The sequence below is a fragment of the Hordeum vulgare genome, chromosome 2H (genome assembly GCF_904849725.1).
Source record: "Hordeum vulgare subsp. vulgare chromosome 2H, MorexV3_pseudomolecules_assembly, whole genome shotgun sequence".
NCBI lineage: Eukaryota > Viridiplantae > Streptophyta > Magnoliopsida > Poales > Poaceae > Hordeum > Hordeum vulgare.
In genome coordinates this window covers 187,136,052-187,208,140 of record NC_058519.1, presented here as the reverse complement: position 1 = coordinate 187,208,140, position 72,089 = coordinate 187,136,052, and the positions used below count along the sequence as shown (strand labels likewise).

At 43.7% G+C, this 72,089-nt stretch overlaps 2 protein-coding genes across 5 annotated transcripts; one reads left to right on the top strand and one right to left on the bottom strand.

The window, feature by feature from the left end:
* Window positions 1-40,063: 40,063 nt before the first annotated feature.
* Window positions 40,064-46,277, bottom strand: LOC123425779. 4 transcript variants are annotated; one of them, XR_006621880.1, is made up of 4 exons: window positions 45,955-46,277; window positions 41,570-42,951; window positions 40,642-40,834; window positions 40,064-40,563 (listed from the first exon to the last, which is right to left on the bottom strand). XR_006621880.1 is itself a non-coding variant. In XM_045109502.1 (3 exons), exons 1-2 carry the CDS (start codon window positions 46,043-46,045, stop codon window positions 41,591-41,593), a joined length of 1,452 nt encoding a protein of 483 aa, XP_044965437.1. In that variant the 5' UTR covers window positions 46,046-46,277; the 3' UTR covers window positions 40,064-40,563; window positions 41,570-41,590. The 4 variants fall into 4 exon arrangements, 1 of the variants encoding a protein (XP_044965437.1); XR_006621878.1 differs by having other exon boundaries at window positions 40,642-40,761; XR_006621879.1 differs by having other exon boundaries at window positions 40,653-40,761.
* A 204-nt stretch (window positions 46,278-46,481) lies between these two features.
* Window positions 46,482-47,904, top strand: LOC123425778 (60S ribosomal protein L38). The gene is made up of 3 exons (XM_045109501.1): window positions 46,482-46,592; window positions 46,690-46,873; window positions 47,670-47,904. Exons 1-3 carry the CDS (start codon window positions 46,590-46,592, stop codon window positions 47,690-47,692), a joined length of 210 nt encoding a protein of 69 aa, XP_044965436.1. The 5' UTR covers window positions 46,482-46,589; the 3' UTR covers window positions 47,693-47,904.
* The last annotated feature ends 24,185 nt before the right edge of the window (window positions 47,905-72,089 follow it).

Sequence of the window (72,089 nt, the reverse complement as noted above, 5' to 3'; positions counted from 1 at the left end):
TTATTTTGATTTTGATAGTAGGTTCCCACTCATCATGAAGCTTTCTAGGGATAGAGACTTCCAATTCAAGTTTCTCTTCAAGAGATTTTATCATAGCTTCGACGATATGATCGGTGAAGGCCTTGTTTTGGCTATAAGCATGTGGAGAGTTTCACATGGATTGCATCAAGGAAATGCATTCAATCAAGGAGCAACTATCATAATTGAATTCCTTGAAATCCAAGGTAGTAATTTCATTACTACTCAAAGTTTTAATATCTTCTACTCCACTTTCAATGCTTTTTAACATCAAGATAGATGGACTCCGAATCATTGGGGCACTTTTCAACCAAAGTGGATTCATATACAGCCCCATAATCATTAGGTTTGTCACAAGAAAACAAAGATTCAATGGGAGTCACACCAAGCACTTTAAGATCTTCGTGATTGTTATCACAAGAACACGCCTTTTAAGCCATTCATGTCTAGCACGAATTTGGGCGGTTCTTTCTTTGCTCTTAATCATGGAAACACGCATAGCTTTCAAAGTTTCATCCATATTGATCTTGGGAGGAGCACATCTAACTTTCAAAGCATCAATATCACTAGACATTCTATCAATGCTCTTAGCCAAATCGTCAATTTTAAGTAGTTTTTCCTCTATGGACGCATTGAAAATCTTTTGCGAGTTGATAAACTCTTCGATATTACTCTGTAGATCAGAGGGTAATCTATTGTAATTTCCATGAGTATTGTTGTAGGAGTTGCCAAAGTTATTAAAGGAGTTACTAGGAAAAGGCCTAGGAACATAGTTTCCTCTAAAAGTATTGTTGTTGCCAAAATTATTCCTACCAACAAAACTAACATCCAAGCTAGCGTTGCTACTATCAATCAAAGAAGACAAGGGCATATCATTAGGATCTAAAGGAGCACTTCTACTAGCAACCAAATTCATTAACTCATCCATCTTAGCACTCAACAAATTAATTTCTTCTATAGCATGTACCTTCTTACTAGTAGGTGACCTTTCAGTGTGCCACTGAGAGTAGTTCGTCATGATATTGTCTAGAAGCGAAATTCAAGCCGGCGTAAAAGATTTGAATAATCATCCAAAAACTCAAGCCATGAGCGGGACAATTTGTAATCATCAATTTCATTCTCTCCCAAGATTGTGCAACATGTTCCTCATCAAGTTGCTTGAAATTCATGATATCATTACGGAGAGAGATAATCTTAGCCGGCGGAAAATACTTGGATATATAAGCATCTTTGCACTTTTCCCAAGAATCAATACTATTTTTGGGCAAAGACGAAAACCAAGTTTTTGCGCGATCTCGCAACGAGAAAGGAAAAGGCTTCAATTTAATCACATCATTATCCACATCTTTCTTCTTTTGCATATCGCAAAGCTCAATGAAGGTATTGAGATGGGATGCGGCATCTTCACTAGGAAGGCCGGAGAATTGCTCTTTCATAACAAGATTCAGCAAAGCGGCATTGATTTCGTATGACTCCGCACTAGTGGCGGGAGCAATCGGAGTACTAATAAAATCATTATTATTAGTATCCGAGAAGTCACAAATTTGGTGTTTTCATTCATGGTGACTTCAGCAAAGCAAGCAAGCACACAAGCGAACAAAGAGCAAGCGAGAAAAAGGGAGAACGAAAAGGCAAACGGAAAAGGCAAACGAAAAAGGCAAATTGTGAAGTGGGGGAGAGGAAAACGAGAGGCAACTGGCGAACAAAGTAAATGCAAGATATGAGTTTGCGACAGCTACTTGGATGAGTTCTTGACTTGATCCTCCCCGGCAAAGGCGCCAGATATCATTCTGCTACGGCAACAAAAATCCTTCCCTGGCATTGGTGCCACAGATCATTATGTCGTCTCTTGAGCTTGCGTTGGTTTTTTCCTTGAAGAGGAAAGGGTGATGCAGCACAGGAGCAGTAAGTATTTCCCTTAGTTTGAGAACCAAGGTATCAATCCAGTAGGAGAATCTCGTCAAGTCCAGAGTACCTGCGCAAACACAAAAGAGCTTGCACCCAACGCTTTAAAGAGGTTGTCAATCCCTTCAAGATTGATTGCAAAGTGAGATCTGAAGGCGGAAAGTGCAACGAAGAAAAAGTGTAAGGCTGAAAATATGGTGCGGAGTAGACCCGGGGGCCATAGTGTTCACTAGAGGCTTCTCTCAAAATAGCAAGTATTACGGTGGGTGAACAAATTACTGTCGAGCAATTGATGGAACCGCGCAAAGTCATGACGATATCTAAGGCAATGATCATACATATAGGCATCACGTCCGAGACAAGTAGACCGATACTTTCTGCATCTACTACTATTACTCCACACATCGACCGCTATCCAGCATGCGTCTAGTGTATTGAGTTCATGACGAACAGAGTAACGCTTTAAGCAAGATGACATGATGTAGAGGGATAATCTCAAACCAATGATGAAAACCCCATCTTTTTACCCTTGATGGCAACAACACGATGCGTGCCTCGCTACCCCTTCTGTCACTGGGTGAGGTCACCGCACAGTATGAACCCAAAACCAAGCACTTCTCCCATTGCAAGAATCATAGATCTAGTTGGCCAGACAAAACCCACAACTCGAAGAGAATTACAAGGATATCAAATCATGCATAAGAGAGATCAGAAGAAACTCAAATAAGATTCATAGATAATCTGATCATAAATCCACAATTCATTGGATCTCGACAAAGACACCGCAAAAGAAGATTACATCGGATAGATCTCCATGAAGATCATGGAGAACTTCGTATTGAAGATCCAAGAGAGAGAAGAAGCCATCTAGCTACTAGCTATGGACCCGTAGATCTATGGTGAACTACTCACGCATCATCGGAGAGGTCATGGTGTTGATGAAGAAGCCCTTCGTGTCCGAATCCCCCCTCCGGCAGGGCACCAAACATGCCCAGATGGGATCTTACGTAGACAGAAGCTTGCGGTGACAGAAAAGTACTTTCGATGATCTCTTGATTTTTCTGGGATTTTAGGGAATATATAGGCGCAAAACCTAGGGCAGAGGTGGCCCAGGGAGCCCACAAGCCAGGGAGGCGTGGGCCCCCCTGGCCACACCATGAGTGCTTGTGGGGTCCTTGCAGGCCCCGTGCCCTGATTCTCCAGCTTCCCGATCTTTTTCTATTTCGGAAAAAATCTTTTTGGCAGTTTCATTCCGTTTGGACTCCGATCAAAATCTTCCCCTGAAAGGGGTCAAAAACATGGAAAAAATAGGAACTGGCACTTGGCACTGAGTTAATAAGTTAGTCCCAAAAAATATATAAAAGGCATGCAAAACATCCAAAGTTTAACAAGATAATAGCATGAAACCATCAAAAATTATAGATATGTTGGAGATGTATCAGGCATATTTCCAACAGTCTCCCACTTGCACTAGAGTCAATAATCTAGTCCTCACATCGCCATGTGATTTACATTGTAAAAAATCGAACACCCATACAGTTCTCGTGTTGATCATGTTTTGCCCGTGGAAGAGGTTTAGTCAGCGGGTCTGCTACATTCAGATCTGTGTGCACTTTGCAAATATTCACATCCTCTCCTTCGACGTAGTCGCGGATCAGGTTGAAGTGTCGTTTGATGTGTCTGGTCTTCTTGTGAAACCTTGGTTCCTTTGCTAAGGCAATGGCACCAGTGTTGTCACATAACAGAGTCAATGGATCTAGTGCACTCGGCACAACTCCAAGATCTGTCATGAACTGCTTCATCCAGACACCCTCCTTTGCTACCTCCGAGGCAGCCATGTACTCCGCTTCACATGTAGAATCTGCTACGACGCTCTGCTTGGAACTGCACCACTTACCGCACCCCCATTAAGAATAAATATGTATCTGGTTTGTGACTTAGATTCATCCGGATCGGTGTCAAAACTTGCGTCGACGTAACCCTTTAGGACGAGCTCTTTGTCACCTCCATAAACGAGAAACATTTCCTTAGTCATTTTCAAGTACTTCATAATATTCTTGACCGCCGTCCAGTGGTCCACTCCTGCATTACTTTGAAACCTGCCTGCCATACTTATGGCCAAGTTGACGTCTGGTCTAGTGCACACCATTGCATACATGATAGAACCTACGGCTGAAGCGTAGGGGACGGAACTCATTTGTTCTCTATCTTCCGCATTTGTTGGGCACTGAGTCTTACTCAATTTTATACCTTGTAATACTGGCAAGAACCCTTTCTTGGAATGATCCATTTTGAACATATTCAAAACTTTATCAAGGTATGTGCTTTGTGAAAGTCCTATCAGGCGTTTCGATCTATCCCTATAGATCTTAATGCCTAGAATGTAAGCAGCTTCTCCTAGGTCCTTCATAGAGAAACATGTATTCAAGTAATCCTTTATGCTCTCCAAAAGCTCCACGTTGTTTCCAATCAGCAATATGGCATCCATATATAATATTAGAAACGCCACAGAGCTCCAACTCACTTTCTTGTAAATACAAGATTCTCCAACCACTTGTATAAAAGCAAATGCTTTGATCACCTCATCAAAGCGCTTATTCCAACTCCGAGATGCTTGCACCAGTCCATAAATGGATCGCTGGAGCTTTCATACTTTGTTAGCATTATTTGGATCGACAAAACCTTCGGGTTGCATCATATACAACTCTTCCTTAAGAAAACCGTTAAGGAACGCCGTTTTGACATCCATGTGCCAAATTTCATAATCGTAAAAGGCAGCTAATGCTAACATGATTCGGACGGACTTAAGCATCGCTACCATGAGAAATTCTCATCGTAGTCAACTCCTTGAACTTGTGAAAAACACTTTTCCACAAGTCAAGCTTTACAAACGATCACATTACTGTCAGCGTCCGTCTTCTTCTTATAGATCCATTTGTTCTGAATAGCCTTGCGGCCTTCAGGTAGTACTTCCAAAGTCCACACTTTGTTCTCGTACATGGATCCTATCTCGGACTTCATGGCCTCCAACCATTTGTTGGAATCCGGGCCCACCATTGCTTCTTCATAATTCGCAGGTTCATTGTTGTCTAACAACATAATTGTTAAGACATGATTACGGTACCACTCAGGAGCAGTACGTGATCTTGTCGACCTGCGAGGTCCGATAGCAACTTGATCCGAAGTTTCATGATCATCATCATCAACTTGCTCCTCAATCAGCACCGCAGCAACAGGGGTTTCCCCTTGCCCTGCGCCACCATCTAGAAGGATTAGAGGTTCGACAACCTCATCAAGTTCTATCTTCCTCCCACTCAATTCTTTCGAGAGAAACTCCTTCTCAAGAAAAGCTCTGTTTTTAGCATCAAACACTTTGCCCTCGAATTTGAGATAGAAGGTATACCCAACTGTCTCTTTTGGGTAACCTATGAAGACGCACTTTTCCGCTTTGGGTTCCAGCTTTTCAGGCTGATGCTTTTTGACATAAGCATCACATCCCCAAACTTTAAGAAAGGACAACTTTGGTCTTTCGCCATACCACAGTTCGTATGGTGTCGTCTCAATGGATTTTGATGGTGCCCTATTTAAAGTGAATGCAGCTGTCTCTAATGCATAACCCCAAAACGATAACGGCAAATTGGTAAGAGACATCATAGATCGCACCATCTCTAATAAAGTACGATTACGACGTTCGGACACACCATTACGATATGGTGTTCCTGGCGGTGTCAACTATGAAACAATTCCACATTGTCTTAAGTGAGCACCAAACTCGAAACTCAGATATTCATCCCCACGATCAGACCGTAGGAACTAGATCTTCTTGTTACGATGATTTTCAACTTCACTCTGAAATTTCTTGAACTTCTCAAACGTTTTAGACTTGTGCTTCATCAAGTAGACATAACCGTATCTACTCAAATCGTCAATGAAGGTGAGAAAATAACCATATCCGCCGTGCGCCTCCACACTCATCGGACCGCATACATCGGTATTTATGATTTCCAACAAGTCACTTACACACTCCATTGTTTCGGAGTACGGAGTCTTAGTCATCTTGCCCATGAGGCATGGTTCGCACGTGTCAAGTGAATCAAAGTCAAGTGACTCCAAAAGTCCATCGGTATGGAGTTTCTTCATGTGCTTTCCACCAATATGACCTAAGCGGCAGTGCCATAAAAACATGGCGCTATCATTGTTAACTCTAAATATTTTGGTCTTAGTGTTATGTATATGTGTATCATCGCTATCAAGATTGAATATGAACAATCCTCTCACGTTGGGTGCATGACCATAAAAGATATTACTCATAGAAATAGAACAACAATTATTCGCTGACTTAAACGAGTAACCGTCTCGCAATAAACAAGATCCAGATATAATGTTCATGCTTAACGCAGGCACTAAATAACAATTATTTAAGTTCATAACTAATCCCGATGGTAACTGAAGTGAAACTGTGCCGACGGCGATTGCATCAACCTTGGAACCATTTCCCACGCACATCGTCACTTCATCCTTCGTCAGCCTTCGCTTATTCCGCAGTTCCTGTTCCGAGTTGCAAATATGAGCAACAGAACCGGTATCGAATACCCATGCACTACTAAAAGAGCTGGTTAAGTAGACATCAATAACATGTATATCAAATATACCTGATTTTTCCTTGGCCGCCTTCTTATGTGCCAGATACTTGGGGCAGTTGCGCTTCAAGTGACCCATACCCTTGCAATAATAACACTTTGTTTCAGGATTAGGTCCAGCTTTGGGTTTCTTCGTCGGATTGGCAACAGGCTTGCCGCTCTTCTTGGAATTACCCTTCTTTCCTTTGTCGTTTCTCTTGAAACTAGTGCTCTTATTCACCATCAACACTTGATGCTCTTTACGGAGTTCTGACTCTGTGACTTTCAGCATCGCGAATAACTCGCCGGGTGACTTGTTCATCCCTTGCATGTTATAGTTCAACACAAAGCTCTTGTAGCTTGGTGGCAGTGATTGAAGAATTATGTCAATGATAGCCTCTTGCGGGAGTTCAATCCCCAGCTCAGCTAGACGGTTTGAGTACCCAGACATTTTGAGCACATGTTCACTGACAGACGAATTCTCCTCCATCTTGCAAGCATAGAATTCATCGGAGGTCTCATACCTCTCGATCCGGGCGTTCTTCTGAAATATAAACTTCAATCCTGGAACATCTCAAATGCTCCATGATGCTCAAAGCAGCGTTCAAGCCCCGGCTCTAAGCCATACAAGACTGCACATTGAACTACTGAGTAGTCCACCTTACGTGTTAACCAAGCGTTCTTAACATCTTGGTCAGTCGTAGCGGGTGGTTCATCGCCTAGCACATCATTAAGGACATAATCCTTCTTTCCAGCTTGCAGGAGCAACTTAAGATTACGAGCCCAGTCTACAAAGTTGCTTCCATCATCTTTCAACTTAGATTTCTGTAGGAACGTATTAAAATTCACGATGACTGTTGCGTGAGCCATTGATCAACAACACAAATATTTTCAAAGTGGACTTAGCCTATGTTCAAGATAATTAGAGTTTAACTAATCAAAATTACTTGCTAAACTCCCACTCAAAAAGTACATCTCTCTAGTCATTTGAGTGGTACATGATCCAAATTCACTAACTCAAGTCCGATCATCACGTGAGTTGAGAATAGTTTCAGTGGTAAGCATCTCTATGCTAATCATATCAACTATGCGATTCATGCTTGACCTTTCGGTCTCATGTGTTCCGAGGCCATGTCTGCACATGCTAGGCTCATCAAGCTTAACCCGAGTGTTCCCCGTGTGCAACTGTTTTGCACCCGTTGTATGTGAACGTTGAGTCTATCACACCCGATCATCATGTGGTGTCTCGAAACGACGAACTGTAGCAACGGTGCACAGTCGGGGAGAACACAATTTCGTCTTGAAATTTTAGTGAGAGATCACCTTATAATGCTACCGTCGTTCTAAGCAAAATAAGGTGCATAAAAGGATTAACATCACATGCAATTCATAAGTGACATGATATGGCCATCATCATGTGCTTCTTGATCTCCATCACGAAAGCACCGGCACGATCTTCTTGTCACCAGCACCACACCATGATCTCCATCAACGTGTCGCCATCGGGGTTGTCGTGCTACTTATGCTATTACTAATAAAGCTACGTCCTAGCAATATAGTAAACGCATCTGCAAACACAAACGTTAGTTTAAAGACAACCCTATGGCTCCTGCCGGTTACCGTACCATCGACGTGCAAGTCGATATTAACTATTACAACATGATCATCTCATACATCCAATATATCACATCCCTTCATTGGCCATATCATATCACAAGCATACCCTGCAAAAACAAGTTAGACGTCCTCTAATTTGTTGTTGCATGTTTTACGTGGCTGCTATGGGTATCTAGTAGATCGCATCTTACTTACGCAAAAACCACAACGGACATGTGCAAATTGCTATTTAACCTCTCCAAGGGTCGCCTCGGTCAAAACCAATTCAACTAAAGTTGAAGAAACCGACACCCGCCAGTCCCAACACTAACGACTCCATGATCATGGATTTTATTTGTGAACATAAGATGGAAAACAAGGAAATACAAAGGCGGTCTTTAAACTCCACACCCAGCTTCAAGATCTTCACACTGAAATCTATGATCCACATAACCAAAACGATGAGTATGAACCTCATTTCAATAGGATGAGTATACCTGTAGATTTTAAAATTCTGGAGACTTGTTCTTCCTTCTTTGACAAGCAGTCTATGTCATGGAAGATGGAGGACAATCCTACTACTTCATCATCGTCGTCACCTAAGAAGGAAACTTGAGTACACGGGTATGGGACCACCCTTAGCTTGTTCCAAGCTTGGGGGAGGTGCCCCGGTATCGTATCACCATCACTTTTACCATCCTTACTTATTTGAGTTTGATCCTTGGCTATCCTTTGATCTAGAAGAATAAAAGGTTTCGTATGATTTAGTTTTGAGTGTTTGCTTTGTGATTTATCTATCAATGTAATCGAGTTTGAGAGTTATATAATAATGAGTAGTTTGAGTTTTTTTCTTTACCCTCTTGCATCAATCGTAGCAATGAAAAGAATAAATAAAAGATCATATGCTAATCCCAAGGGGAGTGATGGCTTCACATAAAAAGAGTATGATTCATAATACCTGTTGGAAGTTAACAAACATAGTATTAGTCATTGACGCGATTGCATGAAAAAAGAAATAAAAGAAGAGAGGTCTCACATATAAATATATTATCTTGGACATATTTTATGATTGTGAGCCCCCATTAAATATTCTATGCATGGTCAACTAGTTGACGTTGGAGAAGGAAGACAATGTAATGATTTATGTTTGCTTCTATTCACAGAGAAGTTATATTGTTATGGATCCTCCCACATGCGGTGCTTTCGCATAACCTTTGCTAGCCAAAAATTCGCACTAAGTAGAGATACTACTTGTGCGTCCATAAACCCTTAAACCCAATTTCATGCCACAAAAATCCACTATATCTACCTATGCATCAAATGAGATCCTTCAAGTAAGTTGTCATCGGTGCAAAAGCAATAAAAAATGCTCCTAGATATGTATGATCTTTATTGTAAAGTAAAATAAGCATTGTACGATCTTGTGATGGAAAAGAAATAAAAGCGACAAATTGCATAATAAAGGTTGTTATCATAAGGGGCAATATGAAGTGTTGTTCCTTTACATTAAGAGCTTGCACATCCAAATAAAAAAGCGCATGACAACCTCTGCTTCCCTCTGCGAAGGGCCTATCTTCTAATTTCATGTACTTACTTTTATGCAAGACTCATTAATGTTCATCCCTATTCCATACTTATTTACTCTCAACTTGGCGAGCATCATGTCATGGGGAAAGATCCATGCATATATATTCAGCTAGATGTAGGTGATCATGAGTCATTATTGTTGACATTATCCTCAAGATAAGTAGTTGGGTGGTTAAACTATAAACCACTATCTTCCTATGACATGAGTGTCAGCAATCATAGAAGACTAAATGATACTTGAGTATGTGAACGTGCTAAACAAATCTCTGACATAGACTCTTTTTGAAATTTGATGAATTGCAATTGTTTCAATTACTAAGAACATAGCTTGTTAGTTTTCAATAAGGTTTGTGGTTTATAGTTTAGTGTGTGGATAATATATTGCTGCTATAATAATTATCATTTCCGTATTTTGTTTTTATTGACCTCTCTCTCTCTCTAATCATGTCATCATTATTATTGAGATTGGCTTTCGCTTGAGAACAAGCGAGGTCTAAGCTTGGGGAAGTTGATACGTCCATTTTGCATCATGATTTCCTATTGGTATTTAATAATGTTTTCAAGCATTATTTCACTTTAAGATGCAATCCTTATACCTTTTCTCTCTTATTTTACAAGGTTTATAAAAAGAGGGAAATCACTGGCAACTGGAATTCTGGACCTGATAGGCTGTGGAAAAGCTGGAAATTTTCTAGACTCCAAATGACATGAAACTTCACGGAGAATTTTTATGGAATACATAAGAATTATTGGAGCAAAGAAGTACCAGAGGGGGCCCACCACCTTCCCACAAGGCAACAGGGCGCGACCACCCTTAGGCACGCCCTCGTGCCTTATTGGTCCGATAAGCGGCCTTCAGTGCCCATCTTCTACTATGTGAAGGGTTTTAACCAAGAAAAAATATAAGAGGAGGACTTTTGGGATGAAGCTCCACCGTCTCGATGCAGAACCTGGGTAGGAGAAATTTTGCTCTTCAACAAAGCAGTTATGTCGGGGAAACTTCCCTTTGGGAGGGGGAATCGAAGCCATCGACATCAGCAAGGATTCCTCCTTCTCCAAGCCTCCGAGAGAAGGAGAAGGAGGAGGGATTCAATTCTCAGGATTCCTGGGTTTGAGATCAAAATTATCCAACCTTTCTTTTATGTGGTCAATTAATTCTCATGGAATTGGGGGAAGAACTGACAACTCTATACCACATCACGAAATGCCAACACCGAGAATTACATTCCTATAACTCCTCACCAATTTCTAGTTTACAATAGTTTTCTCGAAAGAAAAAATGGCCCTCCCTCTCATGCATGTTCCAATAATCCTACATATACGTAAAGATTTACTTAATCTTATGTAAATATAAACAGAGAGTTGCACCGCTGCACGCATTGATGATATAAATTCAAGTAATATACAATCACGTTAATATAAATTCAAGTTTGACTAATATATACCCTTGATATATAGGTAACACGATCATTACATACATAGATATTTCCCTAGATATTAAAGCTTATAGTAGCACCCTTACAAATAACCTATCCCAACATATTGGACAACACCGAACACGACCTCGCCAGTCTGGGCGCTCGTTCACTCTCGCCCTCTGTGTTGTAGGGGAAAGTGTACATGCCTTCGTGGGTGGGGAAGATGTTATCGAGGTTGTTGAAGATATTATGGGTGGTGAAGGCAATGAACTCGCACCCACACCAAAAGACTTTGCCGAGGAGTAAGTAGGCGTCGAGGTGGTTGGTTAAGCGAGTTGTGAGGCCAATCACAAGGCCATTGGCATGAACCTCCTGCATGCGAAACATATTGGAGAACCGGGTGGGAGGTGGCGATAGCCGGCAGCGAGGATGAAATTCGCTAGCTCCACCGGTCCCCTCCACCTTTAGATGGCCAACACATGAAGGGTGTCCTTCACGATGACCCCGATGGAGCAGCACATCATCGGCACAGTGGCTGGCGCACGGTAGGTTGGGCCATAGAACTGCATCTTGTCTTGGGTGGGATCTGGCTTTGCATTGGATTTTGACGAGGAACAAGATGGATGCGAGTTGAGATGAAGATGTAGACGGGGGGGAGGGGGGTTTAAACAGTCGTGGTGCGACACACCCGTTTTAATGCGTTCATCTAAGCACCTGCTAATAATAGTACCAATTTCCCACCAGAGCCCTATGTTTGGCGTTTGAATGCATTTTTTCACACTCAACCGAGGCATCTCGATCGGTAAAGTTATGTCCCGAGGATGCACTAATTTCCTTGGTGTGACATAGCTACATCCCGAGGGTGCACTAATTTCCCTGATGCGCCGTAGCTTCGTTGGGTGAATGCATGCATGCCAGGCTGAGTCATTGGTCTTTGTACGACGACCCATCGGTCCAACGAGCATCCCACCCTGATTGAATGTGTCAAGCACGCGGCCAACAGCCGCTATCACACGTACCTATCCCCCCGCTGCTAGGTCGGCCATCATGTCCACAACCATACAATACCTCACCCACATCCAGCCAATCATGGATCATCTCACGAATCGACAAACCCTAGCGCCTGATCTAAACCGTTCCTAAAAAGTGATCCAATGACCCTGATAGTGCGGTGTTTTGAAAGGGTTTTGAGGGTTTTTGAGAGCTAGGGTTGAGCATAACTAAATTGAACAAAAAAAATCAGAAAATACAAACTTGCGCACCCCCATCGTTTTATGTTACTAAGTTGCTAGGAAACATATGAAACCACGACTACGGATATTTTCATGAAATTTCCCTCACATAACTTAGCTACCACAAACAAGGTTGGATGGTTTTTGTGGGGACCTCGACCTACGAGTAGTGGTCACCGAATGAACGTGCTTAGTGATCCCATAGATCAATGCTCACTGAACACCCAGAAACTGAATAACAAGAGTCTTACATCCATACATATTGTTTGATACAAATAATGACCATTGTGGTCAAGCCTTACATATATAGGGCCTTGAAGGCCAACACACCAAACTGGACCAATGGCGGAAATATTGGTCGAAAGCATGAACCCATGCCATCCGCCTTAACCTATAGGCATTCTGACTGGGAAGCATCCTAGCTTGCAGGAACGTCACCAAAGTACTCTTCACCATCTCCTGTTCTCTCTTACCTGGTCAATGAAATAACCAGTGCCAAGCAAATGAGTACTTCGAATGTACTTGCAAGAAACCCATGATGTGGAACAAGGCAATAATGAAACATGATATATCACAAACATGCAGCCTTTGCGGAAAGCTTGCTAGAGGACGAGTCGTTGGCTCCACCAGATAAAAGTATTCTCGTAGGGTGGCGCACGCCGTGTACGCAAAACCTGCACAGTTGCACGGGAACCTGCTCACCAACGATATGTTGGCGTCACTTCGAGCCGCCGCGTGGCCAAACGATCCGCATGTTCGCACACTAGTCAAGCTTGCAGAACAATCCTCCATCGGGAGCGCGGTGACAAGACGTGCCAAATACATCTCGTCCAGCCCCCATTTACTCCACCACCCATTTAACCTCTTGTCTGTATTCAACCTTTCCCCGTAATGCAAGAAGCACACCCATGACTGCAAATACAGAGAGGATACCCTGCTCTCCAATGGCGGCGCTCCCAACAGTTGTCGACGATGAGCGGTAGTTTACCATTTGTTCCTACGTGGACACCCACGTAAGGTTCAAGGACCTCTCGATGGTGTACACCAACGACCCGGTCTTGGTGGAGAACTCCATCCACATCATGGAGCAGTCACTTGCCGATGACAAGTACAAAGTGGTCGACTTTGACCTGGAGTACACTGGTGGTCGTGCCGGGCATGATCAGAAGGTTGTCGTCGCCCAACTGTGCATGGGCCATTATGTCCTCATCTACCACTACTGCCTGGCCATAAGGCCTTGCGAGCGTTTCGCCAGGTTTGTCAACAGCCCCGACTACATATTTGGTACGATGGACAACACCGACGATGAAAAGGTGCTCAAGACCACGGGTTTGGCCTATCGGAATATTGTGGACATCCAATGCTAGTACAAGATCTTGGGCAGCGAGGAGAAGCATAAGGACTCCCCGGTTGACCTCGCCATGGCCATCATCGACCCCTACTACAGAGGTATGAAGGATGTGTGCAAGAAGAAGAAGGTTGCCTGGCACCGCCCCTGGGTCAGAAGAGTGGATGAAGATCACATCAAGTACGCGGCCAAGGACACGTACGTAAGCTACGGGATGTGAAGGCGGATCGTTGACATGAGAAAGTGCCTCCATCCTACGCCGACCGGCACCCGCCGTCACAAGAAGTATAGATGATTTGATGATCGTTACTACTAGTTTAGTATGCATGTACTTGTTAATTGAGGTGTGGAAATGTTATCTATAGTCAGTAATGTAACTGAATGTTTATTTAGGTTATGCAATCATGTCGTTAATCTGTAGATAGAGTGTTGGTGCACTAAAGACTGGGGTCCCTAGTGCCGCAGACTTGTGCACGGGCGCAAAGAGCCCCTGACGGCGGGGCATGGCAGGACCCAGACAAGATGCATCCCCCAAGATTACCAAGACCCTGGCAAGCCTGCCTTGCCGGGAAGATAACCAAGGCCACGCCCATTTAGTGGGCGAGATGAACTCACCAAGTACTAGACCTCGGCAAGCCTCCCTTACCGGGATGACAACCGAATCCCCCGGCGAGCTCCCTTGCCGGGACGAGGACCTAGGCCCCGACAAGCTCCCTTGTCGGGATGACAGGGCCAGGCATCGGAGGGCGACCACCCTCGCCATAGTGCCACCGCCCCCAAGTTCTAGCGCATGCCGCATGCACCACCGCAGCGTCCAGGTGTCGAAACACCTGGACACGTATCTTCACCAGCACATTGCTGACAAGGACAAGACGTGCATTTAATGCACCTGACAGCGGTAGATGGATAAGCATTGCCCTAGGTTCACTGTAACTTCTCGTGAACCTACCACCAAGCACTGTAGGTGACCCCTTTGCCTATAAAAGGAGGCCCTTAGCTCATTCACAAGGGGTGAGACTCTTTGTACATGGGCCTAGAAGAAGGTTATCAACGATAACTATAACAATCAACAACAAAATGCTTAATACGACCAGACAAGCAGGACGTAGGGTTTTATGCGTAAGCGGCCCTAACTTGGGTCAAAAGGCTTGTCGGGTGCTGATCGTTAGCTCTGCCCTTGATGTCGTCCTTCCCCGCCCTACGATCACAAGGGTTTCACGTTGATCCCCATAGGTGTCGACCTAGCATCGCCGACATAGAGCATAGATGGTATGCATACCGAGCAAATCACATCGTTTACGATTAAAGAAGGAACACGTCGATGATGATTTCAACAATCACACACAACTGGGTGCAAGCAAGTGTTTGCCGACAACATACACAACTTATTATCAGGAATCGTCTGTATTTTTATCTATCTTCCCACACAATTCCGAGTACTGACCTTTTTGCTGGGTATCACACACATCTTTTGTCATCGCAAATAGTTCATCCAAGCAACATGTTTGCCTGGTATCACACACAACTTCATACGTCGAGTCGGTTATGTTATTTTGCCTCATTGCAAATAGTTCATCCAGATGAACTGTATGTCTTACATCACACACACTTGTATTCAGTTAACCGTTTGCATTATTTTGGTCGTTAAATAGTTTAAAAAGGTTTGTCGGGTGTTCATCGTTAGGTCTGCTCTTGATGTCGTCTTTCCCCGCCCTACGATCACAAGGGTTTCATGTTGATTCCCATAGGTGTCGACCTAGCATCGCCGACATCTTCGGCGCGCCAGGTAGGGGGTGCGAAGTTGTGCGTGAATCAGAGCAAACTCAGCACCAGATCCTTCGAAGTTTGGGCGCTACGTCGCGTTCCCCTGAAAACGGGGTACCGCGGCGGACGCTCTGTTATGCTACGGCTTCCCAAGGCCTGCGCGAGCGCGTTGCTACACGCGCTCGTGGGACAGGGAGGCGAAGGCTCCAAGAGCAGCACCGTCAGGCCGATGCGTCGCTCGGGGCCAACGCGCAGCTATCGAGGGCGTGCCTGGGTGCTTCACGGAGGCCCCGGCGCATACTCCGGCGGACGCACCTCTGCGGAGCAATGCATAGTCGTTGAGGATGCGCACACAGTCTGAAGCCCCCGCGCGCACTCCGGTGCAAGTGTTGCGCCCCTGAGAGCATTGCATCATTGCCCAAAGAGGCGCTCGGTGGCTCCGCAAGCACAACCTAGCAAGAGAAAAGCAAAAGAGTTACACCCTGGCCGACTTTTCCTCCGAACGACGGTCGCAGACCATCAACAAGAAGACTTTGCTGGGGGGGAAGCCGCCGGGAGCGGTGATTCCCTGCTTGTCGAGGGCTCCAATGCCCTGCCGAAAGACTCAAACGCCATGCAACCGCGGCATGAGCAGATAAGTTTTTAAGTTTAAGATTCAGATCTGAAGTAGATAGATTCTTTCCTCCCCCTTTGAAAGTTTCCAATCTTTGTGTGTGGAGTTTGCGCATACTGGGACCTTCCCAAAGATCAGTGCACCTTGTCTTGTTTCAAACTCGTTCAAACGACCTAAATGGCCATAGAGCGGCTTCAAACAGTTGCGAACCTGATCAACAGAGCAAGCGGCTACGTAGCACATGATTTCATCTCAAGCTGCGCTTGGCGATTTCCATGGTTGCACTGAACGTGGCAAGGAGCCTTGTCGGTAGTTGCCGGCAAGCTCCCAGATTATGCAAAGGCGAATCATACAAATAACGGAATCGGAAAAGGGGAAAACAGTCTTTTCATTCATTTGAATGGATACATTTGGCTTCGCTTACAAAGCGTCGTTATCCTAACCTAAAGACTCTGTCTTTTGACGAGGATCGACCTAACGGATTTCCATGGTTGCACTGAACGTGGCAAGGAGCCTTTCAAGGCCACGTCTGCCACCTGTCCATCCATAACTGCGCATGTCACGCGCGTGGTAGAGGCGTTTCAGGAGGTGGAGAGGCCACTCTGCGCACGACCTCCCACTTTGCGCATCCGATGCGTGGCGTGGGGAAAAGCAACCGCCAGCAGATCCAGCCAAGAAGGCCCATGCACCTCTTTGGGCCTGGCCCAACAATGCTCCGCACGCATGTGTGGCCCAGGCCCGGGGGCTCCTGTCGGTGCACTAAAGACTAGGGTCCCTAGTGCCCTAGACTTGTGCACGGGCGCAAAGAGCCCCTGACGGCAGGGCATGACAGGACCCCAGACAAGATGCATCCCCCCAAGACTACCAAGGCCCCGGCAAGCCTGCCTTGTTGGGAAGATAACCAAGGCCACGCCCATTCAGTGGGCGTGATGAACTCACCAAGTACCAGACCTCGGCAAGCCCCCCTTGCGAGGATGACAACCGAAGTCCCCAGCGAGCTCCCTTGCCGGGACGAGGACCCTAGGCCTTGACAAGCTCCCTTGCCGGGATGACAGAGCCAGGCATCGGAGGGCGACCGCCCTCGCCACAGTGCCACCGCCCCCAAGTTCCAGCGCATGCCGCATGCGCCAGCGCAGCGTCCAGGTGTCGAAACACCTGGACACGTGTCTTCACCAGCACATTGCTGACAAGGACAAGACATGCATTTAATGCACCTCACATCGGTAGATGGATAAGCACCGCCCTAGGTTCACTGTAACTTCTCCTGAACCTACCACCGAGCACTGTAGGTGACCCCTTTGCCTATAAAAGGAGGCCCTTAGCTCATTCACAAGGGGTGAGACTCTTTGGACATTGGCCCAGAAGAAGGTTATCAACGATCACTATAACAATCAACAACAAAACGCTTAATACGACCAGACAAGCAGGACGTAGGGTTTTACGCGTAAGCGGCCTGAACCTAGGTAAAAAGGCTTGCCGAGTGCTGATCGTTAGCTCTGCTCTTGACGTCGTCTTTCCCCGCTGAAAGGACGTGGATGTCGCCTAGAGGGGGGTGAATAGGCACTTTAAAATAATGACGGTTTAGGCTTGAACAAATGCGGAATAAAACTAATGTTTAATTTGTCAAGCACAAAACCTAAAACAACTAAGCTCACCTTTGTGCACCAACAATTTATGCTAAGCAAGATAAACAACTAAGTGATAGCAAGATATATGACAATAAACAATATGGCTATCACAAAGTAAAGTGCATAAGTAAAGGGTTCGGGTAAGAGATAACCGAGGCACGCGGAGACGATGATGTATCCCGAAGTTCACACCCTTGCGGATGCTAATCTCCGTTGGAGCGGTGTGGAGGCACAATGCTCCCCAAGATGCCACCAAGGCCACCGTAATCTCCTCACGCCCTCGCACAATGCAAGATGTCGTGATTCCACTAAGGGATCCTTGAGGGCGGTCACCGAACCCGTACAAATGGCAACCCTTGGGGGCGGTTACCGGTACCCGTACAAATTGCTCGGGGCAATCTCCACAACCTAATTGGAGACCCCGACGCTTGCCCGGAGCTTTACACCACAATGATTAAGCTCCAAGACACCACCAAGCTTCTAGGGCGCCAAAGCATCCACGAAGAACAATCTCTAGGGTACTAAGTACCAAAAGGTAATATGGCTTCTCAAACTTCACTTCCACGTATCACCGTGGAGAACTCAAACCGATGCAACTCATGCAATGGCAAGAACACACAAAGTGGTCAAGTCCCTCACATTCAAATCCCTCCACAACAACAAAAGCTATGGAGAAATATGAGAGGAAGAACAAGGAGCTCACAAAGAACTCCAAGATCAAGATCCAAGTGGTTCCCCTCACATAGAGGAGAAAGTGATTGGTGGAGATGTGGATCTAGATCTCCCCTCTCTTTTCCCTCAAGAACAAGCAAGAATCATTGGAGGGATTGAGAGTTAGCAAGCTCTAAGAAGGTCAACAATGGGGGAAGAACATGAGCTCAACGGATAGATAGGGCCAAAGGGGAAGAAGACCCCCTTTATATAGTGGGGGAAGGAATCAGACCGTTACCCCCACTTACAGTCCACGCACAGCGGTACTACCACTCAGGGAGGAGCGGTACTACCGGTAGCCTCTGGCGGTACTACCGCTAAAGAAAGCCTTCGCAAAAAGTCCGACGGAGAACAACCGCTCAGAGAGAAGTACTACCGTCCCGAAGTGGTACTACCGCCCACCCAGAGCGGTACTACCGCTGCCCCTGGCGGTACTACCGCTAGGCCCCTGGTGGTACTACCGCTAGGACTGGAGCGGTACTACCGCTCGCCACTGAAACAGTCATAACTTTCGCATACGAGCTCCGAATCGAGCAAACCCAAGCTTGTTGGATTCAGGATGACAAGAGTTATCCAGGAAATCTTAAGACCATGCAGATATGAAAATGCGAATGATATAGAGATGTGAGACCTCTATGAATGAAGAACCGGCAAAAAATCCAACATCGAAAACATCATAGTAGATGCATATGGACTCCGTTTTCGATGAACTCGAGCTTGTCATGAAGATGACCATAAGCTCTAAAACTCACAAAGAGAAACACCAAATAAGAACCAAGAAGTATGATGCAAGGATGGAAATGGTTTGAGCTCTCAACGAACGATACAATTGAGCTACTCACTTGAGAGCCCCCCTTGACAGAACGACAATCTATCCTAAAACAGAAAACCTATCAAGGGCAAACCTATACCTTGCACCTCGTCCTCTTGAGCTAGATGACGATGATCTTGGCTTCCTCAAGATGGACCACCTTCTTGATTGCGTTGGCTTGATGAAGACTAGTTGATTGCTCCCCCATACACAACATGGGTGAGCCGCTCTTCAGTATATCTTCACAATTCCATTGCCACCACAATGGACAACATGCTTCAAGCATGATATCTTCATGATGATCCACTTGAACTTGCACACCGTAATCTTGATGACGATCACCACTTGACGTCATCCTTCATGGGTTGTATGAGATCTTCCTCTAGACGCAAGACCATGGAGACACACCTAACCCCACATAGAACTCTCACGAAGACCATGGGTTAGTACACAAACACGTAATGGACAATGCTTACCATACCATGGGATCACTTGATCCCTCTCGGTACATCTTGTACGCTTTGTATGAGATCTTCCTCTAGACGCAAGCCCATGAAGACACACCTAACCCCACATAGAACTCTCACGAAGACCATGGGTTAGTACACAAACACGTAATGGACAATGCTTATCTATTTTATGATTGACCAATATAAACATCAACAACTTCAAATTGGACTCGTTTCCCCTCATTTGTAGTTATAACATGTTCAGCTGAAAGCACACTCCAAATAAAATTGGTTTACTATTAGTAACACATATACTTTTTTACCTTATGACATATTGAAGTAGTAGTTCGTTCAGCACCCGATTAGGTATCTGGAAATAGTTCTTTCTTCTCTTCCTCCCCTCGACCTATTGAAGTTGCGCTCACCCGCAGCCCTAAGCCCTACAGTTCCTTTGCTTACCGCCTAATCTTAATCTATTGCCCTGCCTCCAAGAGAAGAATCACTATTCAAGCCCTATCGGATGGGACCACTTTGAAACTCCCATTCAAGCGAGGCTACAGAGGAAGAACGAAACGAAGTGAGAGGCCGGGGGGCAGGGAAAAGAGTCGAGTCGATCGACTGGGAGAAGCAAAACGAAATCGGATTTGGCCGAAAAAGATGCAACGTTATGGATACCATGACCGAAGGAAGGAAACACCTTGTCCGAGTTAGGCGATGCTAAAGGATGGATTAAAAAACTCATGGATGATATCTCTGTTATTGCTGCTTAATGCCCTATTTATACCGATCTAGCTTATAGCTGGGATTTCTAGAAAGATAAGCTGATACAGCCCTCGGGGATGGAGTGCCTAAACTAACCTTCCTGAACAGAAGTAGCAGAGGTAGAAGATATGTAAATCGTACCATCAAGGGGAAATGCACTATTGTTGTTGATCGCCCCTTTTATTTCTGATTTTCAAAAGGGCCCCGCTCTCGTCTCTGCTGACGAAGCCTTTATCTCTATCTCTGTTATCCTCGTACCTGCTGATCTCTTCGACTGATAGAGTCTATGCTATTAGTGAAGCTGGTTCTACCTCAACAACAGGATCTGCAAATGGATTTTCAACTATGACAGCTGAGAGGAATTGGGGATGGCCCCGCTAGAGTTTCCAAAATGAATCGAATTGAACCCTGTTGTTTTTTCACTAAAAATTCCATAGTATCAATACAATAACCTTTGAGAAATTGTGAGAACGGGAATAAAAGGGAGCGTATAGCTTTCCAATCCAGCAACATACATCTATCACCTAGGCATAACTGCCAACATCAGTATGCAGAAAGAATCTGTTTAGAACGGTTTAGAGTCGGAAGCAAGGCAAGTCACAGGCCAGCTTTCCTTCTTAAAGCAAACTGTCTGGAAAAGGAAACATTTGTAGCACCTAAATTGGTGAAAGCAAACAGATTGGGGAAACATGGCAAGCTAATAGGAAGGAAGCCGATCAATCGAGTACGAACCTACACCGAAGGATTCCCATTCACTTAGTAAACTTATTGGACAGATGGGTCAACCACTTGACCGAGGAGAGTAAGGTTCGTCACCACAGTCCCGATAGAAGGTCGAGTTTAAAAACAAACCAAAGACAGCAGGAGGGCTAAAACCTATAGTTTTGAAGTTGCAAACTCCAGCTTCGAAGCTGGAGTGCTTTAGCCCTTTTTTAGGCAAGAGGATAGCAAGTTCTAAATTCTGTCTCGGTAGGACATGGATTTCATAGTAATTGGGAGGCCCGTGCGACGGGCTATTAGCTCAGTGGTAGAGCCGCCCCTGATAATTGCGTCGTTGTGCCTGGGCTGTGAGGGCTCTCAGCCACATGGATAGTTCAATGTGCTCATCAGCGCCTGACCCGAAGATGTGGATCATCCAAGGCATATTAGCATGGCGTACTCCTCCTGTTTGAATCGGAGTTTGAAACCAAACAAACTTCTCCTCAGGAGCTTCCACTTGACACCTATTTAAACGGCTCGTCTCGCCGCTACCTTATCCTATTTCCATACTTTTGTCGCTCCATCCCCGTATGGGTGGAGAACCCGTCGCTGTCTCGGCTGTGATACCGGAGGCTCTAGGGAAGTCGGAGGAGAGAGCACTCATCTTGGGGTGGGTTTACTACAGCCTGCAATCCGAACTGAGGACGGGTTTTTGGAGTTAGCTCACCCTCGCGAGATCGCGACCCTTTGTCCTGCCCATTGTAGCACGTGTGTCGCCCACGGCATAAGGGGCATGATGACTTGGCCTCATCCTCTCCTTCCTCCGGCTTAACACCGGCGGTCTGTTCATGGGTCGTGAGTGGGAACTTAGTTTCCGTCTGGGTATGCGTCCTTGGATTGCTGTTGCATATTCAGCTCCTGTTGCAGCTGCTACTGCTATTTTCTTGATTTACCCTATTGGTCAAGGAAGCTTTTGTGATGGTGATTTCAGAATTCGGCAACTTCGCTTACTAAAAGATCAGTTACAAGAGCACAATGCTTTTTGTGGCTTCCTGCTCGGCAGAGAAGCCACGCTGCCGGGGTGGTCCTGTCACCCGGAGAAGTTCTCTTTGTCTTCAGCTTTTATTCCTCAATCCACTTATTTGTTCCCTTCTTTCATATACCTCCCCGCCCTGCTAAGTCTTAAAGACCAACTTGAGGACTCAAGCCAACCACTGACTGACTTCTCGATGGCCCGATAAAAGCAATTAGAAAACAAATATAAGTAGTTCCACACACAGGTCTCAAGAAAAGGGCGTGGAAACAGATAGAAACTCTTGAATGGAAAATGAAAAGAAATGTAGCCCCAGTTCCTTTTTTCTATTTTGACTTACTCCCCCGCCACGAGCGAACGACCATGCTCCTTTTTTTTCTAAAATGGATGGTTTGGTTGTTGATCCATTAATCAAATAAATTAGGTCGTAAGATCGAATCAAGAATTTCATTATATCCATTTCCAATATTTGAAGGGGCCAGGTCTTGGATACAAAAGTGTGAACATTACTTTTCGGTGTACCAAGTTACGGATTGGTACAAGGTAGAACTTTCGGCTATGCACCTTAGGGGGAGAGCTGAAAGATGGTACAACAGTTTCTTAGTGAATAGGGGACATGTATCTTGGCAAGAGTGAATTCAAGAGATTGTAGAGAGGTTTGAGGTAAGAAATGTGGTTGGTGTAGTTGATGAGTTTAATCACTTGAGGCAAAGAGGAAGCCTAGAAGGGTACAAGTCACACACAATTGGCAGAATTGAGGGCTGCCATGTTGAGGTGCAATCCCGTCATGGTGGAAAAATATGGGTACGTATATTTCCCGACAAACCAGTTACACTAAGACCCACGAAAACACGTATGGGATCCTTATCGACGTGGAGGAAAAATAGGACTATTTGGGGGGGGCTGGAGTAGGTAAAACAGTACTGATCATGGAATTAATCAATAACATTGCTAAAGCTCATGGGGGCGTATCCGTATTCGGTGGAGTAGGGGAACGGACTCGTGAAGGAAATGATCTTTATATGGAAATGAAGGAATCCGGAATTCTTAATTCAAGAGTTGTAGGGAGGGACTTATGTCACCACAAACAGAAACTAAAGCAGGTGTTGGATTTCAAGCTGGTGTTAAAGATTAGCTTTAGCGGAGAGGACCCTTAGATCCGAAGCAGAGTCATCATGGTCCTGTAACATAGAATAGCCTGCAGCAATACTCCGCCATAATTCCATGTTGTTCAACATGTGGGAAATATTTGGTACCACAACACCCAAGTTTATGAGTAACCCTTTCGTTAATGCTTGGTTTCCGAAAACCTAAACCTATAAAAAGCCATGCCCAGGTTTCCGGGAGTTTAGATAAGATATGTCAGCTGTTGGAGGATCAATATTATCCGGGGGATCCATATATTATGAGGGAGTATAGAGAGGGGGTCTAGAGATAGTACAGTCTGTAGTGAACCTATTCATTAAATGGACTTTTCCCTTACCTCTCATCAGCTTCCCTTTCCCTCGCCAGTGCAGTGCCATCTGGATACCTCATAAATAAATCAAGCAGGCCGGCTAGTAAGCGATCCCGAGGGGCTATCTTCTCTCCCATGCTGGTGCCTTGTATAGTAATGTTATGAATAACCCAATATCTAATACTGGTAATAATATCAGCAAAAGAACGTTCTCCCGTACTACTTCAACCAACTTGTTTATGATTTCACGTTTCAAAAGGGATTTCAAACCAAGACCGCTATGTGAGAATCGAGTGCCCTTCTCCTCAAATAAACTCTAATCCTCATCGTCGGAGCGAACTAGATGATCAGGCCGAGGGCTGCCCCCTCTTCCCCTCGCTCTCCTTTCCTTAATATTCACCGTCGTTGTTGGGGGAGAGACAGAAGCATCTGCCGGCGCTCCATTTTAAAAAAACTTTCTATCCAGCATGGGGCAACTTGGTACTTTTTTTCGTTGCTAAGGGAAATTGGATAAGAATCTACAACGCACTAGAACGCCCTTGTTGACGATTCTTTACTGCAACAGCATCTAGGGTTCCTCGAATAATGCGATATCTCACACCGGGTAAATCCTTAACCCTTCCTCCTCTTACTAATACTACAGAATGTTCTTGTAAATTATGGCCAATACCAGGTATATAAGCAGTGATTTCAAATCCAGAGGTTAATCGTACTCTGGCAACTTTACGTAAGGCGGGACGTGAAGTCAACCAAGTACATGTGTGTTCATAGTGTCCCCGGCACCTTCCTCCTAGATGAGTATGGATGCTGAAGTTAGCTGGAGTGTGGGGCGAGTGCGTGGTAGATGGAACTCCTATTTACCGCATTTCATCCTGGTCATGGATAGATCACCCAGGTTCGGGTCCATAAGCAGTGACAATCGCCCTATTAAGACTCGCTTTTGCTACGGCTCCGGTGGGTTCCGTTCCCTTAACCAAGCCACTGCCTATGAGTCGCCGGCTCATTCTTCAACAGGCACGCGGTCAGAGATCACTTTCCCCTCCCACTGCTTGGGAGCTCAGCACGGTTTCACGTTCTATTTCACTAAGAAATGTTGATTTCCCTTTAACGGGTGTACAGGACCCGAGAAATATGCAGGTTTCTAATAGTGCTCACTCCAGTGGGGTCCCGGCACAGTCCGAATGTTTCAGAACCAGGCAAAACCAGATTGTTGTGCCATAGGAAGGATAGCTATACTAATTCGGTATACTCAAAATACACCTTTGGTACAAAATTTACAATCTCACAAGGATGAAATATCAGTAAATCTCAGATGCAGGAGTTGTCAGTTGCAGCCATTCTTGCTGTGTCAAGCTTGTGACTTGCGTTGTATCAGGTTGGTAACAGCTTGTATCTCGATAGGACTCTTCGTCGAAAAGCTAACACCACCCAGCATTTTCATACCCTTTCTTTGGGTGGTATATCGCCTTTAAAAGTCTAAGAGGGTAGTAGGGGGGATCTTAAGAGGGAATAATAGCTTCCTTTACTGCAGGATTAACTGCCTTTTATATGTTTCGATCTATCGGGGATGAAGCCCAAAGAGATGGAAGGGCAGGGCTTTTTTTTGGTTTTTTCATCTTTTCATCAAAGAGTTGAACAATGAAGATAGATGGCAAGTGCCTGATCGATTTGAGAGGCAAATATCGGGGAAATCAATGATGAATTGTTAGAAAGAGGGTTGGGACAGCTACCAGAGGCCATTCAGGTATACTAGTGGTCACATCCCCTTTTCCGACGCTTTTATTAGCCATGAGGCGCCTATCGGCAAGGCTTGGAACTACTGAAATATGAACCCTTTCGAACTCGACCTTTACTTAAGTGAGTATAGTATCTTGCAAGTTCACCCTAATTAAGATAACAACATCCGCCATCCTCTAGGCAACCCACAGCTGAGATGTTCCCACTGGTGCCTCTTCTTCCAATGGTACTATAATTCCTATTCCCATCGAACACTAGTTTCTGGTTTCTCAAGACCTTGAGGCAAGGACATAACTAGTATGTCGTGATTTTTTATCACTAAAAATGGATAATAATGAGCGTTATTTTTGCGGGTTGCTAGTAGTTTGTTTCATTATCCCTCCCCGTCGTCCTCGATGATGAACCTTACAGATAAGTCCCCATTACGCACCTGTCTCTCTGCCCTGACCCAGTTTACCGCTCGAAAATAGTAGCGGGAACTGTTTCCATGATGCTTAAGACTTTCATACACGACCCAAAGCTTCTCTGGGTCATTGAGCTCCTCTTCCTTGTGCTGGAGGGCCGAGGCAGCGAGATCCTCGACGCTTTCCTCCGCGAAGTGGTAGCTCAAGACCGAGGTAGCATCGAGGTCTCTTAAAAGAGCGCCGATGTGCTGGTGGTAATTAAGGACTAGGGCTAGCCGTTCTGGCCCCTCTTCCCCAATGTCAGCGTTGTATGTACCACCTGCCTTCTACCCTAGCCGGCCCAATACCTTCTCCGCAGGGACCTCAACAGTCCACTACTTCTGCTGCATAGCCTAGTTCTTCTACACCAGTAGCTATTGCTCCTAATGATCCATCATCAATCTGCTCCACCTGTCAACCCGAAGCTGCCATTTCCAGAACGGTTTGTGAAGTCAACTGAAGACAAGCAGATTGCAAAGTTTCTAGATATGATGATGTATTATATGAGCAACTTTCTATGGGTCACATAGACATCCAAATAAGCAGTAGAAGTGAGATGGGGAAAAGAGGTCTGAAATAAAAAGGGAATACAATTTATGTATGGATTCCGGTAAAATACCGGTACTCTATTCCATAACAGTGGAATAGGAAATTAAGGCTGACTTGGCCCAGGAAACAAGGTTCTATTAGGCTTGCAGGGCTTAAAAAAGAATGAGCTAGATCGCAGGTATTTGGATACGAGGTAGTAGCGGGGTCTAGTCGAAGCGGTGCGCAAAGTGTACAAAGGTGAGTCTCGGTGTCTGCACGAACTAGCTAGACATGGCACTCCCCGAGCACGAACTCGATCATCGTGTCGTCCCCTTTGAGCAGCTTTTCTTGCCTGCCTCTGCTATCATTGATCCAAATATTTCTCAATGGTGTGGAGACAGCTCACAAGAAGATCTAGGATTTCATAGCGAGTGTACTAGTAGCTGAAAAACCACTAAGCATAGCAATTATATTAAATGATTTATCAATTTTCATTAAATCTTATAGAAAGAGGTAGAATTTCTTCTTTTGCAGGGATTTCAGGAAAAAAGTCTCTTGTCATTTTTTATTCTATCAATGGACAGAATTCGAAGACAAGATTAGTTATTCTTCGTCTACGAATATCCAAATTTTTACACCTAATACTCCATAGATAGTTCGAATTGGATAGCAGCAATAATCAATTTTAGCGCCGATTGTTTGGAGGGGAAGTCTGCCCCTTTTAATGGATTCGGCACGTGCAATTTCTTTTCCTCCGAGACGACCTGCAATTTTTACTTTTACTCCCCTTATATCTGCTTTTTTAGTTAATTCAATGCCTTTTTTAGTTGCCTTTCGGAATGAAACTCTATAGAAAGGACATCGGCTCCTACGCATCCTACGCATTAGCGAACCTACGATAAATGAAATACGAATTATTAGCGCTATTAGGGACGAGCTCCTGCTTCCTCGGTTTCCTATCCGATCAGAAATCCTATCCTTGCTAAAACCAATCCAATCCACGAAAAGCATCGTATTGTAACACTTGTTAAAAAACAAAAAGTGTTGTGAATTCGATTGAGTTCGAAAGCACATTCCCTTGCTAGAGATATTCCTTTTATTCATCCCGGATTGTGTGCATGCGTTCACACCTATCCCGAGTGGGTATAGTTACGTGGTTAAGTAATCCCTTCCTATGCGAGGGAAGGGGCCTATGTATTTGCATGACCCCTGCGGATTTGACCCTACCTACACCCGGACCCAATCCCCTAGCGGTCCTTCCACCATGCCGCAGAACAGGAGCTCGTGTGGAACCTTGGATTTCTGGCGTAACAGTGGTGGAAGGTATCAAAATATTACGGCCGCATAACATCCTTCTTTGCTTCTTATCTCTTATCCATCGCTGCGCGCCTTGCTATTCTTTATTATATATCATATCATTTGTTCCATTCTCAATGGTTGCTGCGGGAATTTTTCTTCTAGCTCGACTTCTTCCTCTTTTCATATCTTTACCTTTGATAATGAGTTTTATTTCTTTAGTAGGTACAATAACACTATTCTTAGGAGCTACTTTAGCTCTTGCTCAGAGAGAAGACAAAATTGTTTGAAGCACGCACAGAACCGGAAGCGCCCCTTGTTTCAAAGAGAGGAGGACGGGTTATTCACATTTAATTTGATGGTCAGAGGCCTACCTGTCCTTAATAGCGGGTTGGTTACATCTACAACCCAAATGGAAACCAAGCCTTTCGTGGTTCAAAAACGCGGAATCTCGTCTCAATCATCATTTGTCAGGACTTTTCGGGGTAAGTTCTTTGGCTTGGACATGACATTTAGTTCATGTTGCTATTCCCGCATCCAGGGGGGAGGACGTTCGATGGAATAATTTATTAGATGTATTACCCTATCCCCAGGGGTTGGGACCCCTTTTGACGGGTCAGTGGAATCTTTATGCCCAAAACCCTGATTCGAGTAATCATTTATTTGGTACCGCTCAAGGAGCGGGAACTGCCATTCTAACTCTTCTTGGGGGATTCCATCCACAAACACAAAGTTTGTGGCTGACTGATATGGCTCACCATCATTTAGCTATTGCATTTATTTTTCTCATTGCCGGTCACATGTATCGAACTAACTTCGGAATTGGGCACAGTATTAAAGATCTTTTAGAAGCGCATACTTCTCCGGGGGGTCGATTAGGGCGTGGGCATAAGGGCCTTTATGACAGAATCAACAATTCGATTCATTTTCAGTTAGGTCTTGCTCTAGCTTCTTTAGGGGTTATTACTTCCTTAGTAGCTCAACATATGTACTTTTACATAAGATCTCGGAAGAGCCGATGTTTCCTTCCGTTCCCGGTAAATAGGAATTCTATATCCTCTAGCTCTTCGTGACCTGTTGTGTCTGCCCTCGACTTAGCCGTCATAGAATAGAAAGGTTTCTAATCGTTGAAAAGGATACTTCTAAACGTTAAGGGGCGCTCAACCTTCCACTCAAATCCTTTTTACCAGAAGGGAGCTCGCCTGCCACGACATATAAGGGAAAAGGTGAAGAATTGCAATTTATTGAGCTTGTAAGGCCCGTTGAAGTCCCCGAGAAAGGGTATAAATAGGGCTATAAGTAGGCCGTTTGCTATTGCAATAAGGGCTGCTCGCCTTTCCTTTTGACGGCTTGGCTTCCTATCGCTCCTATGTAGTGGTCGGCCTTAAAAGGAGTCTTCCTACCATACCATCATGCATGCCTATGTTATAGTGCGTTAAGCTTCGCTGGAAGCAAGCAAGATGATGAAGCGAAGCTTCGTAGACAAGGCTCGTATGTAGAGCGCCCAAGCGTTTGGCCAGCTCAGTTCTATTATCCATCGACAAACCTTTTATGGTAGTTTCACTCCGATTGCGGGAGGGAAGCAGGGCTATAGAAATCAGTTCAGAAAAGGACTGATTGATAGACTTAATTTTACGGAGAAGAAAGGAATATTCACGGCATTCATCACTTCTATATTTTACTATGATCTTTCGAGCGTGTATAGAGCCTATCTAGCTCTATTTCCTAGTTTCTCCTTTAAGTTGTGAGGATTGAGTTTGCTTTGATTCTAGTTCAGGGCAAGGTCTACTTTCTTGAGTTCGTATAAGCATGGATCTAATCTTACCTGGATTGGTTATCGAGATGAGAAGACTGGCACTTTAAAGCGGGTAACGTAAAGGATAGTCCAAGTAGAGATGCCAGGCCGGGTCTTATACCAGTAGCTTCAACCCAGAAGCCTCATGCGTAAAGGGAGCCCACCTCTAAGGGTGGCCCCTTTACAACAGAGGAAGGCCATACAAATCTTACCCCTCGTATGGGCGAGGGTGTGCCTCCTCTCCTCCTCACCACCTGGATATGGATGGAATTAGAGGGAGGAATGAACTTGAACTTTTCACCTTCCCCCGATCCCCCTTTACCCCCTTCCTGGCCTTAGTAAATGGCAAATTTTTGAATTAAATAAAAAGCCCTTTTAACTCAGTGGTAGAAAGAACGCTCGTAAGGAGTCCTATTGAAACCAAGAAATATAGGCCTGCTTGGGGTAATAAAGAAATGGATAAAAAAGGGGACTTCTGCTACGGGCTATGCCACCCATTACAGGAGGGTATGAACCCCCGGATCTAGGCGAGGTGATGGCGGGGAACTCCAACAGGTTTTGGTTTCCTCCTCACTGATTGATGGAGCCCATGACTTGAAGGAAGATGTGGCGGATCTCAAGGCTGGCTCTATTCCAAGTACAAGTTCCGAGGTGAAATGCGTTGATGTGGCCAATCGATATACAGTATAGTTGAATGGTTCGACAAGTTCACATGCCGGAGCTACTTGTTCTCCACGATACAAGTTGGTTCTTCTGCCCCGCTCCACCAGAATTGCGCAGACATCAATACTAGCTTCTGACAAGTACCCGGATTTCGTACTGCCACAATGCTCTTGATAGAAGGAAGCATGAATACCGAAGGCCTACCTAGTTGACCGATCACGCAAAACCGGATGCATTCAGTTCGTTCACGGCTAGGAACTGAAATGATGTCCCTCGCTAGGCTATAGGTTTAGGTTTTCGGAAGCCACTCATGCTTATTCAAAAGCTTTATTGTTCTTGGGATCTGGATCCGTTATTCATTCAATGGAACCTCTTGTTGGGTATTCACCAGATAAAAGCCCGCCTTTAGAAAGGACATGTTTCTTCCTATTATTCATATCCGCTAGGGGTACGAAGGAGAAGGAGACCAGATGCGTTAAGCTAGTTGGTAAGAGTTCTTGTCATAGCGGCTGTAGCATCCGTGTGGAAGAGGGTAAGCTTTCGGCAACACCTTTTTCAGATTGGAAAGGATGAATACTTGTGTTGGGTCCTGCAGACTAGGATAGCCTCAGATCAAAACCTAATAAATGTACCTGGGGTTGATCATATTTTTTGGGCAATAAGTATTCAGGAATTTGAGCGCTTATGTAGCTAAAAACTCTGCTAGATTATTCCAATCAAACTATATCGACAAACCTATATGAACTCACTCAATGATGAGTGAGAAAAGAAAAAGAAAAGGCTATTTCACTTCAAAAAGGAAGCCTATTTGACCGATTTACGAGACCAGACGTATGATCCTGTACGTGCCTACCCAAAGTCCTTGTTTTTCACGCATTTGACTATGAAATCAGGCCTCCCCGGCTGGTACTCGGGTTCAAATACCCATGGACTTTTTGTTTCTTTACTGGCTTCATATAATTCTGAAAACACAAGTTTTCTTGAAGCCTCTTGCTCATATCTCTCATCAAAGGGTGCTATTCTATAATGTTTCTTTAGCAGATCCCCCGCTAATCCGAGCGAGCTTTCAAATATTTGTCCCACATTCATTCGGGAGGGTACTCCTAAGGGATTGAAGACCATATCAACGGGTGTTCCATCTTGCAAATAGGGCATATCTTGCCTAGGCAAAATTTTGGAAATGATCCCTTTATTCCCATGTCTTCCGGCTACTTTATCCCCAACTTTGATTTCACATTTCTGTAAAATATATACACGAACCATTATGTCGAGGGGATCCCTTTGGATCCATTTCATGTCGATAACGCGCACTCTTCCACCTATAGGTAATTTCAGAGAAGTTTCTTTTGAAGTGGAAACCTCAAGGCCGAATATGGCCCGTAATAATCCAGCTTCTGAAACTCGCCAATGGGATTCTGTGTAATCCTCCGGTCTACATGGTGTAGGTAAAGGGCAAAAAAAAGTCGCTAATTAGTGGCACTGAAGTATGCACCCGGCGTGTAAACTTATTCTTTTTATTTGGTACCGCTCAAGGAGCGGGAACTGCCATTCTAACTCTTCTTGGGGGATTCCATCCACAAACACAAAGTTTGTGGCTGACTGATATGGCTCACCATCATTTAGCTATTGCATTTATTTTTCTCATTGCCGGCTGGCTCCTCGCAGTTCTCCCTTTAACACCAACGGTAGATAGGAACCGAACTGTCTCACGACGTTCTAAACCCAACTCACGTACCACTTTCATCGGCGAACAACCAAACCCTTGGGACCTTCTTCAACCCCAGGATGTGATGAGTCGACATCGAGGTGCCAAACGACTCCGTCGATAAGAGCTCTTGGGAGTCATCAGCCTGTTATCCCCGGCATACCTTTGATCCGTTGAGCGTGAGCCCTTCCAAGGTAGGAATTTGTCGTACGAACCACACTCCTTCGTAGACTTCAGGAGTCCATTGATGAAAACGGGCTGGGGAAAGCTTGAACTTGGTATGGGTCTTGGAAAGGAAAGTAAATCAAGTCCATCTTACAGGATTTCTTCACTTGCTTGGGCTTAAGCGGTACGAGTACCCGGAGAATAGTTCAATTCTCTTTGATGACACCCTTGTGTTGTCAAACTAATGAATCCCTCTCCGCCCCTGCTCCGACAAAGCAATAAGCACTAGGGTATCCACCCACCCGCCAGTTCGAATAGCCGGTTTCCTCCCCTTCCGCTCAAGCTAAAGGTTCTGGGCTACGGCTTCCGGTTCCGTATTCCGATTCGTCTTCGGATAGCATTAGAAAATCCCTTTCATGCCTTGCTAATACAACTATTATTTTTCTTAGCCGAGGAGCCTTTGGAAGAAAGGATAAGATAAAATTTTGTCATATCACGAAGAAATCTATCCCTCCCATAGCAATAACTAGAATTAAAAAAAGGGAATGACAAAGCATCCGGGAATAAACGATTAATTTCTATCAATAAACCTGCTAAAGCACCAAACCATAGAGTACTTAGCACGGGTGCTACAGAGAGATATGTTTTTATATCCCGCATTGAAAATCCTCCTTCCTTGTTGGTACTTTTCAGTATATAAGAGAATGACTGAACTCGCGTTGAAATCTACTAAACAACGGCTGACAGAGTGACAGCTAATGATATCAAAGTTGACGAAACAAGAGAGTTTCATTCAGTTCTTTTCAGAGTGTACGCCTATGATCAATAGTTCCTTATGATGAACTTGTTGGGGAACGTCGCATGGGAAACAAAAAATTTCCTACGCGCACGAAGACCTATCATGGTGATGTCCATCTACGAGAGGGGATGAGTGATCTACGTACCCTTGTAGATCGTACAGCAGAAGCGTTACAGAACGCGGTTGATGTAGTGGAACGTCCTCACGTCCCTCGATCCGCCCCGCGAACAATCCCGCGATCAGTCCCACGATCTAGTACCGAACGGACGGCACCTCCGCGTTCAGCACACGTACAGCTCGACGATGATCTCGGCCTTCTTGATCCAGCAAGAGAGACGAAGAGGTAGAAGAGTTCTCCGGCAGCGTGACGGCGCTCCGGAGGTTGGTGATGACCTTGTCTCAGCAGGGCTCCGCCCGAGCTCCGCAGAAACGTGATCTAGAGGAAAAACCGTGGAGGTATGTGGTCGGGCTGCCGTGGAAAAGTCGTCTCAAATCAGCCCTAAAACCTCCGTATATATAGGTGGGAGGGAGGGGACCTTGCCTTGGGGCTCAAGGAGCCCCAAGGGGGTCGGCCGAGTCCAAGGGGGGAGGACCCCCCCCCCCCAAACCGAGTTGGACTTGGTTTGGTGGGAGGGAGTCCCCCTTCCTTCCCACCTCCTCCTTTTTTTTCTTTCTCTTTGATTTTTATCTCTATGGCGCATAGGGCACTTGTGGGCTGTCCCACCAGCCCACTAAGGGCTGGTGTGCCTCCCTCAAAGCCTATGGGCTTCCCCGGGGTGGGTTGCCCCCCCCCCCTCCGGTGAACTCCCGGAACCCATTCGTCATTCCCGGTACATTCCCGGTAACTCCGAAAACCTTCCGGTAATCAAATGAGGTCATCCTATATATCAATCTTCGTTTCCGGACCATTCCGGAAACCCTCGTGACGTTCGTGATATCATCCGGGACTCCGAACAACATTCGGTAACCAACCATATAACTCAAATACGCATAAAACAACGTCGAACCTTAAGTGTGCAGACCCTGCGGGTTCGAGAACTATGTAGACATGACCCGAGAGACTCCTCGGTCAATATCCAATAGCGGGACATGGATGCCCATATTGGATCCTACATATTCTACGAAGATCTTATCGTTTGAACCTCAGTGCCAAGGATTCATATAATCCCGTATGTCATTCCCTTTGTCCTTCGGTATGTTACTTGCCCGAGATTCGATCGTCAGTATCCGTATACCTATTTCAATCTCGTTTACCGGCAAGTCTCTTTACTCGTTCCGTAATACAAGATCCCGCAACTTACACTAAGTTACATTGCTTGCAAGGCTTGTGTGTGATGTTGTATTACCGAGTGGGCCCCGAGATACCTCTCCGTCACACGGAGTGACAAATCCCAGTCTTGATCCATACTAACTCAACTAACACCTTCGGAGATACCTGTAGAGCATCTTTATAGTCACCCAGTTACGTTGCGACGTTTGATACACACAAAGCATTCCTCCGGTGTCAGTGAGTTATATGATCTCATGGTCATAGGAATAAATACTTGACACGCAAAAAACAGTAGCAACAAAATGACACGATCAACATGCTATGTCTATTAGTTTGGGTCTAGTCCATCACGTGATTCTCCTAATGACGTGATCCAGTTATCAAGCAACAACACCTTGTTCGTAATCAGAAGACACTGACTATCATTGATCAACTGGCTAGCCAACTAGAGGCATGCTAGGGACGGTGTTTTGTCTATGTATCCACACATGTAAATGAGTCTTCATTCAATACAATTATAGCATGGATAATAAACGATTATCTTGATACATGAATTATAATAATAACTATATTTATTATTGCCTCTAGGGCATAATTCCAATAGAACTGTCGCTGACCGCGCCCTATAGGGATCATCGAATCGATAGCAATTCTACCATACACTAGAGTAACAAAAGGAATAAAAAATCTTCCTATTCCCGCTTCTTCTATTCAGGACATCATTCCCGTACTCTTTCTTTTTTAAGGTAAGGAAAAAAGGGCTTATGGTATAGTATCGTATTTTTAATGCTTGATAATTTTGTTTTTTGAGGCTCTTTGAAGATCCGGGTAGACAAAGGATTCGTCATGGGGAGTCAGGCAAGGGGAAAAGGGATGTTTGCTTTGGTACCTGTCAATCATTTTGAATCCCGCTTTCATTGACCTTGAAGTCTGAGAGAAGGCTTTTTCTTTCAGAGTGCGCGATCATGACAGGACTCGAGGAAGAAGCCCCGGCTAACTCCGTGCCAGCAGCCGCGGTAAGACGGGGGGGCAAGTGTTCTTCGGAATGACTGGGCGTAAAGGGCACGTAGGCGGTGAATCGGGTTGAAAGTGAAAGTCGCCAAAAAGTGGCGGAATGCTCTCGAAACCAATTCATTTGAGTGAGACAGAGGAGAGTGGAATTTCGTGTAAGCATTAAGGGCAAGGAGCCCAGTGCTCGACCGAACTATTCGAGTCGAATTTCGCAGATTGGGGGTTTCCTTCAGTAAAGACCGCTTGTGATTGATTCTTTCTCGACTCCTTCTATATGAATATGATGTAGTCAATGGCGCGAACCGAACGCATCTTGCTCAAACGAGGGCTATAGGCTTGTGGAGACAGGATACAGAGTTTGCAAAAGGGACTGAGCACAATGGCCTTTAAGATAGGATTCCATAATTGCAAATTCTTTTTTAGGACTCAAAAAGAAAGCAATAAGACTGAAAAGTGGATTTTAGACCTGGCTGACTGACATGTTTACGTCTCATATTGGCTAATGTATTTGGAAGCCCCAGGAGCGTCTGTCAAATCTTATTAAAAAACTTTCCGGGGTGGCATCCATGCTGAAAAAGAGGGACGTAAAATAGCAAAAGTACGATCCGGAGTCTTTTTTTTTCTTGATTATTTGAAATCCAAATCGAAATGCCTCAACTTGATAAATTGACTTATTTCTAACAATTCTTTTGGTTATGTCTTCTCCTATTTACTTTTTATATTCTCTTATTTAATAATAAAACTCCAATCCAGGATCCCTCGAAAAGTGAAGTGAACTAGCCAGGTAGAACAGTCAGGTTAGGAAAAGAGTCTTTCATGTCAAGGTGATACCACTCTGGAAGAGCTCAGATTCTAACCTTGTGTCAGACCCACGGGCCAAGGGACAGTCTCAGGTAGACAGTTTCTATGGGGCGTAGGCCTCCCAAAAGGTAACGGAGGCGTGCAAAGGTTTCCTCGGGCCAGACGGACATTGGTCCTCGAGTGCAAAGGCAGAAGGGAGCTTGTCCAAGAATTCACTATATATTCTTAATCAACGGTTTTCTTGCTGGGGCGGACACAGATTTCTCTCTAAAGGTGAAGAAAAATAAGTGGGCGAACACTCGGCCCAGCGGGCGAACATGCCACTCAACCAAAGAAAGATAATGGAAAGTTGCCCGAAATGAGCACTAAAAACTTTTCTAGAAATCTCCTCCAAATCACCAGTATGACTATCGAAATCATGAGCATCAGCATGTAGGTTCCAGATCCAAGTGGTAGTATCAGGGCCCTTAGCTAGTGTTCTTGAGAAATGGTCGGGTCTCGCCCATTCCTCAAAAGATGTTTTTACAGGATCCCTATCCACAACAATTTTTACTTCTGGTTCCGGCGAACGAATAATCATTAACTCCTCCTCTTTCCGGACAAGACATACAAAGAGACCCGCCAACTGTCTTTTTTTTAGTGAATCTTTGAAAGATAGATTTTGAAAGATATATTTTGGAGAGACCCAAGGACGGGGACTTCCTTTCCCAAATATATGTCATTTCACCCGAAAATAGAGAGCTTGTGTTTTCTGAAATCACAAGGAGAGTTCCGAGAATGAATTCCAATCTGGTACCAATCGTAGAAACCGTATTGTAGAGTTCTTCTCACGCCTAGCACAGCTACAAGCATTCCTCGAATGCAGAGACAAGACGGAGGATATCTGATCCCGCGGAACATCTGCTACCAACTACGGATTACCTTGTTTCCATGAAATCCATGTTTCTGGCACCTTGGCCCCCTCTACCTACGAAATTCTGATTCCCTTTCATATTTGTACGGATTTCTGGAATTGATAATCATAGAGGAGCCCTCTTTACCATTCTGTATAAATGGATATTGCGAATAATTCCGACAACCTCAGGAAAAAAAAGGCATTTACTTATTATAGAGATGGTGCGATTTGACTCTTTTTTTTTTGCTTTTTTTTAAACCCTGACTTGGAATCAGAGCCATAAACGAGTGATTCGGTCGGACGGACGATTGAGTTCTTAAAGCTTGGATCGGCCGCTTGATTCGATCTTCAGTTTCGACCTTCATCAGTCAGGAAAAAGAAGAAGGACCCACTTATTCCACTCGAGGAGTGAATCCGAGAGGCGTGACTGGAGCCACTGAGGGGTACTGTTCTCCGTAGAGACGAGGCGGATGAGAATTGACATATTCAAAGTGGAAAGAACGAATATCGATTCTCGTGGATGAACGGAGGAAATGGGAACTTGGTCTTTGCACTCTTCTTTCGGGGGGGTTATCCCATGACATGAAAAAGACCAATCAAAAACTTCTGCAAGTTAATCCCTACTATCAATGTCATGCAGGAAACTGACACACCAAATGATGCCACAGAAGAGATTGCAGTACAAGAAGAAGAAGAAATCCCACAGGATCAGGACTCCCCTCCAAATGAGTATCTCATGCATTCCTAAATTTTAGGAAATCAAGCTGTTCGACCACAGATAGGATCGGTAACTCGGTAAAAGCCGAACAGAGCTGTTACTGTTACAAAGTATAAGGATCAGCTTTTCTTCCCTTCCGGCGAACAGAAAAGAGAGATACGAAGGAGTAACTTAAAATATCCCATTACTTCCTCTAGCTCTTTCAAAAGGGATTAGAACGTAGACTGACTACTACAAGAAAGGGTACGAGGTATAGATAGAAATAGGGGTACTTGCTACCTCGCCGGAGGGATGGGGAGATAGACTCTGACCCAGATCTCACTATAGCCGCCAACGGATCAATTCATTAAGGGCACACCCAGGCAGGGAAGAATTCTCAATTAGTTCATTGAGTTTAGGAAAGGATGCCAGTTTGGAACGGTTGGTGGAGCATGGTGAAACACGCTCATTTGGAGTGGCTGAAACAGAAACGTACTCGAGAGCTACTCGTCTTCCTAAAAGCTCTAGCAATGCAAGACCTGTCCTAATGCAATAAATACCGGTGCTCTCGAACTCAATCAGCACAGGTACAGGGCCAGGTGCTTCTCTAGCTCATGGGATCACTTGATCCCTCTCGGTACATCTTGTACGCTTTGTATGAGATCTTCCTCTAGACGCAAGCCCATGGAGACACACCTAACCCCACATAGAACTCTCATGAAGACCATGGGTTAGTACACAAACACGTAATGGACAATGCTTACCATACCATGGGATCACTTGATCCTTCTCGGTACATCTTGTACGCTTTGTGTGTTGATCATCTTGATTTACTCTTTGTCTGAGATCTTGATCAACCTTGTGTCTCTATGACCATTCTTTAGATAATACCTTGAGTACCATCTTGGTCATCATATAAACTCCTTGAACCCAACAAATGGACTTCAAGAAGTGTCTATGGACAAATCCAATAAATATAACTTAAGGCAACCATTAGTCCATAGGAATTGTCATCAATTACCAAAACCACATATGAAGATATATGCTCTAACACCCGTCCTACGATCGCAAGGGTTTCACGTTGATTCCCATAGGTGTCGACCTAGCATCGCCGACATAGAGCATAGATGGTATGCATACCGAGCAAATCACATCGCTTACCATTAAAGAAGGAACAAGTCGACGATGATTTCAACAATCACACACAATTGGGTGCGAGCAAGTGTTTGCCGACATCATACACAACTTATTATCAGGAATCGTCTGTCTTTTTTATCTATCTTCCCACACAATTTCGATTACTGACCTGTTTACCAGGTATCACACACATCTTTTGTCATCGCAAATAGTTCGTCCAAGCAACATGTTTGCCTGGTATTACACACAACTTCAGATGTCGAATCGGTTGTGTTATTTTGCCTCATCGCAAATAATTCATTCGGATGAACTGTATGTCTTACATCACACACACTTGTATTCAGTTAACCGTTTGCATTATTTTAGTCCATCACAAACAGTTTGTGTGGGTCAACTGTGTGACGTAAATTGTGGTGTGCCAAATACTTCAGCCACACTATTTATCATTGGAAAACATTTAAAACTGCCCGACTGATTTCTGACTAATGTAAGTTGCCTCACGAGCCATCCGATTAAGGTTGATCGTGCAACGCTGCGCGTCCATCTGAACCACGCACTCACCGTCTGCCTTACCTTCACACGCAGTGAGATCCACTCGTTCTTCCATCAGACACGCAATCTCCACTTTTCCTCTTTATTTCTCCTCTTTGACTTTCAACCATGGCCCTCGCCGGAGCATCCGCAAAGCGGCGTGCAGCATCCTAGCCATCAATCCGTCGCACCCATGCTGTCTTCTAGCATCCTGGCGTCCGTCGTCATGCTCAATGTCGACGAGCACCGTTTGGCACCGTCATCGACGTTGGTGCAGAGCGACCGACGTTGCAGAGGAGCACTTGGTTCTTGCCGATGGTGCGCGCCTCCTGGGGAAGCTGCAGTGCGGTGAAGCTTCGCGGCGATTGTCGGGATGCAGTGATGGAGCACCACTGTGCTGGTGTTCGCGCCGCAAGGAAACATCATCGAGATTGCAATGAAGCGTGGCAGGGTTCGTTGGAGCTCCGACGAGATTCCAATGAAGCGCCGGATAGCGCCGCCAAGCTGCAATGAAGCGTCGTGGGGTTCGTTGGAGCTTCAACGAGGTTGCAATGAAGCGTCGAAAGCGCCGTCGAAGTTGCAATGAAGCGTTGCGGGGTCGTTGGAGCTCCGGCGAGGTTGCAATGAAGCGCCGCCGAAGTTGCAGTGAAGCGCTGCAAGGTCGTTGGAGCTCCGACGAGGTTGCAATGAAGCACCGCCGCGCCACCGGTGCTTTGAGTTGTTGCCATGGAGCTGCTGCAGGAGCTGGCTGATTTGTACGGCTGTAGAGCGTCTGGGCTTAATTTTGACACAAATCATCCGGATGATTTGTAGTAACCATCTTTATCATTTGTGTCCGTGTAATTATCTTCAAATGTGTCGCTTAGATTGGTCAAATAATTGGCACAAGCATGATCTATAGATGTTGTGTTTGTCCGCATTTTACTAAAAAAAAAGCTTCAAAACATGCAATAAGGCTACCAATATTGGGTGGACAGGTACACCACACGCCCCGGTGCCCTAGATACACCATCGCAATTCTTACAAGTTTCATGGGATATCAAGATGTCTGACGCAAGATTGCCGCGAGACAAAATGCGTCCGGAGTACACCCGAGGTTTCACATGGAAGAGGACAATACAAAATGAAATATAATTGAGAGTTCAAATAAATACCAACACATCAAACTCAACTCTTGTTGGCTTCTTACACGTGAGAATAGGAATCACTCGGTAGTCAACAGGACCACGCTTACCCCGGAACGGCTGATTCAGCTGCAATGTCAATCCTGTGGTCAAATTTGTATAGAACTACGATAAGCAAAACACATTCAAGGAGAACAGATTAAGAGAGCTTCCAGCAAACTATTGGCAGATGAGTCATTTTTGAGTTGTTCTAAGCTGATAAAAATATTTCAATTCTGGAAGTCCAAGTCTGCGCTATGGCACCTTTAGTAAACCATCTGCAAGGTGGCGACTGTAGCAGTTAATAACAATCGTCAACTAGTGTCATTTGCATGGAAAGAGCGAGGAAAGTGCACCTTTAAACTACCTTCGGATCAGATTAACGAGAAATGTGGATATTTTGTCACTCCAAATAATAGCAATTCGATCTTTCCCACTCCATGTCATGACGACATGTCGCCCCAAGATCCAAATATCTGGGTGACATGGGTGGCAATGCCATTATTTGGAGTTCAATAATGAAAGGATCAAAGCAAAGTAGAATAATTCCTGGTTATCATAACATACAATCAGATCTGCAAGTAAGTCAAAAACTTCCAGCGATCTCCATATTTAGTATTAACTTCACGGCAAAAATATTTAAGGAACATGACTTACTATCCGTTGCAGCCTTCATTACACAATGATGGCAAAATGATTGCCAACTACATCTAAGCTTACAAATTTCTTCCATAATTAAATAATATCGAGTGTTCATGTTAACATATTGAAATGGTGGTGAAATCTTATTCTTTTTATAGATATTCAATTAGTAGAGTAAAGAGGCACCTTAGATTTCCCTTCTAGTACTTGTGAAGATCCACCTATATAGATGTCAGGTACAATCTATGGCACACAGACCCCACATGTGCCACTAAACGTTTTGGGCTCCTGGAACCAATGGTTAAAAAGGAAAATCGAGGTAGCACCATATCATATATTTTGACTGAATTTTTTTCTGTAACTCAAAAGGGTCATTATTACTTTGTAAGCAGGAAAGGTTTGCCTAGCTACATAACAAAAATAACCGAGGTAACAAGTAACAACTGAATATGGCAAGTTATGATTAACTCTACTTAACTAAATTTGGGTACATATCCACACAATTACAAAATATATTATTAGAATGTCAACAAGTGCTGATACTGAAACATTTAATTTGCCAATGGAGTAAGATAGTGAAATTATAAAAGAGAAGCATAAAATTATATATGTACAAAAGAATTACGTGATAATGTAACTCACCTTACACTAGAACTAGTTGTTTTACTTGTCGCCAAATGGCCCAAATCGCTGCCAAACATGCTCGATTAAATCCCTTCGGAGTTGGTTATCTGTTGACTTTGCACAAATACTAGCATTTTTCCGAAGTAAATCAGCAAAATGAACAGCAGGTCCATATTCAACGTCTGACAGTGGAGCAACCGGTTTCTCTGAAATTTCATTCGAGTCAAAACAAGCACTTGCCATATCTTGCTCATCCTCAAGTGTCATGTTATGCAGTATGATGCAAACCTGCATGATTTTGCCTAGAGTTGCCTTCTGGAAGAATTTTGTTGGGCCACGCACAATGGGAAAACGTGATTCTAGGAGTCCAAATGCTCGTTGGACATCATTCCTTGCTCCCCCTTGATGTCGTGTGAATAATCGATCCTTTTCAGTCTGAGGGAGGGGTGTCGCCTTAATGAAGGCAGGCCATTCTGGGTATATACCATCAGCAAGATAGTAACCCATACTGTACTGCCTCCTGTTGATGGAGAATTGCACACGAGGACCTTGACCTTTCAAGACATCAGTGAACAAACGTGATTGATTCAGCATGGTAATGTCACTACGAGACCCAACAACACCAAAGAAAGCATGCCATATCCAGAGGTCTTGTGAAGCAACAGCTTCAAGAATGATATTAACAACAGCTTGATCACTGTGAGTAAGATGACGCACCCATTTAACTGGGCATTTTTTCCACTCCCAGTGCATACAGCCAATGCTTCCCAGCATGCCAGGGAACCCACGGGTCTCACCCATTTGTAGAAGACGCTGCACATCAACACTAGTGGGGCTCCTCAAGTATTCTTCACCGAACATGTTGATCACCCCGTCCACAAACTGCTCCAAACAGTTCATTACTGTGCTGAAACCAATTTCTACATATTTGTCAGTGGCGCCAGAGGGGGAACCCAATGCTAATATACGAATAGCTACTGTGCACTTCTGTAGAGGTGTGAGTCCTTGACGATTAAGGCCATCTCTCCTTTCTGTGAAATAGGGAGACCACTCTCCCAAGGCACGCACTATACGTAGAAAGAGGGGTCTTCTCATCCTGTACCTTGTACGGAACTGATCATCAGTGTAGATTGGATGCTCAGCGAAGTAATCAGCCACAAGTTGTTCATGGCCCTCTTCACGATTTCTCACTATGTACTTCCTACTCCCGCGGCGAGATGCACCAGCTTGCTGAGGTTTAATTTTGGCCTGGATCTTCCCATTGATCTGCTCAAGCAAATTATGGAAGATGCTTTGTTCAGAAATCAAATCTTCCATAGTGTATATGCCGGTTGGGTCAATGGTAGTGCTGTCATCAGAATCATCGGAGCAGGATGATGTGTCTGACTGGTGGGACATATCTGCAAAGATAAGCAAAGAGAAATGCTTCAACATGTATGTGAAATACTTGCTGATGGTAAATCCGGATTGAAGATGCACTCATTTGTTTTCTACAAATAAAAATGCACAAAACCAGGACACAAATGAACTTTACACATGCATTGCAAATGTATGTATCCAAGTTTATTATTGGGCAAGCACAACTAGTAGCTCTTAAACATAATAGCAAAATGAAGATACTAAAGGCAACTCCAAAGGTTGCCCTGCTTCTTCCCTACTTGTCCGTTTGGAACAGGGCAGATAGAAAGTACTCTCCAATGAGGACCCCCGCTTCCTCCTTGTTTGTCCATTGTGTCCACCTCTCCCCATTTCTTCCCTACTTCCGGGGAAGAAGTAGTGATGAGGACATCGATACCATTGTTACACCTGCTATACCTACTGGACCAGTTACTAGAGCTCGCGCACACCAATTGAATTACCAGGTACTTTCGTTTCTTGGAAATCTTTCTAATGTTCATGAACATATGATGCTGCCTAAAATAGATACTTTTGTTTTGCTTACGAATGAAGGACCTAGCATGGACAAAAAGGATGACCATTGGAGCGGGATCAAGCATGGAGGGAAAGGTGCACACGCGGGAAAGAACAAGGGAGCTTCCAGTGGTGATTTTCGGACTTTGAAGCCACCATAAGGAAAGCATGAAGGCTTGGACAAAATATACAAGATGTCACTTCATAAATTTCGTCCATAGGCTATTATAGGTGTCGCGTCACCTTATTTTTGGGCCAGGCCCATGTAATTTCGAAATACTACCACGTAGGTTGTTTTTAGAGTCCATAAGTGTGGGGAAACCGAGTTTAGGGTAGTTTTCGGACCCCTCCTCCAAGGGTCACGAAAATCCCTCCCTATTCCCTCATATATACAGCCCTTAGGGCACCGTTTAGACTTGGCTTTTGTTTAGATTACAAGTTCGCCATAGCTGCAACTTCGCGTTCTTCGTTTGTGTTCCACGACTAGACAAAGGCGTCACAGAACACCACTTTCATCAATAAAGCTTTCCTCTTATATTCGCAATATCCAGATTGCAATCTTAGTTTCTTGCTTGTTCTTCGTTTGCGTGCAGGAAACAGACCCTCGTGGTTAGGTTGATCGTGCTCCGGCGTGGTCAATAACCTCTCGGAGCTGGTTTAGCTATTGCTAAGGCGCGACGTCCTCACAGGTTCGTAGTCGGATCATCAAAGTCTACTCCACCAAAAACGATAACCACCATCTCATCGAAAGACAGGGTCAACTTAGCCTCTATCAAGTAGGGCGTCCGGCAGATAGCCACCTCAGCAGCGGACAGTTGGGCCCAAAAGACCATCCAGCCCACTCCCCCCACCCCCACCCCGCATCCAACTCTCTCTCTCTCTCTTCCACTATCTACTTCGCCTCGAGAGAAACCCTCATCTCCCGCCACTGCCATCTGCTCTTGGCCGCCATCCCGCGTGCCATGCCAGGCACTCACGGTTCCGACGACCTCGCAAGCACCTGCGTTGGGCATGGGCGACCCCAGCGCCGCTCCTCTGACCGGTGCGTCGGGCCTCACATTGGCGTGCCATCACGCGGTGCCGGTCCTAGCCGCCCCGCGGCAGCAGATCGAGCCATGCTGGCCCCTTTAACGGATCCGGCAGTGACTGGCAGCACTCTTGCTTTCCTCCACCAAGTTGGCCGAGGAGGAGTAGGGGCATGTTGCATCGGCCAAGGAGAAGAGGAATGACACATCATCTGAGGAGGGGAATGGCGCTCGGGCCGAGGCAGAAGGAGGATCCGGCAATTGCGCGGCCATAACCACGTACTTGGTCACGGAGTAGGAGGACGAAGGTAAGCGGCTCGCCATTGAAGAGAGGGAGATGGAGGAGGCAATGCAAGCTTCCCTCGCCGATACCGACAATGTAGATGATGACAACCTCGGCCTGGAAGATAATAACAACGAGCTAGGGGGCAATGAAGATGAAGGCACGGACAACGACTACGACAGTCGCCTCGGAAACTTCACCATTCACGTGAACTATCAACTATGGTTTCCTTTTAGTACTCATTATTTGTCCAATGCCGAATAGTGTATGTGTATGTCATGATGAACTATGTCTAATTAGCCGTATGTTTTAGTTGTATGTTTAGTCGTATGTGATGAAATATGGATGTGTAGCATATGTGTAGGAAAATTCCAATTTTTCAATTTTGGAAAAAATTGGGGGCAGACAAATAGGAGGGCTGTTGTGTACCATGGTACTATGGTGTCCTCCCTATTTGACTAGACGGGCACGCGGAAATAGAGAGGACAAACAAGTTGTTATAAAATCAGATATTCTTTGGGAAAGCTTCACTTATTCCATCTTAGGTTTTACTTGCACTAGGCACTGAAAAATCAAGCAAAAATACAGAACCACCCAAGCTACTGACAAGAAAGTTCTTCAACTCGGCAACAACCAACGAATTATTCTGTCTGTCCCTGAATTTCATCAATCATCCAGAATGCCACGGTCCAAGAAAGACGAGGGCAATCAGTTGATTATTATGTTCCGTAGGCTAGTGCTACTGATCTTGAAATGCCTAGATATCCTTTACTGAATGGGCGAATTGCTGTATGCCCTTGCGTTTTACAGGTGATTTGCTACCGTAATTACGTCCCCTTATCATTGTCCACTCACCCTCTACGCTAAAACTTAATACTACCTGGTATAGTGTTCCAATTCGTCAGGTTTTAGTGAAACAGAAGCAGTTGAAGTTCAGAAAACACATGGGCGCAAAACTTCCAACAGGGGATTCCCAAGGTTTTGCATTCAGCCGCGAACAATCCCCCAATCCGTGCGGATAGCAAGTATACTTAATTAGACGCTAACTTAGTAGTAACCAAACCGATGCAGTAATCTAAAATGGTATATTTGCGGCGTGAAGCTATGGCGGAAAGTTAAAACGGAGCGACCAAAGGTCAAATTATGCATCTTGCGAGAATAATAACGAGAATAGAACAAAATACCTGCTTCGCGCAATGTGGGAGGAAGAGGGGACGAATGGTCGGTGGAAGGGGTTTGGGAAATGAAAGGGGAAACAACAGGAGACCCCGACATGGACCAACCTCGCTGGTTAGGCACGGCGGCGCGACGGTGAAGGAGGGGAGCGGCTCCCGGCGGGAGAAGGGGGCGCAAGGCGATAGTGGCAGTGGGGCTAGGGTTAGGGGTCGCCGGCGATTCGAGGGGGGTGGCCGGGGAAACGGAGAGCACGCATGCGCCGCTGGTGGTGGAAGCCGGAACTGACAGGCGACGGGAGCTCCAGAGTCTCTTTTTTTCTCCTTTTTTTTTCGAGTACCCTCTTTTGAGCGGAAGTGGGCCGCAGAGTTGCGGGAGAGCCCGGAAATTGGTTTCGGCCCGGAAAAGGATTAAGAATGAAATCCGTTCTCGCCCCATCACTGCCGGCCTGGCCCATCAAGAAGAATTACTCAACTATACATGATATCGCGTGCCTCCTGGCCCATTTATACATGGGCCTGATGCCCCCCGAGGTTATTAGGTCACCTCCAGTATAAATGTGCCGAGCAGGGTCTCCTCGTCGTCCCCCTACTCTTTCCCTCGCCGCCGCCACCTCCGTCTCCTCGGGTTTGCACAGTCGTCCACCATGGTGAGCTTCTCTCCTCCCCGCCACGTTGATATTTCCGGCGGACGCCTCTTCCTCTCGTAGCGGACGTGGTAAGGAATCCTTTGTTGTTGCTCCGCAGCCGAAGCAGATCCACGAGATCAAGGACTTCCTGCTGACGGCGCGCCGGAAGGACGCGCGGTCGGTGCGGATCAAGAGGACCAAGGACGCCGTCAAGTTCAAGGTTCGCTGCTCCAGGTACCTCTACACGCTCTGCGTCTTCGATGCCGACAAGGCCAACAAGCTCAAGCAGTCCCTCCCACCAGGTTCGTCCTCGTGGCCCCGCCCCCTCCCCCTCTCCCCCATTTAGGTCTCGACATGTTTGATCTGTGTTGTCTGGCTGCTTACATAGCTTCCCCGCTGGTGCTGCACAAGATAGATGTGCGTAACCTGTTTCGACTTTGACGCTCCCCGTAAGTATGCGCATTAGGATGTGTTGCTGCTCCACACGTGGTCTGATTGGTGTGTGTATCTACGTACGTATGCTTGTGTAAACGATTTGTTTGCTACATGGTATTGTGTTGGTGTTGATTTATCTGGTATAATATGCACCGCGAGCAATAAAATCTGGGATAATCATAGGCGTACTGCTATATGATGCAAGCTGTTGACTTTCCAGCTGATCTGCTACTTTTACACAATTGCTTGATAGATGCATCTTAGTGGGTTGCATATGTTAGTGCTGGACACTCAGTGGCATTGGACTACCTTAGTACTGCACAAGTCAGTGTACCCCTTCATCAGGTTTTATGTTATCTTGTTGGTTATAATTTGCACGCATGTCCATTGATATTATAACTGCATAATGCAAGCATAGTCTCGTTAACCTCATGAGGACACCATTTGATGTTGAGGAACTGCTCAGTTCCGAGCCAGATTGTCCATGACTAGAATGTCTGCTTGGATTGTTTACATCCTCCTTGGTTCAGTCATGTTTCACATCATATCCGGCAATTATGATTTGTATTCAATATGTGCTTTACTGACACATCCCTTATGCATACAGATGTCCCATTTCGCAACCAATGATATGCTTACTAATTGTGATTGCCCTCTTTGCAGGTTTGAGCGTCCAGGAGGTTTGAGCATCAAGCCAGTCAATGCCTTTTCTAGTAGCGGGAATGTTCTATCCATCGTTCTTTAGTAACTGTTAGCAGGCTCTCCTTGTTTACCCCCATTTAAAAGAGTTTTGATGTTCCAAGACTGGAATGTAATGTTGGGAGCTATGTGGTTGAACCTGTGAGGATTTTTGTGTTAATTTTCACTTGCTGGAGGAGATCGATTATCTTATCATAAATTCGTTTAGTATCTCATTATTTTCCTGGATTGTTTTGCATTTTCTTGAGCCATTACCCATGGATTATTTGTTTTGACTTTCTGGCAGAATCACTTAATTGGTAGTACTTCCTCTATCCATATATATATAGGGCCTAATGCGTTATGACATGCAAGTTACACAAAGCATGTCTTCAAATTCGTACGTGAAAGGAGTTTTCAATGATATAATTTTCACATTATACATTTCATATATTATTAATCTTATCAATAGTCAAAGGCAATCTTGAAAAATGCATTAGGCCCTATATATATGGATGGAGGGAGTATAAGATTTTGAGGTTGTGGTGTTGGAACAAGTCGGTTCTTCTTGTTTTTTCGTGCAATTTAAATCTCCCAAAGATACGTTTGTGCCAGTGTTCACATTTATTGCTTCATTTCCTTCAAGGTTTGCCTTTTTAATGTAAAATTCGTTCCCGAAGTGCAGGAAAAAGCCACTGAAAATTAGAAAACGCAGAAGGATTTTTCACTTGTTTGGTTCACAGACAAAAGCGTCACACAAATTCAAACAAACACACAAATTTAATCAGGATATCTGTGGCATTAACGTCTCTTCTGCCCAAAAAATATTGTCTCTTCAGCCTCTGCCTCAACGTTTAGCCAGACAGGCACATGCAAGGCCAAGTGCGCCCCCATGGGGTATGCTAAAATGCACACTGATGGAGCTGTGCTGCGGAACTGATGCTGGAAATTACCTGCTACTCCCTCCGCTTCCTAAATATAAGTCTTTTTAGGAATTCTACTAGAGGACTACATATGGATCTGCTACTCCCTCCGTTCCTAAATATAAGTTTTTTTAGGTGAGTCTTTTTAGGAATTCTACTAGAGGACTACATATGGATGTATATAAACATACTTTAAAGGACTACATATGGATGTATATAGACATATTTTAGAGTGTAGATTCATTCATTTTGCTTCGTATGTACTCCCTTCGTTTCTAAATATAAGTCTTCCTAGAGATTTCACTAGTAGACTACATACGGATGTATATAGACATACTTTAAAGTGTAGATTCATTCATTTTGCTTCATATATACACTTCTACTGAAATCTCTTAAAAGACTTATATTTAGGAATGGAGGGAGTAGTCCCCTAGTGAAATCTTCTAAGGGTTTGTTCGGTTAATCCCTACCACAAAGGGATTGGAGGGGTTTGAGGTGGATTTTGACTTATGAAGATTTAATCCTTTTTAATCCCCTTTAAACCCCTTGAAATCCTATGAATCGAACAAGGCCTAAAAGACTTATACTCCCTCCGTTCCTAAATACTCCCTCCGTTCCTAAATACTCCCTTCGTTCCTAAATATAAGACCTTTTAGAGATTGCACTATAAACTACATACGGATGTACATTGACATATTTTAGAGTATAGATTCACTCATTTTGCTTCGTATGTAGTCTTCTAATGTAATCTCTAAAAGGTCTTATATTTTGGAACGGAGGGAGTATAAGACATTTTAGAGATTGCATTATAAACTACATACGGATGTATCTAGACATATTTTAGAGTGTATATACATTCATTTTACTTCATATGTAGTCTGTGAAATCTTTAAAAGGTTTTATATTTTAAAACGGAGTGAGTATTTAGGAACGGAGGGTGTAGTTACTAGTGTATGACTTTGTTATTTCTTCGTACTGCAAGGAGGTGACGAGCGACATAAGAAGTGGTACTCAGGGGTGATATGGCTTCATTATCACAGAAATAAAACTCCCAAGCAACTAATTTTCATTGTAGTTTTGTCTTTAAAGGACAAGTCGTTAATGGTGACGCCAACAGTGTAGCTAAGCATTCTCTTACTGTCCAAATTGTATCCCGCCTCGTGAAAAAACAAAAAAAAAACTCAACGTTTAGCAGCGTCATAGGGCCGTTTAAACGTCTTCTTTCGTGGGTTGACACTTCAAAAGATGTTTCTTTACACCCTATTTAGATGTAGAAAAATTAGTTTGGCATCGTCCAAATTGTATCCCACCTCGTGTGAAAAAACAAAACAAAACAAAAACTCAACGTTTAGCAGCTCATATGGCCGTTTAAACGTCTTCTTTCGTGGGTTCACACTTCAGAAGATGTTTCTTTACACCCTATTTAGATGTAGAAAAATTAGTTTGGAATTGCCGGTCCAGATTCTATTGTTTGGGGTGGTATAGGATTTGCGCTAGGAAAAGTTGGCCCAATTCGTAGCAAGCCACCTGCGCACGTCCCCCGCTTGCGCAAAGTTTTTGAGCACACGAGCTCGGAAAGGCTCGTAAATGCCCCCCTCCCCCCCTCCCCCCCTCCCCGCGTGACGCATACATGTCCGTTCAAAGCAGGGGATCGAAGCTCCTTTGGCTTGTGAGCTCGCAATCGACGACGACGACACTGGTAAGTTCTCCGGCCCTTCTCTTCGAGTCGCCCCCTCCCTCCCATCCGTCATCTTGTCCTCTCAGGCACTCCTCTCCCTCTTCTATCCCTCCTCTCCGGCCCTTAAACCCTAGATTGGGTAGGGAAAGGCGCAGGGGAACAACAGTGGTAGTGGAATGTCGGCGGGAGTGGCGCCATCCCCTCGAGCTCAATTTTTTCTAGATTCGTAAGGAACGGCGTTGGTAGGGTAATTTTTGTGGTGTCCGTGGGGGAATTTCGGCAGTCCAATGCAACTTGATTTTAAGATGTCGAATTTGTGTGTTGCTAAAGTATGATTTGTTTGAACTATGCAGGTTTCTAGGGGAATTTAGGAGCTCGAATTTCCTTCGTTTCAAGGTATATTATCTATTCCTACTTCATTTGTGTACTGTGATTTTGTTTGTCTTTTGTACACTTGTTGTTGCAATGGTTTATTATGTATCAATGTTGTGAATATTTCATGGACAAATGGTGTGTGCATTGTAGCTTTTTCATGATGTCTCAACAAGAGTTGGTTAGCTACGTTACCGAAGAGAACAAAAGAAGAAAAAGAAAGAGAATATTGTTGACAAAGAAGTATTTCGAAATGGCATGTCTAGCATTTGCTCACTCAGTTCCCAGAGAGCGTCGAGGAACCTCAGATGCTTCGACGATGAGGAGGAAAATGTTGCATATCGGAAGTACATATTGAAACAAACTTATGAGGCGTCCGAGACAACTTGCTATGATAAGCTACGCTTAACTAAATGAAGCTTCCATCATCTTTGTGCTATGTTGCATGGGAAGTGTGGACTCAAACATAGCATGTTCATAACGATAGAAGAAAATGTTGCTATGTTCTTACAAGTTGTTGGACATAAGACTTAAAATGAGGATGTTGGGTGGCACGTACCAACATTCTTTAGAGACTAATGGTAGGCATTTCTCTACCGTGTCATCACCATCGTGTCTCTAACTAGGGAGTTTATCAAGCTTCCCGATCCTTCTATCACCCCTCCCGATGATTGAAGTCGAAGTGGTTTCCTAATGCACTTGGAGCACTCGATGGGTGTTATATTTGTGTGTTTGTTAATGTCACTAACAAAGGGAGGAATGGAATATGCACCAAGATATCAACACTAACATGCTAGGTGTGGTTGACTGGAACATGAAATTTCTCTATGTTCTACCTGGTTGGAGGGTTCGACAGCGGACTTGAGAATGCTAAAAGATGCTACAAGAATCGATTGCGAAGATGCATTTGTTGTACCATAGGGTACGACTCTTTATCTTTGTGCTTCATTTCTTATATTTAATTGTTAGCTAACTCATGTACTTGTCAATAGGAAAGTACTATCTTGTTGATGCTCGCTATACCAATGGACCAGGATTGTGCTGACCATGACATTTCGTACATGCTTTATGTTAAGTTCGTACTAATATATATATATATATGTATGTATATATATATATATGTATGTATATATATATATGTATGTATATATATATATACGAAATAATTAAAATATTTAAAATTAATCTAAACTATATTAAGTTACAAATTCTGGTTTTAATGTTGATATACGTGATTACGTATACGAGTTATTAAAGTAAATACAAAGTTATTTATTTTATATTATTTTTAATACGAAGTGTTTTTAAATTATTTCGCTTATATTACAGGATCTTTGAGGGGCTGTCGAGGCCAACAAGACGACTCAGGTGTACGCAGTGGTGTAATATCCTACTCAGTACTCACCATATTTATCATTATGTTGTTTCAGATGTAGCTAAGTTCGTTCACTTGATGTTTTAGTTGCAAATTTATGGAGTAAATTCCCATCGTCTTCCCAGACAGTTCCACCCGAAGGGAACACTTCTCTACGGCCATAAGGTTCTCATTCAAATGCCATAAAAGGCTACACAGAGAACTACCGGCAGAGTTTTCTCCTATAGGATCCCTAGCATAAGAACTCGTTCCATAAATTCAAAATAAAATACCAAGTGAAAACACGAAACTACATCATTTCCACAACATAATTTACATATGGTTTTTCTTTTTGGGAACCCCCGAAGGGTTTACACAAGGATAAAGAAATTACCTTCTAACTACCTTCGCGAGCTTACAAATGCTCTAAATATTGTAGCTTTTTATTACACGATGAGGAAGTACTACTACTACTACTTGAGCAAAGAGCTTGTTAGCTGAGTTGCAACTCTGTGCTCTATCTGTGGCTGGTTCTTCTCCGTCTGGTGTCCCTCTTCGCAGCAAGGCTCCTCCTTTTATAGGCAAGAGAGCACCTCTTGGATGGCTTCCGGGAGAAGGCTCCTCTATTATTTCCTCCTTCTTTCTCCTTGTTCATCATGCACCTAGTTTTTAGGCCTTCTAGGCTTTATAGGCTTTTGTAGCCATTATAGCCCTTCTTTCTAGGGTATTGAGTGCATGTTGGAGAGGTTTGCACACCGTGTCTTGGCTGCCAATGGAGGTGGCATTGTCTTCTTTTTTGATTTTCTTCTTCGTCATGATTTTGTCTTGAACTTTAATCTTCAGGAATATTACAATCTTTGGATATGCATGTGCCCGTACACTACCTGCTGATATGTGTATGCGGGCATACTTGGCTTGAAACATGCACATGTGTGTGCATTGGCTATTGATATGCGTACGCATACATGCTACATTCTTTTTGAGGGGGGGGGGGGTCTTCCCTGCCCATATAATTGATATTTCATATCAATATACACTAAGATTCTAGATTCCTATCAGCATTCAGTCGGAGTATATGTCCTCCACGCCCGAATAATTGATAGTAATATCAATTCAAATTCAGTGACATTCGAAGTTGGGTTTTATTCAGGTGGCTGCCCATGCCCTCCGAGATCCATATGATCCTCATCTAAGAGATGGAAATCATACTTCGTATCACATTATTTCTTTATATCTTCAAATCTTATTTTCATTTCAACCCTTATTTCTTCTAATATCTCTTCCTTTAATTCTTTCTTCATTATTTTTGACAATTCTTCAAATCTTTTGTCCATTTCTTGATCTATATATTCACTATCCAAAGGGTCTAGGCCCTTCAGAAGGCATTCTTTATATGTATAATTTTTTGGAGAACCTTCTTCCTTTATATTCTTTCTTGATGATTCTCCCTTGGTAATTTTAAATATTGGCATATTAGATGCATTGTTATCTGCATTCTTTCTCTTCTGGATATAATCTTTAGCCTTGGGGTCAATATAATAGTTTTCCCCTATCATTTTTCTTGCCCAAAACAAGGCCTCATCAATACTTTCATATTTTTTGAATGTTAGGTCTTGTCCCATTCGTTTTGCATCTAGTTTCTCTATCATGATGTCTTCCCATGTCAAATATATTCCGGGTTTATTTCCGTCAAACAAAACATATAATATTTCTCCTTTTTGTATTTCAGCCATTTCTAGTTTTGCCGCCTTCATATTCATTTGGTTAAAATATTCTGCCAAGCTATTTAGAATTGATAGCATATATCCTTTTTCATCTCTCTTATTGGTATATTGGAACCAGAAATTGTCCAGTATGCACCTCTGAATTTCATCAAGCTTGATATGGGCCTTTGGCTTGCAATTGAAGGTATTTGGCTGAAATATCTTCAGCCTGTTCTCCTCTCCAAAGAAGAAGCATTCGTTCCTGGTGGGGAATAATCCTTTCTTCATTTCTGCAAATTTGATGCACGAGAAAATATGTCAGGTAAAGTATTATGTTTTCCCTTAATATGCTCAAAAATAACTTTATAACCATTCCCAGCTATGGTGTCTTCAAATAAGACCCATCTTCTGGTTGAACTTTTCTTACTATTAATTTTATTATAATATCGACATATGGCTTCACAATCAGTTTGCACTGTAAATTCTTTGAATCCTAGATATAACCTAAAAGCATTTATTGCATCTACAACTGCAAGGATTTCTCTATCAATATTATTTACCGTTTTTAACTTGTAACTTCCTGAAGCATATCTACATATTTTTTCATCTGCTTTCGGGGAATATTTATTAGGTTTTTGTTTTAATATAGCACCCCATCCTACTTTAGATGCATCTGTTTCAATAATAAAATAATTATCTTCTAGAGGCAATTCTAGGGGCTTTAAATTCTTGACTTTTTCTTTGATGGCCTTTACTAATTTTATATCTTCAAAATTAAAATATCTCTGACCATTCTTTCTTAATTTGGCATATAAAGGTCCGGCTAGCTTTGCTAGATTATCTACGTAATTTCTTGCATAGTTTAGAATTCCTAAGAATTGTTGTAGAACTTTTTTATCACTCATATTATCAGGAAACTCTAAAATTTTCTTTGTAATGTGTTCTTGCAAATATTTTTTTTCCTTCTCCTATTTCATGACCAAGGAAATTTATTCTTTCTTTACAAATTTCCATCTTATTTTTTGATAATATGACCCCATTTTGTTCTACCTTGCGAAAGAACACTTCGAGATGGGCTATATGCTCTTTATATGATTTTGAGAATACTAACAAATCATCTACGTATACTAATATAAAGGCCTGGTTCTCATTAAATATATTTTGCATTTTCCTTTGAAATAGTGCAGGTGCATTCTTTAGACCCAATGGCATTACTAGCCATGCATAATGGCCTTGTGGACGAGTAAAGGCAGTCCATGGAATGGATTCTTCGGCCATTTTCACTTGCCAAAACCCTGCTTTTAAGTCAAATTTAGAGAAAATTTTGCTTCCTTGTATTCTATTGATCCATTCCTGTTTATTAGGTATGTTGTATGTGTTGGAATTATGCCCTAGAGGCAATAATAAATGTATAGTTATTATTATAATTCCTGTATCAAGATAATAGTTTATTATCCATGCTATAATTGTATTGAATGAAGACTCATTTACATGTGTGGATACATAGACAAAACACCGTCCCTAGCATGCCTCTAGTTGGCTAGCCAGTTGATCGATGATAGTCAGTGTCTTCTGATTATGAACAAGGTGTTGTTGCTTGATAACTGGATCACGTCATTGGGAGAATCACGTGATGGACTAGACCCAAACTAATAGACGTAGCATGTTGATCGTGTCATTTTGTTGCTACTGTTTTCTGCGTGTCAAGTATTTATTCCTATGACCATGAGATCATATAACTCACTGACACCGGAGGAATGCTTTGTGTGTATCAAACGTCGCAACGTAACTGGGTGACTATAAAGATGCTCTACAGGTATCTCCGAAGGTGTTAGTTGAGTTAGTATGGATCAAGACTGGGATTTGTCACTCCGTGTGACGGAGAGGTATCTCGGGGCCCACTCGGTAATACAACATCACACATAAGCCTTGCAAGCAATGTAACTTAGTGTAAGTTGCGGGATCTTGTATTACGGAACGAGTAAAGAGACTTGCCGGTAAACGAGATTGAAATAGGTATGCGGATACCGACGATCGAATCTCGGGCAAGTAACATACCGAAGGACAAAGGGAATGACATACGGGATTATACGAATCCTCGGCACTGAGGTTCAAACGATAAGATCTTCGTAGAATATGTAGGATCCGATATGGGCATCCAGGTCCCGCTATTGGATATTGACCGAGGAGTCTCTCGGGTCATGTCTACATAGTTCTCGAACCCGCAGGGTCTGCACACTTAAGGTTCGACGTTGTTTTATGCGTATTTGAGTTATATGGTTGGTTACCGAATGTTGTTCGGAGTCCCGGATGAGATCACGGACGTCATGAGGGTTTCCGGAATGGTCCGGAAACGAAGATTGATATATAGGATGACCTCATTTGATTACCGGAAGGTTTTCGGATTTACCAGGAATGTACCGGGAATGACGAATGGGTTCCGGGAGTTCACCGGGGGGGCAACCCACCCCGGGGAAGCCCATAGGCTTTTGGGAGACACACCAGCCCTTAGTGGGCTGGTGGGACAGCCCCAAGGGGGCCTATGCGCCAAGAAAAAGAAATCAAAGGAAAAGGAAAAAAAAAGAGGGAGGAAGTGGGAAGGGAGGGGGACTCCTCCCACCAAACCAAGTCCAACTCGGTTTGGGGGGGGGGGGAGTCCTCCCCCCCTTGGCTCGGCCGACCCCTTGAGGGTCCCTTGGACCCCAAGGCAAGGTCCCCCTCCCTCCTCCTATATATATGGAGCTTTTAGGGCAGATTTGAGATGACTTTCTCACGGCTTCCCGACCACATACCTCCATAGTTTTTCCTCTAGATCGCGTTTCTGCGGAGCTCGGGCGGAGCCCTGCTGAGACAAGGTCATCACCAACCTCCGGAGCGCCGTCACGCTGCCGGAGAACTCTTCTACCTCTCCGTCTCTCTTGCTGGATCAAGAAGGCCGAGATCATTGTCGAGCTGTACGTGTGCTGAACGCGGAGGTGCCGTCCGTTCGGTACTAGATCGTGGGACTGATCGCGGGATTGTTCGCGGGGCGGATCGAGGGACGTGAGGACGTTCCACTACATCAACCGCGTTCTCTAACGCTTCTGCTGTACGATCTACAAGGGTACGTAGATCACTCATCCCCTCTCGTAGATGGACATCACCATGATAGGTCTTCGTGCGCGTAGGAAAATTTTTGTTTCCCATGCGACGTTCCCCAACAGTGGCATCATGAGCTAGGTTCATGCGTAGATGTCTTCTCGAGTAGAACACAAAAGTTTTTGTGGGCGGTGATGTGCGTTTTTCTGCCCTCCTTAGTCTTTTCTTGATTCCGCGGTATTGTTGGATTGAAGCGGCTTGGACCGACATTACTCGTACGCTTACGAGAGACTGGTTTCATCGTTACGAGTAACCCCCTTTGCTCAAGGATGACTGGCAAGTGACGATTTCTCCAACTTTAGTTGAATCGGATTTGACCGAGGAGGTCCTTGGATGAGGTTAAATAGCAACTCATAGATCTCCGTTGTGGTGTTTGCGTAAGTAAGATGCGATCCTACTAGATACCCTTGGTCACCACGTAAAACATGCAACAACAAAATTAGAGGACGTCTAACTTGTTTTTGCAGGGTATGATTGTGATGTGATATGGCCAATGATGTGATGTGATATATTGGATGTATGAGATGATCATGTTGTAATAGAAATATCGACTTGCACGTCGATGGTACGGCAACCGGCAGGAGCCATAGGGTTGTCTTTATACTAACGTATGTGCTTGCAGATGCGTTTACTATTTTGCTAGGATGTAGCTTTAGTAGTAATAGCATAAGTAGCACGACAACCGCGATGGCAACACGTTGATGGATGATCATGGTGTGGCGCCGGTGACAAGAAGATCGTGCCGGTGCTTTGGTGATGGAGATCAAGAAGCACGTGATGATGGCCATATCATGTCACTTATGAATTGCATGTGATGTTAATCCTTTTATGCACCTTATTTTGCTTAGAACGACGGTAGCATCATGAGGTGATCTCTTACTAAAATTTCAAGACGAAATTGTGTTCTCCCCGACTGTGCACCGTTGCTACAGTTTGTCGTTTCGAGACACCACGTGATGATCGGGTGTGATAGACTCAACGTTCACATACAACGGGTGCAAAACAGTTGCGCACGCGGAACACTCGGGTTAAGCTTGACGAGCCTAGCATGTGCAGACATGGCCTCGGAACACATGAGACCGAAAGGTCGATCATGAATCATATAGTTGATATGATTAGCATAGGGATGCTTACCACTGAAACTATACTCAACTCACGTGATGATCGGACTTGGGATAGTGTAAGTGGATCATGAACCACTCAAATGACTAGAGAGATGTACTTTTTGAGTGGGAGTTTAGCATATACTTTGATTAAGTTAAACTCTAATTATCTTGAACATAGTCTAAGTCCACTTTGAATATATTTGTGTTGTAGATCATGGCTCACGCGAGTGTCATCCTGAATTTTAATACGTTCCTAGAGAAAGCTAAGTTGAAAGATGATGGAAGCAACTTTGTAGACTGGGCTCGTAATCTTAAGCTAATCTTACAAGCTGGGAAGAAGGATTATGTCCTTAATGCTGCGCTAGGAGATGAACCACCCGCTACGGCTGATCAGGATGTTAAGAACGCTTGGTTAGCGCGTAAGGAGGACTACTCAATAGTTCAATGTGCAGTCTTGTATGGCTTAGAACCGGGACTTCAACGTCGCTTTGAGCGTCATGGAGCATTTGAGATGTTCCAGGAGTTGAAGTTTATCTTTCAGAAGAACGCCCGGATCGAGAGGTATGAGACCTCCGATAAATTCTATGCTTGCAAGATGGAGGAAAACTCGTGTGTCAGTGAACATGTGCTCAAAATGTCTGGGTACTCAAACCGTCTAGCTAAACTGGGGATTGAACTCCCGCAAGAAGGTATCACTGACAGAATCCTTCAATCACTGCCACCAAGCTATAAAGGCTTTGTGTTGAACTACAACATGCAAGGGATGAACAAGTCTCCCGGCGAGTTGTTTGCGATGCTGAAAGTCGCAGAGTCTGAACTCCGTAAAGAGCATCAAGTGTTGATGGTGAGCAAGACCACTAGTTTCAAGAGAAACGGCAAAGGCAAGAAGGGCAATTCAAAGAAGAGCGGCAAGCCTGTTGCCAATCCGTCGAAGAAACCCAAGGCTGGACCTAAGCCTGAAACAGAGTGCTTCTATTGCAAGGGTATGGGTCACTGGAAGCGCAATTGCCCCAAGTATCTGGCAGATAAGAAGGCGGGCAAAGAAAAATCAGGTATATTTGATATACATGTTATTGATGTGTACTTAACCGGCTCTCGTAGTAGTGCCTGGGTATTCGATACCGGTTCTGTTGCTCACATTTGCAACTCGAAGCAGGAACTGCGGAATAGACGAAGGCTGGCAAAAGACGAAGTGACGATGCGCGTAGGAAACGGTTTCAAGGTTGATGCAATCGCCGTCGGCACAGTGTCACTTCAGCTACCATCGGGATTAGTGATGAACTTAAGTCATTGTTATTTAGTGACTGCGTTGAGCATGAACATTATATTTGGATCTTGTTTATTGCGAGACGGTTACTCTTTTAAGTCTGAGAATAATGGTTGTTCTATTTCTATGAGTAACATCTTTTATGGTCATGCACCGAATGTGAGAGGATTGTTCATATTGAATCTTGATAGCGATACGCATATACATAACATTGAGACCAAAAGAGTTAGAGTGAACAATGATAGCGCCATATTTTTGTGGCACTGCCGCTTGGGTCATATTGGTGTAAAGCGCTTGAAGAAACTCCATGCTGATGGACTTTTGGAGTCACTTGACTTTGATTCACTTGACACGTGCGAACCATGCCTCATGGGCAAGATGACTAAGACTCCGTTCTCCGGAACAATGGAGCGTGCAAGTGACTTGTTGGAAATCATGCATACCGATGTGTGTGGTCCAATGAGCATGGAGGCACGCGGTGGATATCGTTATTTCCTCACCTTCACTGACGATTTAAGTAGATATGGTTATGTCTACTTGATGAAGCACAAGTCTGAGACATTTGAAAAGTTCAAGCAATTTCAGAGTGAAGTGGAAAATCATCGTAACAAGAAGATCAAGTTCCTACGGTCTGATCGTGGGGGTGAATATCTGAGTTTCGAGTTTGGTACTCACTTAAGACAATGTGGAATTGTTTCGTAGTTAACACCGCCTGGAACACCACAGCGTAATGGTGTGTCCGAACGTCGAAATCGTACTTTGTTAGAGATGGTGCGATCTATGATGTCTCTTACTGATTTACCGTTATCATTTTGGGGTTATGCATTAGAAACAGCTGCATTCACTTTAAATAGGGCACCATCGAAATCCATTGAGACGACACCATACGAACTGTGGTATGGCAAAAGGCCAAAGTTGTCGTTTCTTAAAGTTTGGGGATGTGATGCTTATGTCAAAAAGCTTCAGCCTGAAAAGCTAGAACCCAAAGCGGAAAGGTGCGTCTTCATAGGTTACCCAAAAGAGACAGTTGGGTACACCTTCTATCTCAAATCCGAGGGCAAAGTGTTTGTTGCTAAGAACGGAACTTTTCTCGAGAAGGAGTTTCTCTTGAGAGAATTGAGTGGGAGGAAGATAGAACTTGACGAGGTTGTCGAACCTCTCATCCCTTTGGATGGTGGCGCAGGGCAAGGGGAAACCTCTGTCGTTGCGACGCCGGTTGAGGAGGAAGTTAATGATGATGATCATGAAACTCCAGTTCAAGTTTCTGTTGAACCACGCAGGTCGACGAGATCACGCGCTGCTCCAGAGTGGTACGGTAATCCTGTCTTATCAATCATGTTGTTAGACAACAATGAACCTGCAAATTATGAAGAAGCAATGGTGGGCCCAGATTCTAACAAATGGCTAGAAGCCATGAAATCCGAGATAGGATCCATGTATGAGAACAAAGTGTGGACTTTGGAGATACTGCCTGAGGGCCGCAAGGCTATTCAGAACAAATGGATCTTTAAGAAGAAGACGGACGCTGACGGTAATGTGACCGTTTATAAAGCTCGACTTGTGGCAAAGGGTTTTTCACAAGTTCGAGGAGTTGACTACGATGATACCTTCTCTCCCGTAGCGATGCTTAAGTCCGTCAGAATCATGTTGGCAATAGCTGCATTTTTCAATTATGAAATCTGGCAGATGGATGTCAAAACGGCGTTCCTTAACGGTTTCCTTAAGGAAGAGTTGTATATGATGCAACCCGAAGGTTTTGTCGATCCTAAAAATGCTGACAAGGTGTGCAAGCTCCAGCGATCCATTTATGGACTGGTGCAAGCATCTCGGAGTTGGAACAAACGCTTTGATGAGGTGATCAAAGCATTTGGGTTTATACAAGTGGTTGGAGAATCCTGTATTTACAAGAAAGTGAGTGGGAGCTCTGTGGCGTTTCTAATATTATATGTGGATGACATATTACTGATTGGAAACAACGTAGAGCTTTTGGAGAGCATAAAAGGTTACTTGAATGAAAGTTTCTCTATGAAGGACCTAGGAGAAGCTGCTTACATTCTAGGCATTAAGATCTATAGGGATAGATCAAAACGCCTGATAGGACTTTCACAAAGCACATACCTTGATAAAGTTTTGAAGAGGTTCAAAATGGAACAGTCCAAGAAAGAGTTCTTGCCAGTGTTACAAGGTACGAGATTGAGTAAGACTCAGTGCCCAGCAACTGATGAAGATAGAGAGCATATGCGCTCCGTCCCCTATGCTTCAGCCATAGGTTCTATCATGTATGCAATGCTGTGCACTAGACCGGATGTTAGCCTGGCCATAAGTATGGCAGGTAGGTTCCAGAGTAATCCAGGAGTGGATCACTGGACAGCGGTCAAGAATATCCTGAAGTACCTGAAAAGGACTAAGGAGATGTTTCTCGTGTATGGAGGTGACGAAGAGCTCGCCGTAAAAGGTTACGTCGATGCAAGCTTTGACACAGATCCGGATGACTCTAAGTCGCAAACCGGATACGTATTTATTATTAATGGGGGTGCAGTAAGCTGGTGCAGTTCCAAGCAAAGCGTCGTAGCAGATTCTACATGTGAAGCAGAGTACATGGCTGCCTCGGAGGCGGCTGAGGAGGGTGTCTGGATGAAGCAGTTCATGACGGATCTTGGAGTGGTGCCAAGTGCACTGGATCCAATAACCTTGTTCTGTGACAACACTGGTGCCATTGCCTTAGCAAAGGAACCACGGTTTCACAAGAAGACCAGACACATCAAACGACGCTTCAACCTCATCCGCGACTACGTCGAGGAAGAGGACGTAAATATATGCAAGGTGCACACGGATCTGAATGTAGCAGACCCGCTGACTAAACCTCTTCCACGGCCAAAACATGATCAACACCAGAACTGTATGGGTGTTAGATTTATTACAATGTAATTCACATGGTGATGTGAGGGCTAGATTATTGACTCTAGTGCAAGTGGGAGACTGTTGGAATTATGCCCTAGAGGCAATAATAAATGTATAGTTATTATTATAATTCCTGTATCAAGATAATAGTTTATTATCCATGCTATAATTGTATTGAATGAAGACTCATTTACATGTGTGGATACATAGACAAAACACCGTCCCTAGCATGCCTCTAGTTGTCTAGCCAGTTGATCGATGATAGTCAGTGTCTTCTGATTATGAACAAGGTGTTGTTGCTTGATAACTGGATCACGTCATTGGGAGAATCACGTGATGGACTAGACCCAAACTAATAGACGTAGCATGTTGATCGTGTCATTTTTTTGCTACTGTTTTCTGCGTGTCAAGTATTTATTCCTATGACCATGAGATCATATAACTCACTGACACCGGAGGAATGCTTTGTGTGTATCAAACGTCGCAACGTAACTGGGTGACTATAAAGATGCTCTACAGGTATCTCCGAAGGTGTTAGTTGAGTTAGTATGGATCAAGACTGGGATTTGTCACTCCGTGTGACGGAGAGGTATCTCGGGGCCCACTCGGTAATACAACATCACACATAAGCCTTGCAAGCAATGTAACTTAGTGTAAGTTGCGGGATCTTGTATTACGGAACGAGTAAAGAGACTTGCCGGTAAACGAGATTGAAATAGGTATGCGGATACCGACGATCGAATCTCGGGCAAGTAACATACCGAAGGACAAAGGGAATGACATACGGGATTATACGAATCCTCGGCACTGAGGTTCAAACGATAAGATCTTCGTAGAATATGTAGGATCCGATATGGGCATCCAGGTCCCGCTATTGGATATTGACCGAGGAGTCTCTCGGGTCATGTCTACATAGTTCTCGAACCCGCAGGGTCTGCACACTTAAGGTTCGACGTTGTTTTATGCGTATTTGAGTTATATGGTTGGTTACCGAATGTTGTTCGGAGTCCCGGATGAGATCACGGACGTCACGAGGGTTTCCGGAATGGTCCGGAAACGAAGATTGATATATAGGATGACCTCATTTGATTACCGGAAGGTTTTCGGATTTACCGGGAATGTACCGGGAATGACGAATGGGTTCCGGGAGTTCACCGGGGGGGGGCAACCCACCCCGGGGAAGCCCATAGGCTTTTGGGAGACACACCAGCCCTTAGTGGGCTGGTGGGACAGCCCCAAGGGGGCCTATGCGCCAAGAAAAAGAAATCAAAGGAAAAGGAAAAAAAAAGAGGGAGGAAGTGGGAAGGGAGGGGGACTCCTCCCACCAAACCAAGTCCAACTCGGTTTGGGGGGGGGGAGTCCTCCCCCCCTTGGCTCGGCCGACCCCTTGAGGGTCCCTTGGACCCCAAGGCAAGGTCCCCCTCCCTCCTCCTATATATATGGAGCTTTTAGGGCAGATTTGAGACGACTTTCTCACGGCTTCCCGACCACATACCTCCATAGTTTTTCCTCTAGATCGCGTTTCTGCGGAGCTCGGGCGGAGCCCTGCTGAGACAAGGTCATCACCAACCTCCGGAGCGCCGTCACGCTGCCGGAGAACTCTTCTACCTCTCCATCTCTCTTGCTGGATCAAGAAGGCCGAGATCATCGTCGAGCTGTACGTGTGCTGAACGCGGAGGTGCCGTCTGTTCGGTACTAGATCGTGGGACTGATCGCGGGATTGTTCGCGGGGCGGATCGAGGGACGTGAGGACGTTCCACTACATCAACCGCGTTCTCTAACGCTTCTGCTGTACGATCTACAAGGGTACGTAGATCACTCATCCCCTCTCGTAGATGGACATCACCATGATAGGTCTTCGTGCGCGTAGGAAAATTTTTGTTTCCCATGCGACGTTCCCCAACAGTATGCATCATCTACCGTATTATCATTAAGCCTTTTAAAGTTAATTACCATTCTGGATTTACCTCTCACCTCTTCAGCATGATTTCTCACTATAAAAGCAGCAGACCTATGAGGACTTCTACTTTCTCTAATTGCTTTTAATTTTAATAATTCCTCAATATGCATTTTGAACTCTTCAATATCTTTAGGAGTAGCTTCTATTGGCCCTGACTTAATGATATAGTCTGGATTTATAATATTTATTTTGCAAACTATAGAGTTCCTTTCCCAATGTTTCATCGGTATTTCCCCTATAATTTGTTTGTTTTCTAATCTTTGCACTATCTTATCTATATCTTTTTTGGATTTTATGTCTCTATACCAATTTGGTGAAAATGATTGTAATGCTATGCATTCTGTACTTGTATTTTCTATATGATATTCTTCTATGGTCTCACTAAGTTCTTCATCTTTACAGAATTCAAGGGCTACCTCTGGACTTGTACTATATTCTCCATCCAAATTAGATATCTCTACATTTTGCAAAGCTTTTCTTTGCTTTCTTACTTCAGATATGTATGGGAGATTATCTTGATAAGGGATAAATGTAACCCCTTCTTCATGTATAATTGTAGTTTGTAAAGATTGTTGTAAAAACCTTAACCCTATTATCATGTCATCGTTTATTACTGATAAATCTCTTATTGTAATTTCATCTATTATATATTTCGTGCCATTTATGTATGCTTCAATATTATATGCTAACTAGTTGTGGATTTTCTTTATTCCTGACATATCGGTAGATACTTCAGCTTTATTATTATCTATAGTTTCAACTATTTCTGGACATCTCATGAAATATTTATCATGTATGATGTTCTTTGTGCAACCCATATCTAGTAGCGCTAACACTTTATAAGAAATGTTTGGCTTTAAAACTATTCTAACTGGGATTCTTATCCCTAACACTTCTTTGAATGGTAATCGAACAAAATATTTGTTTCCAAAACTAGTTATTGCATCTTTTAATTGTATTAATTTATCTCCTTTTTTATCCCTTATTGTTATCATTTGTTCTTTCATCTCTGTGATTTTTGCAACCTTATTATCTTGCTCTTTATTATCTTCTAATTCATCCTTTAGCTTTTCTAATTCTGCTTCTAGCTTATTTTCCCAGTGAATTATTTCATCATCTAAATTAGCCTTTTCCATGCATTCGGTCACACCTTTATTATTATCGTCAATAGGTTCTGTTTCTGACATAAAGGATTCTGCGTCTTCTATTGATGCCGATTTATAGTTCATAAATCTAATGCTACTACTTCCTTCACAATTTTGATAACTTATATAGTTTTCAGGTTGCTTTAATTCTTTTTTTCTCTATTAATTCTCCAATCTTCCACTCTTCTCCCGCTCTTTCTTCAGAACCAATTTTAAGTGGATTCATAAATTTAATACCCTTTGATTGCATACTATCAATTACATCGCTCACATTAACTCTATATCTAGAGTTACTCCTGTTAGTGAGCCTTCCTATAAATTCTATGCTTACTAACAAATTTGTTCCTTTAAAATCTTCATATCCCTTAGTTTGGAAACCAAAACTCATTTTTCCAATAAATTCTTTTACAGGCATCATTAGGTCTGGAGCTATATAGGTTATTAATCTATTCTCATTCATGTCTCCTTCTAAAAATCCTAATGCTGCTTTATCTACTGATTCCCACCTTCGGTCTAATAGAGTTATAAGCACCTTTGCTCCTAATTTCTTTCTTTTCATACCTTTAACTCCTATAATATACATACCTTGAGGAATATATTTGTAACCACAATATTTTAGTTCATTTTCAATTTTTTTGCTTACTATTCTTAAATCAACTGGGTGTGTTAACACACTTAGTTCTACTTCTCTTGATATTCGGTATAACCCGCTCTTACTCTCAAACATACCCATGTGATATATCTGTTGCGGTTTTATTTTTCTTAGGGTATCCTTTTGATATCTTTCGAGGTCTCTCTGAATATCTATAACTTCTTCAATACTATCAATATCATCGGCTTTACATGATAATCTATGATTCATTGCGAGTGGTCTTGAGTCTTGCCTTACTAACTGGAGGGTTTTATCTCTTCTAAGGAAGCCTTTAGATATGTCCATTTTTCTGAATTAATATTTCTTGATGATGTTACGATTCCAGATGACGATAGCACAATTTCTTTGTTGTTTTGGACACTTTTTAGCTTGTCTAAAACTTGGATTAATAGCTGAAGAATTGTATTATTTTGTCTTATTATAATTTTAGAGTCTTCTTTTGGTGAGTTGTGATCAGAAAATCCTACAGGAGGTGACAAGTATTTGGCTACTTCGTTTAATGCTTGGCTATATTCAGTCATATAATTATGAGACAATCAAAGTTTTAACTTCTTGCAGCAACTTCTTTATATCGAGTATATCTTGTCTTGCTTCTGTGCGAGGGAGTGAGTCTTTGCCTTTACTTAGGTAACGGCCAATTGACAACACTTCTTCTTTAATATAATCGTTATTCTTGCAAAGTACGTTCTGCCCGGCCTTCGCTTCTTCTAGCTTATGTAAGGCGAGATCAATTTTATTGTTCAGACCAGAATATTTATCCGCAAACTTTTGGTATTCTTTGGATAAACTCTCAAATTTTTGGTCTAAATTATCTTGTCTTTTCCCCCAAGATATGTAGAAGTTATATATCAAATCGACAATTGTAATTAGCTGGCTATGAGATGTATGCCAGGTATGCTCTTCAGAAGGATTTATTCTGCACCTTATATTAATATTCTCTTTAGTATTTATTACCTTACCTGCGCTAACTTCTAAATTTAAATACTTTAACCTATCAATGTTTAAAATGCTGGACCTGATACCAAATATACGGAATAATTAAAATATTTAAAATTAATCTAAACTATATTAAGTTACAAATTCAGGTTTTAATGTTGATATACGTGATTATGTATACGAGTTATTAAAGTAAATACAAAGTTATTTGTTTTATATTATTTTTAATACGAAGTATTTTTAAATTATTTCGCTTATATTACAGGATCTTTGAGGGGCTGTCGAGGCCAACAAGACGACTGAGGTGTACGCAGTGGTGTAATATCCTACTCAGTACTCACCATATTTATCATTATGTTGTTTCAGATGTAGCTAAGTTCGTTCACTTGATGTTTTAGTTGCAAATTTATGGAGTAAATTCCTATCGTCTTCCCAGGCAGTTCCACCCGAAGGGAACACTTCTCTACGGCCATAAGGTTCTCATTCAAATGCCATAAAAGGCTACACAGAGAACTACCGACAGAGTTTTCTCCTATAGGATACCTAGCATAAGAACTCGTTCCATAAATTCAAAATAAAATACCAAGTGAAAACACGAAACTACATCATTTCCACAACATAATTTACATATGGTTTTCCCTTTCGGGAACCCCCGAAGGGTTTACACAAGGATAAAGAAATTACCTTCTAACTACCTTCGCGAGCTTACAAATGCTCTAAATATTGCAGCTCTTTGTTACACGATGAGGAAGTACTACTACTACTACTTGAGCAAAGAGCTTGCTAGCTGAGTTGCAACTCTGTGCTCTATCTGTGGCTGGTTCTTCTTCGTCTGGTGTCCCTCTTCGCAGCAAGGCTCCTCCTTTTATAGGCAAGAGAGCACCTCTTGGATGGCTTCCGGGAGAAGGCTCCTCTATTATTTCCTCCTTCTTTCTCTTTATCCATCATGCACCTAGTTTTTAGGCCTTCTAGGCTTTATAGGCTTTGTAGCCATTACAGCCCTTCTTTCTAGGGTATTGAGTGCATGTTGGAGAGGTTTGCACACCGTGTCTTGGCTGCCAATGGAGGTGGCATTATCTTCTTTTTTGATTTTCTTCTTCGTCATGATTTTGTCTTGGACTTTAATCTTCAGAAATATTACAATCTTTGGATATGCATGTGCCCGTACACTGCCTGCTGATATGTGTATGCGGGCATACTTGGCTTGAAACATGCACATGTGTGTGCATTGGCTATTGATATGCGTACGCATACATGCTGCATTTTTTTGAGGGGGGGGGGGTCTTCCCTGCCCATACATGCTGATAGGAATCTAGAATCTTAGTGTATATTGATATCAATTATATGGGCAGGGAAGACCCCCCCTCAAAAAAAAATTGCAGCATGTACGCGTACGCATATCAATAGCCAATGCACACACATGTGCATGTTTCAAGCCAAGTATGCCCGCATACACATATCAGCAGGCAGTGTACGGGCACATGCATATCCAAAGATTGTAATATTCTTGAAGATTAAAGTCCAAGACAAAATCATGACGAAGAAGAAAATCAAAAAAGAAGACAATGTCACCTCCATTGGCAGCCAAGACACGGTGCGCAAACCTCTCCAACATGCACTCAAACCCTAGAAAGAAGGGCTATAATGGCTACAAAGCCTATAAAGCCTAGAAGGCCTAAAAACTAGGTGCATGATGGACAAGGAGAAAGAAGGAAGAAATAATAGAGGAGCCTTCTCCCGGAAGCCATCCAAGAGGTGCTCTCTTGCCTATAAAAGGAGGAGCCTTGCTGCGAAGAGGGACACCAGACGGAGAAGAACCAGCCACAGATAGAGCACATAGTTGCAACTCAGCTAGCAAGCTCTTTGCTCAAGTAGTAGTAGTAGTAGTACTTCCTCATCGTGTAATAAAGAGCTACAATATTTAGAGCATTTGTAAGCTCGCGAAGGTAGTTAGAAGGTAATTTCTTTATCCTTGTGTAAACCCTTCGGGGGTTCCCGAAAGGGAAAACCATATGTAAATTATGTTGTGGAAATGATGTAGTTTCGTGTTTTCACTTGGTATTTTATTTTGAATTTATGGAACGAGTTCTTATGCTAGGGATCCTATAGGAGAAAACTCTGCCGGTAGTTCTCTGTGTAGCCTTTTATGGCATTTGAATGAGAACCTTATGGCCGTAGAGAAGTGTTCCCTTCGGGTGGAACTGCCTGGGAAGACGATAGGAATTTACTCCATAAATTTGCAACTAAAACATCAAGTGAACGAACTTAGCTACATCTGAAACAACATAATGATAAATATGGTGAGTACTGAGTAGGATATTACACCACTGCGTACACCTCAGTCGTCTTGTTGGCCTCGACAGCCCCTTAAAGATCCTGTAATATAAGCGAAATAATTTAAAAACACTTCGTATTAAAAATAATATAAAATAAATAACTTTGTATTTACTTTAATAACTCGTATACGTAATCACGTATATCAACATTAAAACCTGAATTTGTAACTTAATATAGTTTAGATTAATTTTAAATATTTTAATTATTCCGTATATATTCTTACTTTTATGCACATGAATTTATTTTACTTGCAGAAGCATGTACGAAACAAAAGCAGAGAATAGTAGAGTTTACCTTACATGGACTCCTGAGCTGAACACGACATTGTTGGTCATCCTTATTGAGCATGACAACAATGGTGGCCATGCTTGAAATGGATGGAAGCCGCATGTGTATAATGCTTGCATTAAGCATGTCAATGATACATGTGATGTTGACATTACGAAGGAAAACATAACAGGAAGAATTAAAACATTTGACAAGCAATATGAGATCATTACCAAGATGATTTCCTAGAGCGGCTTTGGATGGGATTGGGAAAAGAACATGATGTGGGTTGATAGTGATGAAGTGTGGTCTCGATATGTGAAGTACTTAACACCAAATTTATTATGTGGTTTTATTTTTGCAACCTCAATATCATCGCTAATATTTGTGTGTTTGGTGTAGGCTAACAAGGAAGCGCGTGCCTATAGCAACAAGATAGTCCATAATTGGAAATCAATCAATAACATATATTCAAAAGATCATGCAACCGGTGCAGGTGCTAGGACAGGAGTTGAATGTGTTCAAGAACCACAAGACACACTTGTTGTTGAAGAATCACCCGAGGTGCCTCAGAAGAGACAACACACTGGGATTGCTATCTACTGCATGATGGGAAAGATGAAGGTGTCTTTTTATGATGCTTTGAATAAAACCAAGCAACTTGCTATGCCAAAGGTGACTCCTCCATCTGAAATCCTTGATGCACTAAAGAAGGTACCGGACTTGGATGATGGTGATATGTTGAGAGCTTATGGAAAATTGATCGTCAATGAGCGTTTGTTTGAAGCACTCATGGCACTACCCGAGGAGTTAAGGAAGCCAGGGCTCTTGACCTTGGATTGATTGTTGCTATCATGTTTGGTTGATGTACTTTGTTGTTTGTGAACTATCTATTTGTGTTATGTGTAGGAGACATAAACTAGCCATTTGTTCTATGTGTAAGAGACATAAACTACCCATTTGTGCTATGTGTAGGAGACATAAACTACCAAAATTATTATCCATGATGTGTCCTCCGTACATCAAAACTATTTTGTGTCATGTTTTCATTTTGCATCTTTATTTGTACTTGTGTTATTGTTTTGACCTTATTCGGAACATTTTAATATTATTGTGTGCGAAAAATAATATATAAATATTCAAGTATACACATAATATTATTTTTCATACATGTACACAAATTTCTATTGTGAAACTCAAAAGAACATCCAATTCCATGGTTTGTACATCCAAACAACAATTGAAATTGGGCGCTACCGTGTGATTCCAATAATAAATTTGATGCACAACTAAACAATAGAATTCTAATTGGAGTCCATTTCCTTTCCATCTTGGACATGGAATTCTCGGTCCAATTCAATTCCAAGTAGTTTTTCCTACATCCAAACACAATGTTAGAGATGTCTATATCTCTTTTCAAAGGATTTTCAAGTGGCAAATGAGTGAACGACCATTACAATGTTTCCTTCCGGCCAAAGCATGGAGACATAGAGCATCTACAATTGTGATTATCCGACCCCTCAAAAGCCCACGTCCGCGGACATTGATCGGTCAATCATTAAATAATGCATTCTACAACCGGATACCACAAATTAGAAATCTCAAATCCATACTATTACAGGCAACATAAACCTAATAGTAAACGAAGCTTGCACGACTCCGTTGTGATCATGTCCGGCAACTGGTTGCGCCCCTTGTTGTGTTGGTCTCGCTGTCGGTGAGGTAGAGTAGGACATGTGACGCTAGCGGACTCATAGGAGTCGAGATCCCGACGTCTATCATGCCCTACTCTTCCTCGTTGTAGCCCGTAACCCAATGGTGCTGATGTACATGAGATCAATGACGATCCCTCCTAGGAGGATTCAACATCCACCATGATGCGGTTGTGATGCACTGATTCACCATACCGAGCGTCGGAGAGTGCAACTTTGCCTCGGCAACGTCCACTGCCGTGAGGGCTTCCGCCGCCCCTCGTGCCTGCTGCCTCACACGATGGATACGTCGCGCCATGCTTGCATTAGCGGATGCCCAAGGTGCGGCCCCAATGCTTCAACGGAGGGGTTGCATGTCTGCCACCGTGTTCAGACGCTAGACGAACTGTACCGCCTTCGGTGAGGCACGGGCGCCGGATCCATGCACCAGTTGTGCAGATGCAATGGATTACTCACGGAAGGAGTCTGGGCGATGTTGTCGGGTGGTCACCTCCCAGGACTGGCAGAGCACAAGCTGGACGACCACCTCCTCCTCTGGGCCGCATGGGATGAGCTTGGGGTTGACGGAGCTGGAGGTGAAGAACTCAGATCCACTCCCCGCCATGCCGGATAAGGCGAGATATCGCTGGAGATGAGTTCGGGTGGAGGAAGGGAGTGGAGGGGAGGGGGTGAAGTGGCTAGGGTTTTGCCTGGCAAGCATATCGAGAAGAATATATGTGGGGTCAGTGTTAAAGGATCGATATGGTTGACTGAGGGAGGGGGTGAATAGGCAACTACCAATATTTAGCTTTTCTTAACAAATTAGGTTTAGCAACAAATAGGTCGTCTAGATATGCAACTAGGTGTACAACCTATATGATGCTAGCAAAAACAACAATACAAGCAAGCAAAGGATACAACACAAGTAAAGCTTGCACAAAGTAAAGGTAAGAAATAACCAAAAGTGAAGCCGGT

Coding starts and splice junctions, on each gene's coding strand:
- LOC123425779 (XM_045109502.1), bottom strand. CDS start 46,045: ATGTCGGGGTCTCCTGTTGTTTCCCCTTTCATTTCCCAAACCCCTTCC. Junction 42,952..45,954: donor TCCCACATTGCGCGAAGCAG/GTATTTTGTTCT, acceptor TTATCTTTGCAG/ATATGTCCCACCAGTCAGAC.
- LOC123425778 (XM_045109501.1), top strand. Junction 46,874..47,669: donor CAAGCAGTCCCTCCCACCAG/GTTCGTCCTCGT, acceptor CCCTCTTTGCAG/GTTTGAGCGTCCAGGAGGTT.